Source organism: Nicotiana tabacum, chromosome 19 (genome assembly GCF_000715075.1).
Source record: "Nicotiana tabacum cultivar K326 chromosome 19, ASM71507v2, whole genome shotgun sequence".
NCBI classification, from domain to species: Eukaryota; Viridiplantae; Streptophyta; class Magnoliopsida; order Solanales; family Solanaceae; genus Nicotiana; species Nicotiana tabacum.
This window is the reverse complement of record NC_134098.1, coordinates 138,737,001-138,809,089: the sequence shown is the minus strand read 5'-3', so window position 1 is coordinate 138,809,089 and position 72,089 is coordinate 138,737,001. Positions and strand designations below refer to the sequence as shown.

General features: G+C 35.5%; 5 protein-coding genes and 1 long non-coding RNA gene across 39 annotated transcripts; 4 read left to right on the top strand and 2 right to left on the bottom strand.

Moving 5' to 3' along the window:
- Positions 1–4,186: 4,186 nt before the first annotated feature.
- Positions 4,187–4,873, bottom strand: LOC107771922 (uncharacterized). The gene has a single exon (XM_016591386.1). The coding sequence runs from the start codon at positions 4,871–4,873 to the stop codon at positions 4,187–4,189; it is 687 nt and encodes a 228-aa protein (XP_016446872.1).
- A 20,223-nt stretch (positions 4,874–25,096) lies between these two features.
- Positions 25,097–28,952, top strand: LOC107771925 (ABC transporter G family member 1). Its single transcript, XM_016591387.2, is given in 9 exon segments — positions 25,097–25,444; positions 25,659–25,738; positions 26,739–27,197; positions 27,285–27,371; positions 27,454–27,579; positions 27,692–27,772; positions 27,775–27,885; positions 27,988–28,074; positions 28,171–28,952. Coding segments are annotated over 9 exon segments (1,926 nt in total). The 5' UTR covers positions 25,097–25,227; the 3' UTR covers positions 28,849–28,952.
- Positions 28,953–32,332: 3,380 nt separating this feature from the next.
- On the bottom strand, positions 32,333–35,689 carry LOC142173745 (uncharacterized). The gene is made up of 4 exons (XM_075239389.1): positions 35,385–35,689; positions 34,094–35,187; positions 32,671–34,050; positions 32,333–32,454 (listed from the first exon to the last, which is right to left on the bottom strand). Exons 1-4 carry the CDS (start codon positions 35,687–35,689, stop codon positions 32,333–32,335), a joined length of 2,901 nt encoding a protein of 966 aa, XP_075095490.1.
- Positions 35,690–49,683: 13,994 nt separating this feature from the next.
- Positions 49,684–52,920, top strand: LOC107771921 (ABC transporter G family member 1). 2 transcript variants are annotated; one of them, XM_075238753.1, is made up of 9 exons: positions 49,684–50,225; positions 50,393–50,472; positions 50,624–51,082; positions 51,199–51,285; positions 51,359–51,484; positions 51,578–51,769; positions 51,900–51,986; positions 52,079–52,391; positions 52,500–52,920. In XM_075238753.1, the coding sequence occupies exons 1-9, from the start codon at positions 49,952–49,954 to the stop codon at positions 52,754–52,756; spliced, it is 1,875 nt and encodes a 624-aa protein (XP_075094854.1). In that variant the 5' UTR covers positions 49,684–49,951; the 3' UTR covers positions 52,757–52,920. The 2 variants fall into 2 exon arrangements, with proteins under 2 accessions (XP_075094854.1, XP_016446870.2); XM_016591384.2 differs by having other exon boundaries at positions 49,689–50,225; positions 52,079–52,920.
- A 3,909-nt stretch (positions 52,921–56,829) lies between these two features.
- Positions 56,830–62,466, top strand: LOC142173313 (uncharacterized). Its single transcript, XR_012703029.1, has 3 exons — positions 56,830–56,946; positions 57,545–57,597; positions 58,200–62,466. It is a non-coding gene; the product is annotated as an uncharacterized LOC142173313 (long non-coding RNA).
- Positions 62,467–64,407: 1,941 nt separating this feature from the next.
- Positions 64,408–69,340, top strand: LOC107771919 (uncharacterized). 33 transcript variants are annotated; one of them, XR_012703027.1, is made up of 8 exons: positions 64,471–65,076; positions 66,143–66,317; positions 66,428–66,544; positions 66,658–66,752; positions 66,950–67,529; positions 67,632–67,723; positions 67,962–68,061; positions 68,849–69,340. XR_012703027.1 is itself a non-coding variant. In XM_075238749.1 (7 exons), the coding sequence occupies exons 3-6, from the start codon at positions 66,404–66,406 to the stop codon at positions 67,959–67,961; spliced, it is 450 nt and encodes a 149-aa protein (XP_075094850.1). In that variant the 5' UTR covers positions 64,408–65,076; positions 66,143–66,317; positions 66,400–66,403; the 3' UTR covers positions 67,962–68,061; positions 68,849–69,340. The 33 variants fall into 33 exon arrangements, 4 of the variants coding, with proteins under 4 accessions (XP_075094850.1, XP_016446867.1, XP_075094852.1 ...); XM_075238749.1 differs by lacking the exon at positions 66,658–66,752 and having other exon boundaries at positions 64,408–65,076; positions 66,400–66,544; positions 66,983–67,159; positions 67,922–68,061; XR_001644924.2 differs by having other exon boundaries at positions 64,472–66,341; positions 66,938–67,529; positions 67,922–68,061.
- Positions 69,341–72,089: the final 2,749 nt, after the last annotated feature.

Genomic DNA, 72,089 nt, shown 5'->3' with positions numbered 1-72,089 from the left:
TGCTATAATATAATATCTCACAATCAGGCCCTCGGCCTCACTCAGTCACAAATCTCTCCAGTCTCTCGGGCTCTCAATAATCAAGAAATCAGCCCAAACAACAATGATATGATTCATCAATAATGAACAATAGATACTGAGATAAAATAAACAAATAAATTATGACTGAGTACAAAATAACAATTACGCAGGTGGTTCAACATGTACACGACCTCTGTGGGTCCCAACAGTACCAACATATAGCCTAAACATGGTTTATAACATAATTTTCAGTCAAATCTCTATAACACAGAGAGAGCATATAGCTAGTAATAAGTTATACAATTTTACAGTTTCACGGAATGGACCAAGTCCCAATTCCTACGGTGCACGCCCACACGCCCGTCACCTAGCATGTGCGTCACCTCCAGAATACTCACAAAATCCAATAAGTCGGGGTTTTATACCTTCAGGATCAGATTTAAAACTGTTACTTACCTCAAATCGTGAAATTCTTTATTCTGCAATGGCTTTTCCTCGTGAATTGGCCTCCAAACGCCTCGAATCTAGCCACAAATAATTCAATTCAGTCAATAAAATTTATTGGAATTAATTCCATAAGAAAATTCTAATTTTCCATAAAAATTCTAAATTTAGCTCAAATATCGCCCGTGTGGCCCACGTTTCGGAACCCTATAAAAGTTACAAAATATAAACGCCCATTCAACCAAGAGTCTAACCATACAAAAATTACTAAATTCCGATAACAATTCGGCCCTCAAATCCTCAAATTTATCCAAGAGGGTTTTCAAACTTTTCCAACTTAATTCACCAATTAAATGATAAAAACAACCATGGATTCGGATAATTTAACCAATATTGAGTTAAGAACACTTACCCCGTTGTTTCCTCTGAAATTCTCCCCAAAATCGCCTCAATCCGAGCTCCAAATCGTTAAAAATGGAAAAATGGGACGAACTTAAACTTTCTATCCAGACCTCTCTTCTTCAGGAACGTGATAGGTCCCTCGCGTTCGCGAAGCACAACTCGACTGCCCAGAATTTAACCATTCGCAAACATGACCATGGCTTCGCGAACGCGAAGCTTTACTAGCTCAGACCTTCGCGAACGCGACCACAACCTCGCGAACGCATAGAACAAGGACCTGGGGTCTCCAATTGGCTCCCTCCTCTTTGCGAACGCGACACCACTCCTACGTTCACGATGCACACACAGACCATACCTTCGCGTTCGCGTCATCCCCTTCGCGGACGCGAAGAACAAAATCTCACCACTTCGAAAAAACTCTTCGCGAATAGAGGGCCCACTCGCGAACGCGAAAGAGGAAATCAGAAAAATGCAGCAGCAGATATCAGCAATCTCACCAAGGCCAAAAATGATCTGTTAACCCCCCAGAACTCACTCAAGCCCCCCGGGGGCCCAACCAAATATACCATCAAGTCCTAAAACATCATACAAACTTAGTCGAACCCTCAAATCACCTCAAACAATGCTAAAATCGCGAATCATACCCCAATTCAAGCCTAATGAACTTTAAAATTTCAAGTTTTCACAAACGACGCCGGAACCTATCAAATCAAGTATGATTGACCTCAAATTTTGCACACAAGTCATAAATGACATAACAGAGGTATTCCAATTTTCATAATCGGATTCCGACCCCGGTATCAAAAAGTCAACCCCCGGTAAAACTTTCCATAAATTCAACTTTCGCCATTTCAAGCCTAATTCCACTATGGACCTCCAAATAATTTTTCGGACACGATCCTAAGTCCCAAATTACCATACGGAGCTATTGGAATCATCAAAATTCAAATCCGAGGTCGTTTATACATAAGTTCACATCCGGTCACTTTTTTAACTTAATTTTTAATTATGAGGCTAAGTGTCTCAGTTCACTCCGAATTCTTTCCGAACCCGAACCAACTAACCCGGTAAGTCATAAAATAACTGTAACGTATAAATTGAGTAGTAAATGGGGGAACATAGTTAAAATATTCAAAACAACTGTAATTTGAGTTTCACAGTAGAGGGGATTGAGAGAAGAAAAATGTGGTCTTTCTTGGTAAGTTGCGTGTGAAGATGAATACTTGGATTTGTTTTTTGGGTCTTTTGCTGAAATGTTTTTGATTTTTTTTTAATAGCCACATCATCGCATTTTACTCTACCTTGGATAGCCCTAACAGAGGAGGGATATATTTGAACTATTGACTAACGTTAGGATTATTTTTGTACAGATAGTATAACAGAGGGTAAATATAGACTATATTCGATAGTACATGGGTATATTTGACCCTTTTCCCAATAAAAAAACTTGAACTAACACATAGCTAATAACAACAACAACGAACCCAGTGTATTCCCATAAATGGGGTCTGAGAAGAGTAGTGTGTATGAAGACCTTACCCCTACCTTATAAAGATAGAGAGACTGTTTCCGATAAACCCTCGGCTCAAGGAACAGTGGAGATAAGGCAACAAGTAACAAATAATAGTAACAACAATATATTAAGGTAACAGACACGAATGACACAACATGTAATAGTAAAAAATCATGAATAACAATAACAACAACAACAACAACAACAACAACAACAATAATAACAAACCCAATAGTTTCACAAGTGGGGTCTAGAGAGGGTAAGATGTACGCAGCCTTACCCCTACCTCTAGAAGGGTAGAGAGGTTGTTTTCGATAGACCCTCGGCTAGAGAACGACTCAAAAAGAAAAGGTAATTGCAACAAGTAGGAATAACGGCAAGATGAAATAAGTTTGAATCCAAGAATACAGTCAAACTCTAGGTAGTAATAGCCATCTATGGAAAAACGATATCATACTAACTCCAATACTAGCGAACTGAGTAAGACAAAGAGAAATGCTCGACTACCTATAAACCTTCTACCCTAATCTCTGACCTCCACACCCTCCTGTCTAGGGCCATGTCCTCAGTCAGCTCCAGCTGCGCCATGTCCCGCCTAATAACCTCTTCCCAAGACTTCTTAGGCCTACCTCTGCCTGTCTTGCTACCCACCGAGGCTAATCGCTCACACCTCCTAACTGGGGCTTCTATACTTCTCCTCTTAACATGCCCGAACCATCTCAACCTCGCCTCCCACATCTTATCCTCCACAGGGGCCACTCCCACCTTTTTCCGAATAACTTCATTCCTAATCTAATCCAACAGGGTATGCTCACACATCCACCTCAACATCCTCATCTCAACTACTTTTAGCTTCTAGGTATGAGAGTTCTTGACCGGCCAACACTCTGCTCCATACAACATAGTCGATCTAACTACAACCTTGTAAAACTTACCTTTAAGTCTCATCGGCACATTCTTATCACACAAGACACCGGAAGCGAGCCTCCACTTCATCCATCCTGCTTCGATACGATGTGTGACATATTTATCAATCTCCCCGTTACCTTGTATTATAGATCCAAGATACTTGAAACTATCTCTCTTGGGGATGACTTACGTATCAAGCCTCACCTCCATATCCCCTTCCTGGGTACCGTTGCTGAACTTGCACTCCAAGTATTCTGTCTTGGTCCTGCTCAACTTGACACCCTTAAACTCTAGGGTCTTCCTCCAAACCTCCAGCCTCTCGTTAACACCACCCCGCGTCTCGTCAATTAAAAATATGTCATTAATAAATAACATACACCATGGCACCTCACCTTGAATGGGTCTCGTCAAAGCGTCCATCACCAAGGAAAAAAGGAATGGACTAAGAGTTGATCCCTAGTGCAACCCCATCATAACTGAAAAGTGTTCCGAGTTTCTTCCCGCTGCCCTAACCTGAGTCTTAGCTCCATCATACATATCCTTAATAACCCTAATGTAGGCTACTGGGACCCCTTTAGCCTCCAAGCATCGCCAGAGCACCTCTCTCGGGACTTTGTCATATGCTTTCTCTAGGTCAATGAATACCATGTGCAAGTCCTTCTTCATCTCCATATACCGCTCCACCAATCTCCTCACAATATGAATGGCTTCCATAGTCGAACGCCCCGACATTAATCCGAACTGGTTCTTAGAAATGGACACACTGGTCCTCACCCTTACTTCAACCACCCTATCCTAAACTTCCATAGTATGGCTTAGAAGCTTAATCCCCTTATAATTATTGCAACTTTGGATATCGCCCTTGTTTTTATACAAAGGAATCATCGTACTCCAACTCTATTCATCGGGCATCTTCTTCGTCCTAAAAATGACTTTGAACAGCCTAGTGAGCCACTCCAAACCTGTCTTACCCGCATTCTTCCAAAATTCCACAGGTATTTCATATGGCCCGGTAGCTCTACCCCTGTGCATCTTACGCATAGCCCCCTCGACCTCCCATACACTTATGTGCCTACAATACCCAAAATCCCTGCGCATCTGGGAGTGCTCCAAGTTGCCCAGCACAATGTCCCTATCACCCTCTTCATTCAAGAATTTATGGAAATATGTCTGCCATCTTCGTCTAATATGAGCCTCTTCAATCAAAACTCTACCTTCCTCATCTTTGATACACTTAACTTGATCCAGATCATGGGCCTTCCTCTCGCTTACCTTGGCCAGCCTGTATAACTTCTTGTCCCCGCCTTTAGCCCCAAGCTCCTCATACAAACGCCCAAACGCCGCAGTCTTAGCCGCAGTAACCGCTAACTTCGCCTCCTTCTTAGCCCTCCCATACCCCTCCATGTTCATCCTCTTCGCCTCTTCATCCATGCTCTCTATAAGCGTCAAGTACGCCGCTTGCTTGGCTTTCACTTTCTCTTGTACCTCCTCACTCCACCACCAATCACCTTTGTGTCTGCCAGAGAAGCCCTTCGAGACCCCTAACACTTCACTCGCAACTACTCTGATACACTTCGTTGTCATGGTCTATATACAGCTCGCGTCCCCATTGCTCCTCCATGCTCCCATAGCCAACAACTTTCCCCCCAACTCCTGCGCTTTGTCACTAGTCAAAGCACCCTACCTGATTCTGGGCTGACCATACATGACCCTCTTCCTCCTCTTCCTCACGATCTCTAAGTCCATCATCAATAATCTATGCTGAGTCATGACATTCTCGCTTGGTATAACCTTGCAATCCATGCACAGACTCCTATCGCATAAACTCCTGGGTTGGCATATGCACAGAAAGAATCATGAATAAGATAACACAAAAATAGTCCTAGTACTACTGGTAAGCCTATATGTCAACCTACAACTCTAATGTGCGAATTTATAATTTAAGTCTATGAACAACATTCTTTCTTCTAGGGGAATCTCTAACACTAAAAACTATTACAATCTCCCTTGCGATGCTCTCCCAACTTTTGCTTTGTTTCTCAAAAATTCTAGGATTCCTTTCTATCCATATGCCATGTACAAATTCAACATATAAACGTTTAAAAATCCTTTAGCTCTAGCAATGATATTGTGAATGTACCGATCCCATCTAGTAGCAGTCTGATCTTGCCTTTGTGCCCACATCATCAACTTGGACCACACTCTTTGTGCAAATTCACATTGTCTGAATAAATGATCAACTGTTTCATTACAGGTCTGACACAATACACATTTAGTTTCCACTTTTAAGCCCCATCTGGTTAGTCTATCAGTGGATAAGAGCCTTTGTACTTGGAGTCACATTGTGAATTTCGCTTTTGGTCTGGCATCATTCTTAAACATGAGGCATTTCTTTTCTACTTTGATTTAAAAAATTTATTTTTCAAGAGCCTACGTCTCCTGTTTAGAACTTCTCACCAACAGTAGAAAACACTTTCCATTTCTTGCCAAATACCTCAAATCTCCGCCCACAAAAGAGCGTTTAGCTTTCTAAAAACTTGATCAAACAGGTTATAAGCAAATAAGGAGGCATGACTTCATATGAAGAGTTTCTTGTTTAACAGTTGACCTATTGCCTCTGGTTTTCAATATTATTGCAGCCTAGAGTCTAGGCTCATGTCTGGGTCTTCACTTTAGAGATTAGACATGAAGGTGAGGCAATTCTTTGACATGTCATTACTTGATTCAATCAAAAATCTCTCCCAGATAGAAGATCAAATGACAGCTTTATCTAACGGAATTAACTAAGTCATACAACAAATAACATTTAAGAACGTTACTCTTTTATTATTAAATCTATAATTTCACCCCTACACCCAGTTGTGCATACCATATTTTCAAAAAGATTGTCCTAATTTTTATCTAATTATTGTCTACATTTTCAAATATGAAACATTTTCATTCACATTTCATTGTATTCTTAGACTACACATAGTAGCTTACTATTTTTATACTAATAAAAATATAAAAATAAATAATTAGACTACATCAAGAAGTAATTAAGGAAAATATTAAAATCACTAGATTATTTATTAAAACTTAAATTAATAGAAAATATATTTTTATAAATTTTCTTTTTCTTTTGTAAGTAAAAACAAAATTTATATCTAAAATATGAATTTACTTTTTTGAATATTTTTTTCACAATAAACATTCGCTAAAAATATTATAAACATTAAATTATTAAATTTAAGGTTAAGTATTTTTTTAAAAGAATGGACTAGTCCTCTATGATATCCTGACAATATGTAATATATATCATGTGAGTATCATAAAGGACTAATGAGTATTTTTGAAGGGATAAATCAGTCCTCTATGATACCATGTCAGTATATAATATATACCAGTTTGGTATCATAGAGGACTGAACTCTTTTTTAAAGAAATAAATCAGTCCTCTATGATAACCTATCAGTACATGATGTATTGTCACGACCCAATTTCACTTATAGGTCGTGATGGCGCCCAACACTACAGCTAGGCAAGCCAACTTAATAAATTAAGTATATATTGATAAAATTTAAAACCAAAAAAATAATAAAATACCAAATTCTACTAATGTGTGTGCCAAGACCTGGTGTCACAAGTGTATGAGTATCTAGTAGATTATACAAAACCTCAAATATTGTCTGAAATAAAAATAGACAGAATGAAAAATACAAGGAGAGACACTAGTAGCTGCAGAACGGCTCAGAAAGGCAGCTCACCACTATGTCCCTTGATAACGTGGGTGTAAGACGATAGGTCCCCCACTAGTACTTGCCTCAGGTCCTGCACAAAAAGTGCAGCAAATGTAGTATGGGTACGTAAACAACGTGTACCCAGTAATTATCAAGCCTAATCTCGAAGTGGTAGAGACGAGATTGCCGACTTTGACACTCACTATGGTTCAATAATAATAATTGAAATACAACTAGGATATCTAAATCAGCATGATTCACAGAATTTACAATTATTTATTTAACCACCAGAAATAATCAAATTCCTTCAAATGCAACAATTCTCAATATATTAATTACATTCCTTCAATTCAAATAATTTTTAATTTATCAATTAATCTCATTCACAGGAATAACAATTAATTCCTTAACAAGCAGGAATAATAATTCATTAAATTTCAAGGGTTCTCAAATTTATCAATTAGCTTCACAAGCTGAAATAACTATTAAAGTATCGTGTAATTATTATTATTAAGCACAATTTCTGCCGAGGACGTACGACCCGATCCAGAGTGTCGTGTACATTGCCGAGGGACGTGCGGCGCGATCCATAGATGCATCTATCTTGCCAAAACGTTCGGCCCGCTCCACAAGAAAGGATGACATTTTCTTATGTACCTTCGGAAGGAGAGTATATTTATTATAAGATAAATTCGGGAGGAAGAACAATTTTTTTTAATAATTAATTAATTAAAATAAAAAATCAAGCATATGAGATTTTCATCTTTTAATTAATTAATTTAAACAGAAAATCGAGCATATGAGATTTTCATCCTTTATTATCTTTATCTAACAATTCACAATATATTCATATATATATATATCAATTAATATTAATTAAACAAAGAATATAATTTACACAAGTAATTCATGCTTTGAGTCCTAAATTACCCGGACTTTAGCATTAATAGTAGCTACGTACGGACTCTCATCACCTCGTGCGTACGTAGCCCCCGCAATTAGCAATAATTATTTAATTTAATCCCTATGGGGTAATTCTCCCCTCACAAGATTAGACAAGAGACTTACCTCGTCTCAAAGTCCACTTTCTGATTACCACGTCGCGTTGAATTCTCGATTCGACGACGAAAATCAAATATTATACAAAATAATTAATATATGCTAAATGATTCGAAATTTATCTATTAAATAAATTACCTTATCCAAAATAGTAATTTTTTTAAAATTCACCCGAGACCCACGTGCTCGAATTCTGGAAATTTTTCGGATGAAAACGTTACCCATAATCTCAAGAACTTAAATATATAATTTCTACCCAATTCCATAACTATTTTCGTGGTTAAAATCTCATTTGTTTTATAAAAATCTAGATTTTTTTACCTAAACCCTTGATTTCTAAGATTTACTAGTTATAATCTACCTATAATCTATGTATTTAACTCAAGGGGTGTGGAATTAACTTACCTTCCAATTGCTAGTTGAAATCCCCCTCTCAAAAGCTCTGAAATCGCTCGGAAATGGAGGAAAAATGGGCTCAAACTGTCTGAGCTCCGACTTTTTAACCATTCTGCCGAACAGGCATTTGTGCACCTGCGGACAGTGTACTGCACCTGCGGCTTTCGCACCTGCGGAAAATCCTTGCAGGTGCGAGTTTCACTCGCCTGGGCCAAGGTCGCTTCTGCGCACCCTTCTTCGCACCTGCGCGTTCGCAGGTGCGCAAATTCTCCGCATCTGCGGTCCACTGCCCCTCCCCCTTTTCCGCTTCTGCGCACAAGGACTCGCATCTGCGAGGTTCGCTCCTGCGAGCTACTGTCGCACCTGCGAATGTCGCACATGCGGCTGGCAAAGCGCAAGTGCGATTCTGACAATAGCTGGGAGCTTCAGTTTTGGCTCGCAACTTCTAACTTGGTCTGAGCCTCGTCCGATTAACACTCGGGACCCCCGGGGCCTCGCCCAAATATACCAACAGGTTTGTAATCATAAAACGGACTCGCTCGAACTCTCAGAATGCGTAAAACAACATCAAATTTAAGAATCATACCGTAAATCAAATTGATTCAAACTTAAGAATTTCAAGTTCTTCAATTTACTTCCAATGCGCCAAAATATACTTAAACTATTCGGAATGACACGAAAGTTTGCGTGCAAGTCTTAAATCACTATACGGAACTATTCCCAAACTCCAAATTCCAAACGGACTTCAATTACTCAAAATCCTTTTCCAAACCAAATATAAAAAAGTTTAAACCTTTAAATAGTTGATATTTTTACTATTAAGCGCCAAAATGCTCCCGGGTTATTCAAAACCCGATTCGGACATACGCATAAGTCCAAAATTATCATACGAACCTATTGGAATCGTCAAATCCCGATTCCGAGGTCGTTTTGACCGAAGTCATACTTGTCCATTTAAAGCTAACTTAAGGAATCAAGTGTTATGATTTCAACTCACACACTTCCAAATCCTGAACCAACCATCCCCGCGAGTCATAAATTAATAAAAGCATGTTCGGGGAGTTTTATTTTAGGGGATGGATTTTTAAAAGTTAAAATGACCGGTTGGATCATTACATGTATACCATACAAGTATTATGGCGTATTGATGAGTATTTTTCTTTTAAGGAATGAACCAGTCGTCTATGATACTTTATCGGTATATTATATATACCATGTGGGTATCATAAAGGAATGATGAGTATTTTTGGGAGGAATGAATACGCCCTCTATGATACCCTATTATTATATGATATATACCATATTGGTTGAGAGGACTGATGAGTATTTTTAGGAGGAATGAATCTGCCCTCTATTGGTATATGACATATACCTAATTGGTATCATAAAGGATTGAGTATTTTCCCGGAAGAAATGAACCAGACTTCTATGATACTCTATTCGTATATGACATATACCATATGGGTATCATAGAGGACTCATGAGTATTTTTGAGAGAAATGAATATGCCCTCTATGATACCCTATCAGTATATGATATATACTATGTTGGTATCATAGAGGGCTGAGTATTTTGCTTGGAAAGAATGAACCAGGCCTCTATGATACCCTATCTGTATATGATATATACTATCTTACTGATATATTATATAGTTTACTACTATATTATAATTTAGTATACATACAATAGTATTTCTACAATAATATACAATATACTATAATAGTATATAATATAATGCAATAATATATTGTATAGTATATAATATACTACAATAGTATGTAATATGCTGCAATAGTATATCAGTATAATTGGACCATTTTTTAGATTTTTAAAATTTTCAGGTCCTTGTTGAAATTTTAGACGATGTTTTCATGGTGGAGATTTTGCAGTAAATATTTTAAATTTGGGTTAAAACTGAGTTGAACTGGAGAAGAAGAATTTATACTGTATACCAAAATGATATATTATATACCATTTTGGTATACAGTTTATTCCAATGAACAATATACTATTACAATTTGGTCCTTTTTGAATTTTTCAAATTTTTATTGAGTTCTTTTTCAACTTTTCAATGGAATTCTCATGTTTTATCAATTGTTTTATTCAACCAAAATATTTAGTTTTAAATATTTGATTGAAAGTTGTGGCTAAAGTTTGAGTCAATTTGGTAGAAACTCTAGAGTAGATTTTTGAAATTGAGTTGAACTAGCGAAGAAGACTAATTTGTACTATATACCAAAATAACATACTATATACCATTTTGGTATATAATATTTAATTTCATAGTGTATAATTTATTACAACCGTATACTATTACTGTATATGATATAATATAACAATATAATTAATAGCTAGTCAGTATATGATATACCCAGTCAGTATATGATATATATCATGTGGGTATCATAATATGCTGCAATTATATACTTTAACTGCTACTAATATATTATATTTGATATACTATATACTAAAGTAAGTTATTTTAATAATTAATGTATAAAAAATATAAATAAATAAAAGAACAAAAATAAAGGTGCCAAAAACTTGAGTAGAATTAGATTATGAAAAAAATGATTTGAAATAATGATAAATAAGAATTAAAAAAAGAAAAAAAGCAAAAAAAGAGAAGAGAAAATAGTTATAATGTATAAGTTTCTAATAATTGAATTAAAAAATTAAGAAAAAAAGATAACATGTATATTATACTAGTTATATTAAAAAGGGTGAACAAAAATTTACTTTATCAGTTATCTTTTCTTATTGTATAAAAAAGAGGATAATAAAAAAGTGCAAAAAAGTCAATGAAATTAGATTACGAAGAGAAAAATAAAATAAAAGAAAAAAGGAGTCGAATGAAATTAGAAAAAGAACAACAAATAAAGAAAATAAACAAAAGAAAAAAAAAGAAAATAAAATAAAGAAGGAGCCAAAATTGTGTGTGAAATTAAATTATGGTAATAATAATAATAATAATAATAATAATAATAATAATAATAATAATAATAATAATAATAATAATATAATTTGGGCAAAAAATAAATGAAAGAAAAGAAGAAAAAAGAAAAAAATATGTAGAAAACGAGAAAAAAAGAAAAGAAAGAAAAGAAGGAAAGAAGCAGAGAAATAAAAAAGAAAAAAAAAAGAAGAGGAAATTATCCACAAAAGCTACCATGGGTAGGAAATGTAATTAGTTTGATGGGTAAAAAAGTAAATGAGTAGGCACTGGTAAATAGTTTTATTTTTGTGGGTAATTGTGTCATTCACCATTTTATTAAAACCAAATCAAACCAACTATATCGGTTTGGGTTAGTTCGATTTTGTCAGATTTTTCAGGTTTTTTTTGTTACATGAACAATATGTCAATCTTACTTTGTTAAATTTTTTATAAGTAAATCTATGTTTAATAAAAATTTAAAAAAATTGCCAAACATATGATCTATTAAAATATTCTTATAGGAGAATTTTTTTCATGATAGTTATTTTTTTAGTTGTTTGACAATAAATTTTCGTTGATGTACACTTTCAAAGTTAACCGAATTTAATAATTAAACATAAAAATCAATATGATACCTAAATAATGATATATTTTATTTAATTTTCAATTATCGAAATATCACTTCAAATTCGAAAAATATACAAGAATCTAATAGATCAATCTTGACATATAAATATGGAAAAACAAAGAGTGGCTCATTTCAATAACACTTGATAAGAAAGTGATCATACGATACATTATTTAAAGTTAATAAAAATGGAGCACTTCATATTCTATTAAATATTATATTCCATAAGAGAATCCCAAATATTTCTAGACATGTTTTTAAAGAAAATTCTATATAAAGTCTTAAAAGTATGCATAAAAATTATATATTTATATGTCGGTTTGACTCGCATTTTTTTATTCAATATCAAACCAAATTTTATCGAATTTTTTAATCGATTTGGTTTGACTTTTCGATTTGGTGCGATTTTCCGGTTCGACTTGTACTCTACTTTCACCTTTTGATCAATGTCTCTCTCAAACATCTTCTGTTAGAATAACTTGTTAATTTCGTCCATTTTCTAAAAGAAACCAGTCATATGTATAGGGTAAATAATTCATAAAGATAAAAATTCATTAAATAAAGTTCACGAATAGATCATAAATTTGGGATATCAAAATGTACGTATTTGTCAAAACCAAGAATGTATTTAGCAAATCAACAAGGACTCTAATAAATTCTGCAAATTCATTTCACATGATATTCATTTACTTTGAAATCAAAAGTTCCTTTGATAAAATACATCGTTTCAAAATTCAAATTTATTGAAACACTTGTTCCAACATTATGAGACATCCTATCCGACAATATGCCAAAGTTAAGTCCTGAAAACTTTATTATTTGTTCTTATAGTACAAACCATGGCTATATATAAATCTAATTGTGATGATCCAAAATGTCATCTTTAAATTTAATGATTAATTATATGATCTAAGTACTATTTACCATTACTCGACTTGCGTGTGCAGTCCGTAAAAAATTTTCGGAAAGTTTTCAGGTGAAAAATGGATTAAAATGTGAATTAGATGTTTAAAACATAACTGAGTTGACTTTGATCAACATTTTGAGCAAACAGACTCGGATCAGTATTTTGACAGTTCCGGTAGGTCCGTATCGTGAATTGGGACTTGGGCATATGCCCATAATCAAACTCCGAGGTCCCTAGCCCGAGATATGGAATTTTGATAAAAAATTTAAAGTTTAAGTTCAAATAGTGACCGGATGTCGAATTATATGCAAATGACCCCGGAATAGAATTTTGATGATTCTAACAGCTCCGTATGGTGATTTTAGACTTAGAAACGTGATCAGAATTTTATTTGAATGTCCGTAGTGGAATTAGGCTTGAAATGCCGAAAGTTGAATTTTTGGAAAGTTTGACCGATGGGTTGACTTATTGATATCGGGGTCGAAATCTGATTTTGAAACTTTTTATAGCTCCGTTATATCATTTATGACGTGCGTGCAAAATTTGAGGTCAATTGGACTGGATTTGATAGGTTCTGGTGTTGTTTGTAGAAATTGAAAGTTCAAAGTTCATAGATTTTGATTTGAGGTGCGATTAGTCGTTTTGATATTGTTTGATGTGGTTTGAAACCTCGACTAAGTTTGTATTGTATTTTGGGACATGTTGGAATAATTGGTTAAGGTCCCGAAGGTCTCGGGTGGAATTCGGAAGGTAAACGGAATGGATTTCAGACAAACAAGGTTGCTGGAAATTTGCAGAAATTTCTGGTATGTAGAGCCAATTTTGAAAGCTTTTATCTCGTAATTCATAAGGAATCGAAATATTGTCAAAACATAAAAGTTGTAGTCATTTGTTTTTAGTTTTCAGAAAGCTAAACCATTCATTATTTGGACATTTGTACAGAAAGTTATGATGGATTGAATGAAGGCTGGTAGAGCAGTTTCGCCAGAAATTCTGATGCATGGAGCCAACATTGGAAGCTTATATCTCGCAATTCATAAGGAATCAGAAAAGTTACAAAACATGAAAGTTGTAGTCGGTTGATTCTAGTTTCCAGAAAGTTAAACCATTTATCATTTGTACATTTATACATAAAGTTATGAGAAATTGAAGGAAGACTGGTAGAGCAGTTTCTGGTGGACTTTTAGTGACGGAAAATGGACTTTTAGTGACGGATTGGCAGAAACTTAAGGACCAAAAATGGTCATTTCATTCATTTCGTTTTGGATTTTTGGAGCACGGTTCTTGGGCGATTTTTGGGCGATTTTTGTGGGAAAACATTGGGGTAAGTGTTCCTTATCCTATATTGATTATATTTCATGATTCCATACTCATTTATATCATGAATCCGTGAATTTATGGAAGAAAAATTAAGATTTTTACAAAATCTTCCAAAAACGAAAATTTAAGATTTGGAGGTCGAGTTGTTATCGGATTTTGGTAAAATTGGTATGGGTGGACTTGTAATTGAATGAGTTATCGAATTTTGTAAGTTTCGTCGGATTCCGAGACGTGGGCCCCACGAGCGATTTTGAGCTAATTTTGGATTTTATTGAAAAATATAGTATTTTCTTATGAAATTAATTTTTATAATTTTTGTTGACTATATCGAATTAATTATGACTAGATACGAGTCGATCGGAGTCGGAAAATCGAGGAAAAAATATAATACTTAGTTAAATTGGTGCAAGTCGAGGTAAGTGACTTGTCTAACCTTGTGTGGGGGAAATATTTCCTAGAATTGATATTAATGTGATTATTAAAATATATTGAAAGTCGTGTACACGAGGTGACGAGTGTGTACACGGGCTAAATATGAAAGATTATATTTTTAAATTGTGTAGATCATCGTTACGCATTTATTAAATTATTTTATCTTGTTATATTCTTCATCATTGATCTGAGATATATATTTTAAATTTTTTAAATTTGTTTGTCTTTTATACTCTGCATTATTTGAAGGTTGATTTTCTTTAAATTAAATATTATTAATATGAAGTATTTGATATTTTTTAAATTTGATATTGAAGCAACATATTAAAATTTTGAAATATTATTTTTCTGAATTATTTATTCTTGAATATTTTCGTAAGATTTTTTTTGGATTATTCTGGCATGAGCCATAAGCTCTTTATTATTGAAAAATATTGTTGTTGATTTTTTTGGTGAAAAAATTGAAATATTGGGCACTTGAGGTGCAAATTGTGATATATTGTGATATTGATACGCATGCGGTGGTATAAGATCTGGGTGTTGAAACGCATGCGGTGAGATAAGGGTGGCTTGATACGCGTGGCTAGTAGGGGTGACTACTAGAAGTCATACGGTGTGATAAGGGTGGCTAAAACACGGGATGCTATTTCGAAAAAAAATATTTTCTTTAAATAAATTGTGAAGGCTCCCGCGGTGATATAAGAAAATGAGATATTGTGAAATTATTTATAATTTGGTACTACGAGGCGGTACCTCGGTAGTGCCCTTGTTGATATTGATTTATGGCCATCGTTGTTTTTCGATTAATTGTTGTAATTTTCATAAAGTTGAAGGAAATTCTATTTTGATTCCACGAGATATTATTTGCAATTATTTGGTGTCATTAAATGTGACATACTATTTGATTCATTTTCAATGTCATTTTATTTTACTACATTGATAAATATTTTACCATGTCATTATTATATTCCAGTAGGGCCTCACCTGACCTCGTCACTACTCTACCGAGGTTAGGCTTGGCACTTATTGGGTACCGCTATGGTATACTCATACTACGCTTCTGCACATCTTTATGTGCAGATCCAGGTACATTTTACCAGCCTAGACGTCAGTGAGTTACCTGCGCACGGAGACTTCGGGGTATATCTGCCAGCGTCCGCAGACTCCGGAGTCCCCTTCTATTATTTTATGTTGCTTCCTTATATTTTATTTAGACCTTGACTTATAGAGACATTGAGAATAAATTCTTAGAAGCTTGTAACTTATTTCTACCGGGTTTTGGGAGTTGTAATCATTTGAATTGTAGATTATTTATTTTCAGATATTTATGATTATTCTGCATTGATAGGCTTACCTAGTCTTAGAGATTAGGTGCCATCACGATACCTTACGGAGGGAAATTTGGGGTCGTGACAAGTTGGTATCAGAGCTCTAGGTTCATAGGTGTCATGAGTCACAAGCAGGTTTAGTAGAGTCTTGCAGATCGGTACGGAAATGTCTGTACTTATCTTTGAGAGGCTATGGAACTGTTAGGAAATATTCACTTTTTTGACTTCTTATCGTGCGACATTGATTTAGCTTGAAACATATATCTTATATTCCTTTGTATCCACTCGTGTATGACATTACGCACTCGGTATCAGTTGTGCGTCGACGGTTCGTGATGCCGCAGATGGACTATGAGGGAGTCAGAGATGCTCAAACATTGCCTCAATGTGTGGTTCCGACTGAAGATGCAGGCGTATTGACTCACCTAGTGAATCATGTGGGGGTGCAACGGACGTTGGCGTCTGGTTGATTTATACAAGCTGTGAAAGTTATTATTGTGGATCATCGGACGTTGTGACCTATGACTTTGTGTCGAGTGGGGGGAGTCCACTATCAATGGGTGGATTGCGGGGTCATGAGTTATATCAGTTTTGGCCTGAAATGTATATATGTGGTACTGTAAGGTTCCCTAAAATTTACACATGTTTAAGGACTGAGATTTTGTGGAGGATAAGGTTGATATTTGCGTTATAGAAACAACTCTAAATTACATAAGGTCTACTCAGCGTGCACATTACGGTTGCGGATTTTGGGGTGCTTCGGAGGAAGTACACTTGTTGACGAGAGTCTGGACTATGTGGTTCGTGACAAAATTTGTCTGTATGGAGCTCTACTTTTGTGATCGTTTTGTATAAATAGGGGTAAGGGTTACCCCAAAGAAATATCGAAGAGTATGTTAAGAAATGGGTCAGCTCAAAAGTGTTGAGTCAACATAACAAAAGAAAATATTTGCCTTGGGAGAGATAATTCTCCACTGGTGTTCATGGAAAGCCTATGAAGAGGGCAGACCAGCCAATGCAACACCGCCCACTTGGCTCAGTTCTCATAAACGCTTTTGAAAGAGTTTGTTTTCCGAACTCTCCGTAATGCGTGGCGCATAGGGTTTGAACGGTTGCGTCAGGTTACCATTGACGGTGTCAGAATATGCCATCAAGTTCAACAAGTTAGCCCGTCATACTCCTACTTTGCTTCCTACAGCCAGAGGGCGAGTCCACGGACTCATTAAAGAACTCAATTATGATCATAAAATTTTGTACGACTCGGGAGCTACAAGCTGATACTTCATTGCTGCTAGTTGTACAAATTACCAAGATATTAGAATGTGTTCGGGGTGAGGAAAAAGGAAACTAAGGAGACCAAGACGTCTCGAGGTTCTGGGAGATTCAGTGGATTTTACTCCGTAACTATAAATCATTATGGCAGGGGCTCGGGCAGTCGGCCAGCCCAGTCCGTACATCAGATTACTCGGGGTGCTCCAATAAGTTCTTTTAATGCACCACCGACATGAGTTTCTACAATGGTTATTCCAGTTATTTGGCATAGACTCAATATGAGCAGGCAAACCCGCAAAGGGGTTGTTATGAATACGGTGATACTAGGCACATCATGAGAAAATTATCCCAAACTTGGGAGAGTCATATTTCATCAAAGCACTCAGGCTACGTGCCCCATTGAAGTTACTACACCACCCACACGACTAGTTAGAGGTGGAGGACAGGCGGGTAGAAGGCGTCCTAGAGATGGAGACCCAGCCGTTGATATATTTTTATGGTATGGCGGAGGTCGCTACATCAGTTGGTGTCGTTACAGATACGACCTTGATATAATATAAAGGAATAATTTCCTTAATTTGATTCGGTTCTCAGTATCGAAACGAGTCCTTCTATGGTGCTCCAAATTGAAGCAACGTATTAAAAATTTGAAATATTATTTTCCTGAATTATTTATTCTTGAATATTTTTGTAAGACTTTTTTTGGTTTATTCTAGCATGAACCGTGAGCTCTTTATTATTGAAAAATATTGTTGTTGATTTTTTGTGGAAAAATTAAAATATTGGGCACTTGAGGTGCAAATTGTGATATATTGTGATATTGATACGCATGCGGTGGTATAAGATCTGGGTGTTGAAACACATACGGTGAGATAAGGGTGGCTTGATACGCGTGGCTAGTAGGGGTGACTACTAGAAGTCATGCGGTGTGATAAGGGTGGCTAAAACGCGGGATGCTATTTCGGAAAAAAATATTTTCTTTAAATAAATTGTGAAGGCTCCCGCGGTGATATAAGAAAATGAGATATTGTGAAACTATTTATAATTTGGGACTACGAGGCGGTACATCGGTAGTGCCCTTATTGATATTGATTTATGGCCATAGTTATTTTTCGATTAATTGTTGTGATTTTCATAAAGTTGAAGAAAATTCTGTTTTGATTCCACGAGATATTATTTGCAATTATTTGGTGTCATTAAATGTGACATACTATTTGATTCATTTCCAATGTCATTTTATTTTACTACATTAATAAACATTTTACCATGTCATTATTATATTCCAGTAGGGCCTCACCTGACCTCGTCACTACTCTACCGAGGTTAGGCTTGGCACTTAATGGGTACCGTTGTGGTGTACTCATACTACGCTTCTGCACATCTTTATGTGCAGATCCAGGTACATTTTACCAGCCTAGACGTCAGTGAGTTACCTGCGCACGAAGACTTCGAGGTATATCTGCCACCGTCCGCAGACTTCGGAGTCCCCTTCTATCATTTTATGTTGCTTCCTTATATTTTATTTAGAACTTGACTTATAGAGACATTGAGAATAAATTCTTAGAAGCTTGTGACTTATTTCTACCGAGTTTTGGGAGTTGTAATCATTTGAATTGTAGATTATTTATTTTTTAGATATTTATGATTATTCCGCATTGATAGGCTTACCTAGTCTTAGAGACTAGGTGCCATCGCAACATCCTACGGAGGGAAATTTGGGATCGTGACAGAGGGAATCGCAGCAGCTTTCAAAGAATATATGGTAATCTAACGGGATGGATAATTCCAAGTTGATAGAACTTGCAATCTTGTTTGGGATGACATAGTTCTTTACAAATATTCTTTTTTCAGTTTTATCAAGATATAGGTGAGAAGGTAAATCAATTTCCAGAGGTTTACCATCTATATCTCCAGAAAAATCAAAGCAAATAAACCTCTTTTGCATTTGAGAATTATTGATATGCTGATAGTGAAGTAGCAAATTAATCTCCAATTTATACACAAGCTCTAGATACATGTGATAGTTCTTTAAATTTTCATGACCAAATTAAATTAATCACGTTTAAATCATCTCGAGTAATGAGAAAGCAATAAATCTCACCTAACTGATAGAAAGTCGCAAACAAATTTGACAGAAAAGAAAATGAACTAGTACTTGAAAAGACTTCAGCGTTTATCCCTTCCATCCGTCCGCGTTTGGATTTCGAGACTTAAAATAAATTATTTTTTGATGTTAATTTTTGTTAGTCCCGCCAATATTGTTGTATTTGTAAATAATAATTCTGTAAAATATAAGTTATCGTAATGAAACAGTAATTAATTCGAGCCCACTGAATTCACAGTGTTTCCTTAAGGAATTTAATCCCCTCCTAGTACCCAAGGTTATGGATTATTTTCTCCCAGGATAGAACGAATCACACACTGGTGTAGCGGTACTTCAAACCCCAGTGTTTCAGCGAACACAAAGTTCGGTAGCAAATCACACTTACAGTTGCTTTGTTTGAAGTTAAAACAATGCAGAACAAAGGAGTAGAAACTCAGAAAATCGTATGGAAATGCTGAGAGGAAGGAGTGCAATGTATAGCCAAAGTTGAGCGTTTTCAGTTTGGTGTTTGTGTTTCGTTTTTGTATGGTGTCTTTCTTCAACAGCTGCTGCACATATATATAGCAGCCAGCTTTGAAGATGAACGACCCTCCATCCTCCATGGTGGAGCATGTACTAGCTTATTTGTGGAGCAAGCACTTGGCCATGGTGGGAAGAGCATTAGGCGGCTGCTATTGCAGCTGGTGGTCAATACACGGATTGAAAAATATCCGTTACAAATGCGGATAATCTTACGTTAATATTTACTATTAACAAATAAATTTTGTCCAAAAAATTAATCAATCGATCGAAGCCGAGCGAGTGACGACGACGGCGCGAGGCTTGCTTTCTTCTTAACTCTTTAAGAGCTACAAGAAGAGCAATTATATATATACCTACTAAAAATCTTTTCTTCTTCCAATATGGGACAATGTCTCATTGTCAAGAGGGGGAAACTTAAAATTTTACTCAAAAATTTTATTTTCCCTCAATTTCCCATTCACCCTCATTTTAAGACTATTTCATCTTAAATAACAAAAACCTCAACAATTTTTTTGAAAGACTTTTTAGATATTTTGAATTATTAATTATTGTGACTTATAATACTTTTATGTAGTTTTCAAATATAAATTTTATTTTGAAAAACTGAAAAATTAGATGTCCATTACATATATAAATCCAGTGACAGAAAAAGTACTATTAGCCTATTACATGTCACAAAGAATGGGAAAATTCTTTCTCCATCATAAATTAGTCGTGTGGCGCGTAACTGCATTTAGTACTTCAGTGGATTCTGTTGTCTATATTGAGCAAAAGAAAATCTAACTCGCTGAGAAGAGTGGGAAAATAATAAATAAGTAGAGGCTGATATTTTCCTGGATCTGGAAGTAAATGGTTGAAAATATGCATGAAAACAACATAGCACTCAACAAAGACCAGAAATGTGCTAACCTCCTATTTGTTCTCAATTTAATTTATGTGATGCATTTTTTTTAAAAAAATATTTTTCAAAAGTATAAAAAGTATTTATTTTTTCTTAAATTCTGTATTCAGTCAAAATACACCGGGGACGATTAATAAAGATGGATCCGATGTACAACAGAGTCACCGTGTTTTTCATGGTCCAAGACTCATTTTCCATGTGAAAACTGCCTTAGCCTTTCTAATAAGGTTTCTTTCTTCCATTTATTGTTTGTACACTAATAAATTAAGTTGCAGTGAGTAGTTGGTCGATGTTCATTTAGTATTATTAGTAATTATTGTTATACTTGCGTAACAACTTCATTGTTGACTTCAATCTTGCTGTTTTTTTCAGTTCAAGAACTTAACTACATAATATAGTATAATCACCTTTTCATTTAAAATTATTTTTTAATTTGCCTGCTAGCAAAATTTTGATCTTATACAAGATTTTATGAGAGGCCTTACTTTTTTTTTATGAGAGGCCTAAGACAAAATTTTGATGAGAGGCCTTACTTTAAAAAATAAAAAATAAATAAAAAATAAATAAATATATATTTTTTTATTATTTGAAGTTTATTTTCTTAACTTTTTTAGATGCAAAATTATTAGTAATAACTTTCTTATAATCGAGTTATTCTAATAAACTTATTTCAACTGACAATGTTGCTTATCCAATCCATTTAGCTTCTCGTGAGACATTGTTGATCCTATACAAGATTTTATCAATTTTAATTTGGAAAAACTTCTTTCCTTGGATGCAACTGGTATAGTAATATATTTTCTAAGGAATATAGGAATTTGAAAAAAAAAAAAGAAAGTTTTATTATCTTATTAAGTATATCGATTAGAGCCTTATCTTCTATTACGCTATGTGATTTGAAAAATAAGTTTAAACTATCATCACGTCAAAGTTACCATTATGTTTTAATCGAGGTTAAGTCAATATTTTTTCAGATTTTTATCGTCTAGTTGTTAGGATCGGGAACCCGGGTAGTGCGGAATATAACCAAAGAACGGTATAATGGCAATAACAAAGACAATGGAAGTTGATAACAACGACAATTAAAGTAGATAAAGAAGACACGAATTTAACGTGGTTCGGTCAAAGTGACCTACGTCCACAAGCGGAGAGGAGCAATTTTACTATACCAATAAGAGTACGAAAGAGAGTACAAAATTAGAGTAAATACTCTAATTAATCCCAAATACCCTAAGAGAATAACCTCACAAGATCACTCCAAAGAAAGGGTTCACACAAGTGCTTCCCAACACTTAACTCTCATACAAAACACTTTTAATAAATGGAAGAAAGGAAGAAACAAGAAATGAAGACTCAAGTCTTGTTGGTGTGTCTAAAATGAACTAATGGCCTTCCCTTTTATAGGCAAAAAAAGTCTTAGCCTCTTAGGTGTAAAAGAAGAGATACAACTTGTACAAATGATGTCCACCACACAATGCAATATTTTTGGGTCCCAAAGAATATTGCCAACAAAGTCTACACTTTGCAAAGATACTTATGCTTATGTGATATGGACTCCATTAGCCAAAATAATTTCCATATTACAAATCTCCACCTTGGCCTAATTTTGGATGATATAGTAAATTTGCTCCACCTTTTTCGCAAAAGCCCCAATGGGCATATGTCAAAATTTAATGCCATCAAAATCAGACACTATCAGACAAGTGTCTGATACCGAAACTGTAGTAGGGCCTATAACAATGAGCCCAATAAAGTATACAACGAACCAGATCTGTGTGCTTTCATGATCACATGAGCACCTTGAAAAAATTTCAGAACTCCACATTCACCAGTGAATTTGCACCAAAGGGATTCTAAAGTGCCCAAAGATATGAGATTTTTCTTCAACTCAGGAACATATCTAACATCGGTGAGAGTTCTCACCACATCACCGTGCATTCTGACCCGAATTGTACCTTTGCCAATAACGTTACAAGTAACATTATTACCTAATTGGACAACTCCACCTGCAACTGAATCATATGTAGAAAATAAGTCCTTGCTAGGACACATATGATATGAACAACCGGAATCTAAAATCCACTCATTGTTTAATCTGAAACTAGTTTCAATTGCTAAAAATATAGTTCCCTCAATCTCATCAGTTGTTACACTAGCTTAGGCGGTGTCAGTATTTTTGTGCTTATTTTTTCTTTTCTTATGTTTTTCTTTATTTTTCAGCTTATAGCATTCGGAGATAATGTAACCTTTCTTATGACAATAGCGACACTGTAAATTATTATATCTGGATATGGAGTCGGATTTGCCCCTAACAAACAAGCCAACTTTCGCTTGAGTTCCACTAGCTTCCCCAGTAATATCACTATCTATCTGTTCTTTTGATTTTAAGATAGATTTAATATCCTTATAAGAGATATTATCCTTTGCATAAAGCATAGTATCTCTTATATGCTTAAAAGATGGGGGTAGAGAACAAAACAGTAATATGGCTTGATTCTCATCTTTAATTTCAGCATCTATATTACTCAAATCCATAAGAATGGAATCAAAGGTGTCAAGATGATAGAGAATAGAGGTACCTTCACCCATACGAATTGTATAAAGCTTTTGCTTCAGGTAAAGTCTATTTTCCACCGTACTCTTCATATATAAGGTTTTCAATTTTTTCACATGCCTTTGGTTGTGGTTTCTACAGAAACTTCACGTAAAACCTCATTTGAGAGATTTAAAATGATACATGCTTTTGCCCTTTTGTCTATGACGGCAAAATCCTCATCCGTCATTTTATCCGGCTTCTTCTCTTTTCCTTGTAACGCCAAGTCTAAGTCATCCTGAATTAGGATAGCTTCTATCTTTAATTGCCACATTCCGAAATTTGCACTTCGATCAAAATTCTCAACATAAGTCTTTGTTAAAGTCATATTGGCTACTGAAACAAACCCAGCTAGATCCGGCTATGATACCAATTTGTTAGGATCGGGAACCCGGATAGTGCGGAATATAGCCAAACAACAGTATAATGGCAATAACAAAGACAATGAAAGTTGATAATAACGATAATTAAATTAGATAAAGAAGACACAAATTTAACGTGGTTCGGTCAAAGTGACCTACGTTCACAAGCGGAGAGGACAATTTTACTATACCAATAAGAGTACGAAAGAGAGTACAAAATTAGAGTAAATACTCTAATTAATCCCAAATGCCCTAAGAGAATAACCTCACAAGATCACTCCAAAGAAAGGGTTCACACAAGTGCTTCCTAGCACTTAACTCTCATACAAAACACTCTTAATAAATGGAGGAAAGAAAGAAACAAGAAATGAAGACTAAGTCTTGTTGGTGTGTCTAAAATGAACTAATGACCTTCCCTTTTATAGGCAAAAAAATCTTGGCCTCTTAGGTGTAAAAGAAGATATACAACTTGTGCAAATGATATCCACCACACAATGCAATATTTTTGGGTCACAAAGAATATTGCCAACAAAGTCTACACTTTGCAAAGATACTTATGTTTATGTGATATGGACTTCATTAGCCAAAATAATGACCATATTACAGTCTAGTGATCTCAATTTTTATCCACTAAATAAAAAATTAAAGATATTTTTATATGTATCGGGTTATTTCAATCTCAACGGTCAGCATCAGTAACAAATTAAATTTTTTGTTTGTTGTATTAAAAATTACAATTTTTCAAAATTTGGGGGCCTAAAGTCACTGCTTGGGCTGCCTTAGCTTTCAACCGGCGTTGTCTGCTAGCTATGTGAGCCTTGCAAAACATAACCAGTAAGGTGAAGAATTGTTAAACATACGGTAGGTTGATAGCCAACATAAAAGTCAAATCATGATAAATCTGCTAAATAATTAAGAATAATGAAGCGGAGTGGATTTGGAAGAGATTGATCCAGGGTTTGAACAAGTTCTAGTTCGGAATACTATCATAGTCCATTTGATTTACTTACTGGATTAGGTTTGAAACCTATTATTTGTACTTAGTGAACATATATACAGGATTCGAACCAAAGATACTAAGTTTAAAGAACCCACAAGTTCTTTTCCACGTCCGTCCCTGAAATTTGGAAAGATTTATATGACTAATTTGAACGAGGGTACGTAGTTTATGAGTGATATTGAATAGCAGATATTGAATAAGTCAAACACACAACAAACTTCAACAAGAAAATTACTAGTCAATAAGAAAAGTACTGGACTGGATATGTGTCTTTATAAATTGAGCAGTGTGACCAGAACAAACCACAACTTCACTCTTTTTCTCATTTGTTTAGTGCTTCTCTTAGCAAATCCATGCAGACTCATGTTAGTAAACAATAAACTAAAGTACTTTTAAAACTTCCTCAAATAATATTCATCATCCAGAAACCAAAGATTACAAAGTTGAATACTAATATACCAATGCCAAATCAAGGAACAAAAAACGTTGTGGAATTATTACCAAAAAATGGAGGAGTTTTCTTGACATGGGAAGATCTGTGGGTGAGGGCTTCAAACATGAAAGATGGCGGCAAAGCCATTCTCAAAGGTTTAACAGGCTATGCCCGGCCTGGTGAACTCTTGGCTATCATGGGTCCTTCTGGTTGTGGCAAATCGACACTTCTCGACACAATAGCAGGTAGTATTTATTTCACTATGAAAATTTTATATACACTGACAACATATATAAATAATTTTAAAATTATTAGTACTTCATATTTTAACATGTTATAGCAGGTAAACAAATTCCACTTTTTATATATCCTTTAGGTGATTTGATAGTCACAATTTCTTTCATACAGGAAAACTGTGTGTTATTTTGATTAGCTCCTTATGTATGTTAATGTTATCAGGGAGGTTAGGATCGAGCACAAGGCAGAGTGGAGATATTCTAATCAATGGCCGCAAACAGACACTGGCATATGGAACTTCTGTGAGTAAAATTTAATCCCATTTAAAAATCAATTACAGATGATCTCTTAGCTTACTCCTGAAACACTCTACCAGCAATGATCTACTGGAGGTCTTCAAAACAAAAAAGTTGTGTAATTGAGAAAGAAGAAGGACAGCTTTAGCGCACGTTGTGATGATATTTGACTGGACACGTAATTTAAGGTGTTAACTTAACTATTGATTATATTAGTTTTAGAGGTGACAATATTAGAGTAATGGATGAAAGTTTGATAAAAGAAAACATCATATACATATTTGATTAACTGTGACTTTTCAGCTGTATCGGCTTATTTAGTCGAAGCATTTCCAATATTTGAGAACATTACAAAAGGAAAAGGGTGTCATATAAATTTGAACAGATAAAGCGCCCTTCTAGGCCACTTTATAAAGGCAAACTCTTGTATAATAAGTTGTTTCCTAATATGGTCATGACTCATGAGAAGGCTTACCTTAAAGTAACTAGTAGTCTTATTTTCATATATTTGCTTGTAAACAAACTCGGACAATTTAATGTAGCTAATAAATCAGAATTAACAATTTCTCAGTTTAAATTTTTGAAATATTTGTCTATGAACATGCATAGTCTTTGAGTCTAGGAAGAGGTGTTATAAACAGACGTGGCTTCTTGGCTAATAAAAAGTCAATAATGAAAAAACACTATACAACCTGATACAACAATTTATCTCCATCTGCCTTTTTAAATGTATTTTGAGCGCACATTCTACTCAAGAAATTAGGTTAGATTCCTGTAATCTTCTCTGTGATTGCTTTGAATTCTAGTTCCATTTTTGCATAAGGTGATTACACTGTATCTGTCATGTTCACATAACATTACTTTCACGAAATTTCAGGGGTAAATTTACTGACAAAGAGACATTGTAACTTACCTATTACTACTGTTATTTCCTTTAATTTTTTACATGAGTACCTGCATCTTTTGTACTAAACATAAGGTCAATACTAACATTTGATTCAATCAGGCCTATGTGACTCAAGATGATACTCTAATAGCAACACTAACAGTAAAAGAAGCTATATACTATTCTGCTGAACTGCAACTCCCAAATTCCATGCCAAAATCAGAGAAAAAAGAAATAGCAGACATTACTATAAAGGAAATGGGGTTGCAAGATGCAATGGAAACAAGAATTGGAGGATGGAGCGGGAAAGGAATAAGTGGAGGACAGAAGAGGAGAGTCAGCATATGCATGGAGTTTTTAACGCGCCCAAAACTTCTCTTTCTTGATGAGCCTACTAGTGGACTTGATAGTGCAGCGTCTTATTATGTCATGAAAACAATTGCAAGCCGATGCAAAGGGAGAACCATTATTGCCTCAATTCATCAACCTAGTGCTGAAGTTTTCAGTCTATTTCATTCTTTATGTCTTCTGTCTTCTGGTAGAACTGTGTACTTTGGTCCTGCTAGTGCAGCAATTGAGGTGAGCAAATAATTTGAGTTCTTGAAATGACTCGCTTTTAGTTTCGAGCAAGCTCGCTAAATGACATTATCTTATAAATGAGTGCAGTTTTTTGCATTGAGTGGTTTTCCTTGCCCCACTCTTCAGAATCCATCTGATCATTTTCTCAAAACAATAAACAGTGACTTTGATCAGGTAAGAAAAGTTTTGATCTTTTTGTATTAGAATATAATGTTCTTCAATCGCTTTAAATGAAACTTTTGGTTATGAATAATAGGACATTGAAGAAGGTTCAACTGGAAGGAAATCAACAGAAGAGGTGATTAATATCCTGGTAAAGTCATACAAATCTTCTGATAAGTACAGAGCAGTTCAAAGCCAAGTTGCTGAAATCTGCAAAGAGGTGCAAAATCTGAAACACTTATGATTGATCATCACCTGATATATTTCTGCTACCAATTTTGATGTTAATTTCATGTATGGTCACTGAACTTTACCTAATATTACGAATACAGGAAGGTGAAATACTGGAGAAAAGAAGTCATTCCAGCTTCACAACCCAAAGCCTTGTTTTGACAAGAAGGTCATTTGTGAACACATGTCCTACGATCTTGGCTACTACTGGCTACGTTTAGCTGTTTATGTTGTCATAGCTATAGGTCTCGGTACCATCTACTATGATGTTGGATTTTCTACTGCTTCAGTTCAGGTAATTGAGGAGTATACAACTCATAGCTAGTGTTTCCTACCTAATGCAATTGATGTTTGAACTGCCAAATTAAAGCATTTACACTTTACATGGTGAACACAGGCAAGAGGTACCATGCTTATGTTTGTGGCTTCATTCATCACTTTTATGGCCATTGGTGGATTCCCCTCTTTTGTGGAAGACCTGAAGGTAGAAATACATAAGCGTTTCATTTCTTGTTTCTCCTTTCTTGATCTCATGCTAATAAGTAGTAAGAGGTTACTAAAACAGAAATCAAAATGGCAGGTATTTCAGCAAGAGAAACTAAATGGTCATTATGGATCTGGTTCATTTGTCATTGCCAATACACTTTCTGCTATGCCATACTTGCTACTAGTATCTTTGATTCCAGGAGTTATTGCTTATTTTCTAACTGGACTACAAAATGGACTTGAGCATTTCATCTACTTTGTACTAGTCCTCTTCACCTGTATGATGTTGGTTGAGAGCTTAATGATGATTGTAGCAAGCATTGTCCCTAATTTCCTCATGGGAATAATAACTGGAGCAGGAATACAAGCGCTTATGATACTAAGCGGCGGATTCTTTCGATTACCAAATGATTTGCCTAAGCCATTTTGGAAGTACCCTTTACACTATGTAGCTTTTCATAAGTATGCTTTTGAAGGACTGTTCAAGAACGAGTTAGAAGGGCTAAAAATTCATAATGAGGACAAGCTGGGTAAAGTTCAAATGATCAATGGGGAAGATATTCTGAGAAATACATGGCAAATGAATATGGATTACTCAAAATGGGCGGATCTTGCTATTTTACTAGGGATGGTTGTTTTATACAGGCTATTATTCTTGCTATTTGTCAAGGCTGGTGAAAAAGTTAAGCCAGCTATAAGAAGAGCATTCATATCTACCTCGCCTAACCAAATCAATACGGCAGAAAGACCTTTCGATGAATTTGCTACCTAAATTACACTGATTGAGTAAAAATTATTTACAGTGTCAGTGTATGTAAGTTTAATCATTTTATGATATTTCAAAGCTCATGCTAATAAAGTGCAAAGATAATTGGCTCGCAAAGAGTTGGCATACCTTTCACCTCCTTTTTATTTTCTTCTCATCGAGCAGACAACGTCATATGCTGGACAGTGATTGAAATTTGACAATTAAATCAGTAATAAAAGTTGGGAATTTAGTTGGATCACGTTATATAGCAAACTCATTAAGATCTATGTTTCAACTCAAAGAATACTTCATTCTTTGTTGGACAAAAAGACGGTCATAATAGAAGCTTTAAAAAACTAGCTGCGAACAGAACCACTGTCAATGCTTCTCCTGATCCCCTTTTGCCACACCAAAATTATACGTATTAGGAGTATATACTCCCTCTATTCCATTTTAGTTGTATTTCCATTTTAGTTTGCTAAAAGAAAATGATGCCTTTTTATATGTAAATTTTTTTTTAACTTTAAATTTTCTATTTTTCCCTTAATAAAATATGTTATTATAGCCGCACATAAATACCATGACATGTTTAAGACCACCAATTTCAAATGTAATTTATTTTTCTCGTAAATTTCAATGCACAGTCAAGCAATATCACATAAAATGAAAGGGAATGAGTAATAATTGTATACTCTTATAAGAAAAATCAAATTATGGTGGATGTCTACTCTTTCTCAATGATCTTCTCAAATGCTTAATGACATTCAATGACATATTTCTATGATTAATGACATATTCAATGACATATTTTTCTTCACTTTTCATACCTATATAAAGGTCTTGTAATAGATAAGAAAATACATACAATTGAAGAAGAAAATCTCTTCATTCTCTCTATCTCCATTTCTTGTTCGTGTTTTACTAAATTGCTTTTATTTCATAACAACATGTCTTGTTCATGTTTTACTAAGTTGCTTTTATTTCATAATACGTTATCAGCACGAGTCTCTACAAATTGAGATTATGTGCTTTAATCGAATTTTATCTTCTTTCAACCAGAGTTAGTCAAATTTCTTTTCGGTCTAGTAAGCTTTACTTTTAAATTCTTATGTCAACATATGTTTGCTAATCCATGTCTAGCTTTGAGTTTACACTTATATGCAATATGACAACATGATAATCAAACCAAAAATCTTAATCTGCATATATGTGTGACACTTAGCTTCAATTATTTTTTTATGCCTACATGGTTAGAAAAGGAAAAGAATTCCTAACACTTGTGTTCCATATATATCTGATTAGAACACTGTTGTCTTCTTATATCAAAAGTAGCTTTAATGTTTAGTAAAACTTATTTGTGGATTGAGTAGGATAAGTAGAAAATTATTTTTCACTATTTTAATGATTCATGCCATTAAAATATAATAATAATAATAATAATACTCGTAACTATTTTATTTTAATAAGATAAAATATTAGTACAAGAAGTATGTACTACACCAAAATTTTCATTTGAGATAGTTCTTATCAAATTAACACGTTGAATCATTTCTATATGGAAAGCATATAGTAGTAGATAGTAGACAGAGATTTGTCCCCTAATTTTTCTTTGATTCCCTGATTAACCTAAAGGTTCTGCTATATCTCTTTGTTTTTCTAGAGAGAATAGTACTTAGTTTCCACAAAAATGTATGGTAACTAGTAGTACTATATTATTCTATTTGATACATCATTTTTCTTTAATATTTTGGTCATATCACTTTCATCTTGAAGTAAGCTTATTGCAGCAAAGACCACATGTGAACTTTCAATATTATTTTATATTTTCATATATCTTTTTGACACTAATTACTTAGCTGATTTGAGTAAGCGAAAAGTCTATTGTTGAGAATTATATCCAAATGACATTATGAAGAGTTTAACTCAAAAGGTAAGCATTTTTTTCGTATTTGAAATTATTTTTGTCCTTTGCTATTAATGATATCAACTTCAATGAGTTCAAGTCGCAATAAACCATGAGGGTAAGACATCATGATCAAGTCTTGATGCTCCATGATGATAAGATATTAGGTTTGAGTCCCACTATACCATATTGATGATATAATAATGACTAAAGAAAAATAATATATTTTTCATGAAAAGGCATGAATATTGCCCCACTTTATTTGCTCCATTCTTGAAGTGAATGTGGTAGTGGCGCATAACAAGTCTAAATGAAGACAAATGGTTGAATAATGAACGTGGGTGTTCCGAAGATCAGAATAATAATAATTATCACTATGATTATAAAAGAAGAACAATAAGGGTTCTCAAAATAGTCCTTCAAAATGTGAAGGCAATGTTTACCATCAAATTGATATGAAAAATAATAAAGCACGGCGCTGATTATGATCCAAAGAGAATGTGACTTGTGATAAGCATTGAGAATGCAGACTCATTCCTAAAGGTGAATGTGGCAATATATGATAAAATAATGAATAAAGACATACAATGCATGATTAGATGAATACCACATAACTCACCTCTGAGGGAGGTTTGAGTGAAATAAAGAGAATAAATATTATTGTGTGGTTACATGAATATGTCATTGGTCGCGTACATGTGATACGCCAAAAAAAAATGGGTCCAATGCTTACAAAATATCCAAACCAAAATAGAAGTTGCATGAAGCTACTAGCTATTAAAAAAGATAGAAAAGCTAAAATCTAATGAACTAACTATTACAACATGATAAGTTGAATGCTTCCTTCTCCTATTAGTGTATGTGAATCCAATTGTCATTGGCAAATACCAAGCAGCACCTATCAAGCTCTCACCGGGCGCCAGGGTATATTGTCCATAGGCTAAAATAAATTCCAAACATCTCCACCGCAGAGTTGAAGTCCGCATCGTCCTCCAAGTGTCGCTACCATATGATCTCCATATGCAGTGGATTGATTTTGTTCAAGTATTAATCATGTGCTCACTCATCAAGATTAATGTGTAGAAGAGGAGCCTGGCTTTAGGCAGGCTTTGCAAGGCAAAAGCCAGGCTTGAGCTGGCTTTAGGCAGGCTTTACAAGGCAAAGGCCAGGCATGCGCTGGCTTTAGGCAGGCTTTGCAAGGCAAAAGCCAGGCATGAGCTGGCTTTAGGCAGGCTTTACAAGGCAAAAGTCAGGCATGAGCTAGCTTTAGCCAGGCTTTACAAGGCAAAAGCCAGGCATGAGCTGGCTTTAGGCTGGCTTTACAAGGCAAAAGCCAGGAATGATCTGGCTTTAAGAAGACTTTGCAAGGCAAAGGCCAGCCTGTGCCTTTTTGTGATCTTGTAAGCTCAGATCCTTCCCTACTAGAACCTTTAATGTAAAACATCATTCAAAACATTGCTAAACCATCCTCAGATTGAGCTTGAAAGCATGCTAATACCACTGAGAAATGATTCAACAATCTCCAAAAATACCATATGATGGGTTCAGCATCTTCCTTAGCATTTGGACATATCAGTTTGTTCAGAGTCCAATCTTGTGAAGCCATCAGTCTGGGGTTCTTCTCTTTGCTATCCTAATCCTAAGGTTAGGTGATTGAGATTTGTCTAGATTGATCAACCTCCTCCCTGCACTAGGCAGTTCAGAGAATGAATGAAACTCAGATGTACCTGCAAAAGAGAACACAATGTTAGCTATAAAATCCGCCACTGAGTTGCCTTCTCTGAACACATGTTGAAAGATCACATTGAAGTTGTCCTTCATCTCTATAATTTTCTTCACATCCTGTGCAATTACCCAAGGAGGATCCCATTCCCCTTCTATCGCCTTCTTCATCACCAATGAATCAGTCTCCAGTATGAGAGGGTGAAAATCATGCTCCATACAACATTCCAACCTTTGAAGAATAGCCTTAGCTTCAGCCACCACATTAGTTGTAACTCCCAAGTCTACTGCCCTAGCATACACCACATCACCTTCATCATCCCTCACACAAAAGCCTAGGGAGCTAGGTCCAGGATTGCCCTTTGAAGCTCCATCAGTATTACATTTGTACCAACCATGACAAGGAAGCTGCCATGTTACTCTTGTAGTGATCAATATAGGTTTATATCCTTCAAAGTATTGAATCATGTCTGGCCATAACAATGGAATATTAGGGATCCAAGCATACCTCACCCTTCCCAGTTGATGCAATGTCCTATTTATCTCATGAATCACCCTATTTGTGCACATTGAACCACCATGTTTACCTGCATTTCTTCTCTTCCACAGCTCCCAAGTGATGATAGCTGGTATTGCTTGAAATAGTGGCTTTAATTTCGGACAACACTGAGCATACCACCAATGCCTTATAATCTGCTTCAATTGAATCAATTGTACAGAAATTCTAGCAACCCCCATGAACAAGTTCCATACCTTAGAGGCAGTAGGACTTGTGACAAATATATGCTCAATGGATTCTTCTTGGGGCTGCTGACAACACCAACACCTAGACATCACCATTTGCTCTTGCCTCCTCCACATGTCATCGGTGGCTATTTTCTGCCTCCACAATCTACACAAGAAGAAGGATATCTTGAATGGCCAACCTTTAAACCACATTAACTTGAATTCCTGATTAGGATCTGCCTTATGCCTTAATATTTGCCAAGCACTGCTAACACTGAACTTGCCTGAAGGAGTTGGCATCCAGTATGGCTTATCCCAATATCCCTCACTGCCTTCATAGTGCACATTTAGCCTTATATGTTCTGCAATTTCCTTATTGAAAGTTTGATCTAGCAGCTGATCATCCCATGTTTCCCCTTGCCGCAGTTCAGCCACCTCCTGAAGACCTTCATTGATTGGAAAGTCTTCAGGCAATACATGATAAAGTGCACCAAATCCAGTCCAATTTTCATGCCAAATATTAGTTGTTCCACTCTTCAATTCCCATACGATCTCATGTTCTACTTCTTCCCTAGCATTCAACATTTGTCTCCAAACATGAGACCCTCCCCTAAAACGCACCACAGTTGGTGGCTCCTTCTTGCAATACTTATTCCACATGAAATTAGACCACAAAGATTTTGTGGTCCTAAACCTCCACCATAGTTTAGCAAAAAGTGCCCTTGAGACATCATTTAAGGACCTAAAACCTATCCCCCCCCCCTTCCTCTTTAGGAAGGCAAAGATTTTTCCATGAAGCCCAGTGTATGCTTCTACCTTCTTCCTTTGTGCTCCAAAAGAACCTAGCAAAAGTCTTATGTAGATGCCCCAGGATGCTGTTTGGTGGATCAAGGACTGATAACATGTGAACTGGCATACTTTGTAACACACTAGAGATGAGTGTTGCCTTTTCTCCAAATGACAGCAGTTTTCCTTTCCATGAATGCAATTTAGCCTTCACCTTCTTGATAAGCTCCTCATAATAGTCCTTCCTCCTTCTAGTGTAAAAAATAGGACACCCTAGATATGTGAAGGGGAATTTACCTCTTGCAAATCCTGTAATAGCTCCAACTGCCTGAAACAATCCATTAGCAACCTTTGAATACATGTAGTATGAACTCTTATCTTTGTTGATCATCTGACCTGATATCTTCTCATAGTTCCCCAACACTGCCATAATCTTGCTCAAAGAGGGAGGATCAGCAGATGCAAAGATTATTGTATCATCAGCATACGCCAAGTGGTTTAAAGAATCAGACCACTTAGGCATACCAAATCCCACAAATGACTTGTCTTCAAAAAGCTTATTCAAAGACCTGGAAAGTACCTCAGTTGACAGAATGAACAATGCTGGAGATAGGGGATCCCCTTGTTTCACACCCCTTGTCGACTTAAAGAACCCTGAGGACTGCCCATTCACCAATACTGAATACCAGTTATTTGACATCAAGTTCCACACCATGTTGATGAAGTGTTCAGAAAATCCCATCTTCCTTAGCACATACAATAAGTACTTCCATGAGACCCTATCATAGGCCTTAGCCATATCAAGCTTGATCACCACATTAGCTGGCTTTCCCTTTAACCTTATGTCAGTGACAATTTCTTGAGTCAATAAGATGTTCTCAAATATACTCCTACCCTTTACAAATCCAGATTGATTAGGAGCTATTAGAGATGGCAAAAAAATCTCCAATCTATCATGTAACACCCTAGACAAAACCTTGTTAATGAAGTTGCTCAAACTAATAGGTCTTAAGTCAGAGAAGGTCTCGACTCTAGGTTTCTTGGGCAGCAACACTAGATTGGTGTGAGTGATGGATTTAGGCAATGCAGCTCCTCCATAGAAGTGTAGCACCATGTTGTGTATATCAGCACCAATAACATCCCGGCATGTTTGATAAAACAAGCCAGTGAATCCATCAGGGCCACTAGCACTCTCCCTACTAATCTCAAAAACTGCTGCCTTACTTCTTCAATTGTTGGCAATCTGTTAAGTTCCAAATTCTGATCCATAGTGACCATTGAAGGTACATTATTGAGCAAGGGAAATTCAGAAGCATCACCTTCATTTGTGAACTGTTTTTGATAGAAGTCCACTGCAGCTGTAGCCAATTGCTCCTGGTCTTTAATCCATACCCCACTGCCACTTTTGATCCTCTTCAGTTACAATTTCTTTCTTTTGCCGTTGACATGGTTGTGAAAGAAACTTGTATTCCTATCTCCTTCAGCAAACCAATTCATTCCAGCTTTTTGCTTCCAATACTGCTCCTCAATATTCAAGTATTTCTTCAATTCAGATTGAGCCTTTTGAAGCACAATCCTATTCTCAGTTGTAGGCTCTTCTTCAAACAACATCTCCTTCACCCTAACAATGTACTCCAAAATAGCCAATTGCTTGAAGATATCACCAAATGTTTCCCTATTCCATTTTGAGAGTGCTGCCTTCACCCTCTTGATATTCTGCTTGAACATCAGAAACTAATCCCCTATGAAATCAGCTTCCCAATTCTGCCTCACCACATCCATAAATGTAGCATGCTTTGTCCAAAAGTTCAAGAATCTGAAAGGCTTGACAAACTTGGTTGTCTGCACCCCGCATGTCATTAGCAATGGTGCATGATCTGATCCAGTTCTGATTAGATGCTCAACTTCAATAGTTGGCAACATGTTCTGAAATGGCAAATTCACAAAGATCCTACCCAATCTCTTGAATATACACTCAGCATTGGATCTCCCATTCCACCATGTGAATGGACTTCCTTTGTAGCCTTGCTCAAACAAACCACAAGAGTTTACACAAAATGCGAAATCCTCATATTCAGGAGGGTGTACTGGAAGTCCCCCTATTTTCTCATCTTCATGCAATAACACATTGAAATACCCTCCTACCAACCATGGTAATTCCATATCACTTGCTAAATAATACAAGTGATCCCATAAATCCAACCTCTCCATTGCTGAACATTTTGCATAAACAAATGTCATCATCATGTGCTGCCCCAGGTCATGATAAAACACTCTCACATTCACATGTTGCTCAGTATTCTCCACTAATTCTCATTCCACCACTGCATCGAAGAACAACCATATTTGCCCATTAATATTTGTATAAGCAATCTTCATATTCAACCTCTTTTTATATCTCTCAATGAGTCCCTTCTTTTAAAAGGCTCCATCAATGAAACTACACAAAAAATATTCTCCCTATTCATATTGATCACCCTAGGAAAGACCTGTTATGTATTCACAGACCTTATGTTCCATATTAATATTTTGATCATCATCTAGATAGAGAAGCTGCCCTCCTGGGCATTATTCTTGAAGGTTGTGGTGGATCTTTACTCTGATTCTTCTTAGTTTTTTTACCTCCTTTAGCACTAGTTGTGGGTGATAAATCCCCTTCCCTAGCCACTTGTTTGAAGTTTTCGGCAGTTGATTCATCATCTCCTTCATCCTCCATTGGATTTTGTCTCAATAAGTCTTCATCAATTGGTGTCACATTGTGTGTAACTAAATCATGTAAATGTTGTAGAGGAGTCTTAGTTAGAACATTAAGATCTAGTTGCATGGTTTGATCAGTGCAAGATTCCATAGGCACTTCCTCTATTTCCCCGGATGCTCTTGGAACAATTGCCCGCTCATCAGCCTGTTCATACTCCTTGAATTGTAGCTCATGGACATACGCCGTAACACCATCTACATAGGCTAAAATATCTCCAGTGGCTCTAAGGTTGGGGTTTACTGTAGCTGCCTCATCAGGTGAACCTGGTTTTAGGCCTGGCGTCGCCAGCCTATCGCCAGGTGAGCTTGGATTATTGTCTTTCTTCACCTTGTCTTCTATTGTCTTTGTTTTGCCCAGCTGATCATTCTTAACCTCAACTGCATCGCTCCATAAGACCTTTGTAGAGTTCACCTCATCAAGATCCTCCATCCGCCCAGAATCTTTAAAAGTTTGAGATGGAATCGCATGACAAGATTGGTTTGTGGTCACATTGAGTTGTTTTAGCTCCTTTTTGCTAGTCCCAAACCTTCTATGAACCCAGTCGATTGTGGACTGAACCCCAGAAGGAGTAGGACCATCTTTATAACTGAAGACTGGTTTTTCCCCCGCCAAAACCAGTTGGTTGTTCTGGTTTTATCACTTTGTTCCTACTCTAATACTGCAAATTTATTCCTTGTTTGAACCTTGTTTGTCTGATCTTCTTCGACCTCCATCAGTGCAAAGTTATTGTGCACCTGCTGTACACTAGCATTCACTGGCATGATTGCATTGCCAGTTTTTCCTTGTACCTGGGTTTTGTTATTTTTGTTGGTTCCCCGATTATCCCGAACTTCCTTCCACTGTGCACCTACGTTCCCAACTACTTTTCCACTCGTGAGAATCATTAAAGGGGTAATGTGATTTTTGTTTTTTCCTTGATCATCAGCAGCAGAATTCCAGTTGTTTAACTCAGCAAGATCATTCCTTTTCTTGCTGCTTCGATTCTCAATAAGCTCGGGGTGCAAATGCCAACATTCAATTTCATCATGTCCTTGTAGTTTACACTCCTTACAATATTTTGGTAGCATGTCATACTGAATTCTCACCCATTCTGTTCGAACACCACCAGAAGCTTCATCATCAATATCCAATCGCACCTTTTTAGGTAGTTCGGCCAACAAATCGACAAGAACTTTTACTCTTGCGCAACTCGGCCTAGTTTTGTTTGTAGTTGCCGCGTCAAGACACACTGGCCTTCCCACAGCTGTAGCCAAAGAAAACAGAGTTTCCTTTACAATAAGGTAGGCAGCAGTCCAGGAAAAGAAATACATGCCATCGCCATCGGAGTTTCTTCACCCGCCTTAAATTTTGCATCTAGATAAGAGTACGCAATTGGTATTCGTACCCATCTTTGGCTTTGATGTAGTACGTACTCTTTGATGTAAAATCGAGGAAATCTTTCCATAGAGTTAATCTAATTAACACATGACGATCTCTAAGGAATCCGATATTAGACTCACCTTTGATACCACATTGAGTTGGAATTATTCGGCGCAACTCATGAATCTCCGGAGAACCATATGAAAGCTTGCCAACGACAGCATATTGGAGGCCTTCAATCACGTTCATTCTATCTACTTCTGCCTCTGTGAATTTAACCACTGGTTGGCCATTCAAATACACTGCTCGTCGCAGTGGAATGGGTTGAATTGAAGCTGCAGCAGTAGCCATCGCTGGAGGATTTAAAGAATTTGGTTTCAAAATCTTCGAGTAATCTATTTGGTTGGAGTTAGTTGTTGTATGTTGTTGTGCAATGCTAGGGGAGGGCAGACCAGCCGGAAAAGCTGGTTGGTCGCCGGCCATTGTGGCCATTGAAGCCTAAAGCTCCAGCTTTGTCCGCGATGAACAGTGACGGCGGACAGGTACGGTACTGTTTGGCCTTTTGTTGTGCTTTATAAAAGGTTATTAAAGGCAAAATTAAAGCAAGAAGTGATTTTGCTTATGATGATTTTAACCATGACAATTTATTAAGATATAAGTTTCTCTGTAAATGAGACATTTACCATATGAATGGTGTGACAAAAGATCTTGTAGTACAAAAGTTATTAAGAGCTCCGGAAAAATTAATTTGTTACTATCCAGATGAATAAAATTATTCACGACATTGATATTGTAAAGTCTCAAAAGAAACTTTTTGAGTTTCAAATGTATAAGTCAAAGTGGTTGGCATTTTGAGACTATAAATGAATGAAATATTGAATATCTTCATATTTCTATAATCATAACGGGTAAATATGAAAGATTACCCGATTTTCTTTCTATTTGTACTACACAAATATAAGTATGATGATGGAATCATATGTCACAAGTAAACTAGAGGTTTACTGAAACAAATATTAGTTGGCATAACCGGTTGACCACTCGGTTCAATTATGATGCGAAAAATTAATTGAGAATTACATTGGCATATATTGAAGAAATATAAGATTCTTCAAGAATTTTCCTGTGCTTCTTATTCTCATGATATACCAGTTAAGGTTGGGATTGAATCCCTTGAAATCTGGAACGAATAAAAGGTGATAAATATATGGGTCCAGTCACCTTCCACGTGGACCGTTTACTATTATATGATTTTAATATATGCATCTATTCTATGGGCACATGTGCATTTGTTATCAACTTGCAGTTTAGCTTTTGCAATATTGATTACTCAAATTATTAGAGCACGGTTCCAGAATATAAATTATGATGATTTATCTTGATAATACTGGTTTAAATCCAAGTTGGTTTAGCAGAAATTGTATGCCTCCAATTATATCTAAACCATTGGTTATGAGAACAAAACTGCCAAAATAAAATTTGGTATGTGATGTATTATTTAATATACAACAGCACTTGTACGCATCTAGCCAAGTTATGATAAGTTCTCCCTATCACAATCCGTTCAGGGTCAGGAACCAAAATAATTTCCATCTATAAATATGAATGTGCTATATGATTTAATTGTTCCACCACAATGCACAAAGATGGATCCCCAAATAAGGTTAGGGATATGTGTTGGTGATACCAACAATAGGGGGAGAAAATGGGCAGCTGAAAAAGTAATGCATGTAATGAATTATTATGAGTACATCTAGATCCTCGTACGATAAAATGTGAATTTGAAGTTCAAGTGATAATTCATTTGTAAAATATTGCCAGGCGTATTTGCTGACCCAAAGCTAAATGTTATATTCAGCTGCTAATGCTCCAAATAAAATAAAGTTCATAATGAATAGAGTCTATGACATGCGTGAAGCATAATAGACTAATCGGTTCCAAAGATAAAACTCCTTGAAGAAATAGAGGAGAAAATGTTCAAGATGGTCATAATAAGGAGGCAAGTGCTCCAGAAGAGCACCACGACATAACACTTTATAAGACCTCGTGGGAGAGGCTCAGATACCTGAAAATAATAAGATAAAGAGATCTCAATAAGTAATGTCTTTATTGGGTAATAGTAGAACCGATATAAAATGATCGTCGACGATATTGTTAATATAATGTAGCGCTCAATATTATTAATATTGACGAGGATCTTGAGTTCAAATCTGTCATGAAATTTGGACAGATAAATGATTGGCCAAATAAAAAATACGCAATAAAAATTGATTTCACCTGAAAAATATGAAGTTGGACGGATAGTCCCAATACCTGAAAGTATAAAGCCAGTGGAGGTATAAATGTGTTCTTGTGCGAAAAAAAGAAGAAGGTCAAGTCGATAGACATAAAGACGACTTGTGTCATAAGAAGATTTGTAAATATCCTGTCATTGATTATATAGAGACATGTTCTCCTGTGGTGGATATCGCCATTTCAAGTTTTAATCTGGCAATACAAGAAAAATATGATATGCGTATGGACTTATGATTAACTATTAACTAAATTAGACTATCCTAATTATCTAAACAAGAATTAAACCTAAAAATATTTAATTCTAAACTAATAAAATAAAATAATATAAATAATGAACTTTGAACAGAGAAAGAGCAGATTTTTATGATATCAATGTAATGAAAACGATCTAGGGTTATGGGCTATCTAACAATCCTATTGTATTCTTCAATTGAATTGACCGACTAATTTATCTAGCTTATTGGTTGACAGGGTTAATATTGCTCATAAGAATCTGTCGAGTTCTTACTCGCTTATTCAAGCTAACCTAACGCCTATATGTCTATGGAGTTAGAATAAACAAAAACGCAATTATAATTCCTATAAATCAACCAAGCAAGGCAATTAGGTATATGTCTATCCTAACTACGAATCCGTTCCCCGATGCCCGACTTCAAGAACTTGCCCTACTCAATCATGTATGCAATATAGAATTCCCACTTTCGAGTTCAATTCTAGATTCGTAGATAATATTCAATTGGTGATCAAGCAATCAAATAATTAAGCACAAGATTGAATAAATAAACTAATATGATAAATCAAGAAGTCAAAATCAATATCCGAATAACAATAATCATGAAAGAACCACAACCCTAGAACGTGAAGTTTAGCTCCATATAGACATGGTAGCCAAACAACAAATCATACAAAGAAACATAAAAATTACTAAGTTTGGTGGGAGAAAGATGGAACTTGATGAATTCCGGCCTCCACAGCTTTGTCGTGGCTTTTTCCCCCTTCCCAATAAGTTAGATGCCCTAAAAGAGGCGTTTTTGGCTTATATATTGCGTACAAAAGTCGTGGGCCAAAGTTCTCCTATTTCTAATCCAAATCAGCTTCAGGGATTGATGCTAGGGTGGATGCGTTGCATCCACCTCGTCCTCCACTTCTCAGCTTCGCATGCTAGGGTGGATGCTTCGCATCCACCTCGTCCTCCACTTCTCAGCTTTGCCCAGGTGCGGATGCTAAGGCGGATGCTATGGGCCGACTTCACTGCTAAGGGTGCACGAAATCTGATTTTTTCTAGATTGGATGCGACACATCCAACCCCTCTTCCTCTAGCTAGAGCACCTTTTCTTCATATTTTTGCACTCCAAACACCCTAATTCATCACACACAACTCAATTAGTCATAAAACCAATAATTAAACCATGTTGGGCATTTTAAGGATCAAATAGCATCAAAAAGCGGTTAAAACATGGGTAAAATAACATCAACACATATCAAAATATGCCCAACATCACCACCCCACACTTAAACCTTTGTTCGTCCTCGAACAAACCATCAATATAGTAGACGAAATAAAATTAAGCTCTTATCATTCAAACCACACTACACATATGACCATGGTTATTTGCTACAATTAGGCTCTAGAATGTGCATCACATACACTTTCCTTTACTTATATCATTCTTTAAAAATATTCAAACAAAGACAACATGTTCACAACAACCCTAACCTCAAAAACCAACTCAATGTCACTATGCACTCATGGCTTGAATACCCAACATCATAGAGAAGTCTAATAACGTTACCTATCCCTCGTGAAACCATGTGCCCTCACAACAAGAACAAGAAAGCGAGTTCAATCCACACATTTGAATCTCATGATCAAATATATTTTAATGACTCACATATATCAAAGAAAATCGCTCACTCTAACAAAGAAATCACATGCATGAAATTGATACCATAGGCTTGCCCTTAATGTAAATCTCAACTAATGTAAGCTCACTCGATCTAAAATCAATTAGGACTTTTTCATGGTTGTACTGTGGGCTAAGGGACGGGTACGATATATTTTAGGAATAGTGACTCAACCTCCTAAGCACTTTAACACATCATCAAATAACTTAAGCGCAAATTCTTCAACACCACTTCAATTTCACAAATAATATCACCCCAACAATATTTTCTCTTTCTTTAAGCACTACTTTAATTCATACCCACTAGCAAGAACAAGACAACAATTTATTCATCTATATTTTTCTTTTCTTTTTTTTTTTCAGATTTTTCTCTTCTTTTTTTTTTTCTTTCAATTTCCGCTAGTGGTGTATTATTTTACAAAATAAGTGCACCCTTCTTTCTTTCATTGGTTCCACTCAAAAGTCACCCCACACTTAGTCCCTTTTTACTTCTTTTAGCGCTCATCTAACAATTAAAGTGCTTTAAGAGGTAAAAGGATCAAAACAATGTCAATTAAGAATAAAGAGGGTATAGGCTTGTAATGTGGGTACCAAATAACAGGTCTACAGGCTCAAAAGGGTTAACTAGGGATAGATTTTATTTGTGATAAGCAATAAGCTCAAAAATATCAAAGAAAGCCTAAAATCATTTTTCAAACCGAGCATCACCTCAAATTTCGCTTCAACTCATATACCGGGCAAGTTCTAGACACAAGTACAATACATGGACTACACAAAAACCTCATCACACATGGCACATGACTCACTAAGGACGATCACATTCCGACTCTCAAGCAATGCAAGTATTCACGGAGCCACGAGATATTAAGTATTAAACACAAGGTGAACATAAGTCATGTAAACGAGACATAGGCGCCACAAAACATGCTATCCAATTTAACAAGGCATCAAGATTAATATCAAAATATAGGGGAGATACTACACATGCCAAAGCATAAATATGCTACTATGAAATAAGTCAAGAGCGCTTAGGTTCATCATTCTTCCTCCTTTTATTTCCTAAATTCCTAATCTACTCGGAAAGAAAAAAAACTACCCGGTTCAAACTACATCCCATGGAAAAGAACCGAGGCACAAAGAAAAACTATAGGGGATTATTACTACTTAAAGAAAGCTAAAAGACATTTTTTTGGATTTTTTTTTTTGTTTAGACTTTAATCCCTCAAGAAAACTGTCTAGGAGATCAATCGTCGAGAAAAGTCCAATTTTTCTACTTTTTTCATTTTTTTTTCCACAAAAGCTACTACACTTAAGAATGAGTACTACAACTAAGCTAAAATAGCACAGAAACTCATCCAAACGATCTCCTCACCCCACACTTAAAATTTTGCAATGTCCTCAATGCACACTATAAATAATAAGAGGGTAAACGAGACTCCCTGGTAGGCCAAAGGCCGAAGCAATAGCGGCTCACGAGGTACTCAGACTTCCCCCAGGCATCGTCCTTTGTGTGGGAACCCCACACTTAGTCCTCACCATCTAGCTCGCTTTTGCACTCTTCTAATGGCTTTGCTTCCTATGCTCATAATCCTCCCAACAAGCGTCTGATTTAACGTCACGGCACGACGTGAATCACTTTTTGCCTCCACCTCGAACTTATGAATTGAGCCCCTAACATGGCATCCAGTTTGCGGCTATGCTCCAGTGGTGGGGCTACAAAGATAACCAGGCCAAGTAATAAATTTTTCACTCTACACTTCTCGGCCTTTAGATGAGGAATGTATTTTTTGCTTTTTGGCATGACAAATTCAAGAATATAGGCACTCTCATCCTCACCCTTTGACCCCCTCATTGGCTCAGAATGGCTCGATTACTATCTTACTATCTAAACACAATGTGGAAAAAATATTGGAATGAGGTCTAATGCGCCTTAACTCATGAATTGTACTACTATTTACATCCCCATATATACACACACTCAAGTCTTCCAAAGTAATGTTATCTATTCCCTCATATGACTCTAGAGCATTCTTCTCAATATTGGCATCCTCAAGAAAAACATGGTCTAATGATTGGTATTCTCGTTTTAGCTCCTCAATTTGGTCTAGAAGATTTTTTTCAGCCTCACACAACTCATCATTAAATTATTGGCCATTACACGCATCAACCTTTTCATTCAAATTTGCATCCAAGTTATGCACAACCAAGCCAAAATTATCAATTTTATGTGCAAGATCATCTCTCTCCTTAGACCAATCATTCACCAAAGTTGTCAAAAGACAACGTCGTTCCGCATATTCCCTTAATCGAGAATATTCGTCCCAATACCAACCCTTACTCCCATATTCAAATTTAGCTTTCCAAGAGTTCAGGTCATGACAAGCCCAAAATGACGGGCCATATAAGTCTTTCGTCAACCAAGAGTCTTCATCAATAACCTTACCTCCATATATTTTATCCCCAGATGTCATGGTGAAAGAACTAGAAACACACTAAGAGAAAAATCAAATAGTTATAAAAATAAAATATTTACAAAAAGAGAAGAAAAAAAAAACTTGTAAAGATAAAAGTAAAAGCCTACTGTAGAAAAATGGTTAATTTCTAAGTCCCCGGCAACGGCGCCAAAAACTTGTTGGGACCAAACACACTCGCAAGTATACGCGGTCGTCAAGTAATAAAGTGACTAAAAGTCGGATGTCGAACCCACGAGGACTTATGATTAACTATTAACTAAATTAGACTATCCTAATTATCTAAACAAGAATTAAACCTAAAAATATTTGATTCTAAACTAATAAAATAAAATAATATAAATAATGAACTTTGAACAGAGAAAGAGCAGATTTTTATGATATCAATGTAATGAAAACGATCTAGGGTTATGGGCTATCTAACAATCCTATTGTATTCTTCAATTGAATTGACCGACTAATTTATCTAGCTTATTGGTTGACAGGGTTAATATTGCTCATAAGAATCTGTCGAGTTCTTACTCGCTTATTCAAGCTAACCTAACGCCTATATGTCTATGGAGTTAGAATAAACAAAAACGCATTTATAATTCCTATAAATCAACCAAGCAAGGCAATTAGGTATATGTCTATCCTGACCACGAATCCGTTCCCCGATGCCCGAGTTCAAGAACTTGCCCTACTCAATCCTGTATGCAATATAGAATTTCCACTTTCGAGTTCAATTCTAGATTCGTAGATAATATTCAATTGGTGATCAAGCAATCAAATAATTAAGCGCAAGATTGAATAAATAAACTAATATGATAAATCAAGAAGTCAAAATCAATATCCGAATAACAATAATCATGAAAGAACCACAATCCTAGAACGTGAAGTTTAGCTCCACATAGACATGGTAGCCAAACAACAAATCATACAAAGAAACATAAAAATTACTAAGTTTGGTGGGAGAAAGATGGAACTTGATGAATTCCGGCCTCCACAGCTTTGTCGTGGCTTTTTCCCCCTTCCCAATATGTTAGATGCCCTAAAAGAGGCGTTTTTGGCTTATATATTGCGTACAAAAGTCGTGGGCCAAAGTTCTCCTATTTCTAATCCAAATCAGCTCCAGGGATTGATGCTAGGGTGGATGCGTCGCATCCACCTCGTCCTCCACTTCTCAGCTTCGCATGCTAGGGTGGATGCTTCGCATCCACTTCGTCCTCCACTTCTCAGCTTTGCCCAGGTGCGGATGCTAAGGCGGATGCTATGGGCCGACTTCACTGCTAAGGGTGCACGAAATCTGATTTTTTCTAGATTGGATGCGACGCATCCAACCCCTGTTCCTCTAGCTAGAGCACCTTTTCTTCATATTTTTGCACTCCAAATACCCTAATTCATCACACACAACTCAATTAGTCATAAAACGAATAATTAAACCATGTTGGGCATTTTAAGGATCAAATAGCATCAAAAAGCGATTAAAACATGGGTAAAGTAACGTCAACACATATCGAAATATGCCCAACATCAGAAATCATTGAAGGATTTAAATTGTTCTGAAGCATACTAAGGTTTCCAAGAAATTTATTAAATAAAGCTTCAAAAATCCTTATACGGATTGAAACAATCAGGGCGCATGTGGTATAATCGCCTAAGTGAGTACCTGTTGAAAGAAGGGTACATGAATGATTCAATTTGTCCTTGTGTCTTTATAGAAAGATCTGGATCTGAATTTGTTATAATCGTCGTGTATGTTAATGATTTAAATATCATTGAAACTCTTGGGGATCTTCCTAAAGCAGTAGACTGTTTAATGAAATAAAAGATCTTGGAAAGACAAAATTTTATCTTGGTCTACAAATTGAGTATATGAAAGATGGAATTTTTGTCATCAATCAGCGTACACTAAAAAGATTTTAAAGTGATTCTATACAGATAAAGCACATCCATTGAGTACCCCGATGGTTGTGAGATCACTCGATATAAATAAAGATCAATTCCGACCTCATGAAAATAATGAAGAGCTTCTTGGTGTTGAAGTACCATATCTTAGTGCAATTGGTGCGCTAATGTATCTTGCTAACACTACACAGCTTGACATAACTTTTTCAGTTAATGTCTTAGCAAGATATAGTTCTGCTCCTACAAGGAGACATTGAAATGGAATCAAACACATATTGCGGTATCTAAAAGGGACTACCGATATGGGCTTATTTTATAGCAATGATTGCAGTCCCGATCTTGTTGGTTATGCCGATACTGGGTATTTATTTGACCCACACAAAGCTCGATCTCAAACAGGATATGTGTTTACATATGGAGGCACTGTCATATCTTGGCGATCGACTAAGCAATCAATCGTGGCTACTTCATCTAATCATGCTGAAATAATTGTTATTCATGAAGCAAGTCGAGAATGTGTATGGTTGAGGTCTATAATACACCTTATTCGAGACACATATGGTTTGAAGTGTTACAAACTACCCACAATTTTGTATGAAGACAATGCAGCATGCATAGCACAATTGAAGGGAGGATTAATAAAAGGGGATAGGATAAAGCACATTTCACCAAAGTTATTTTTCACATATGATCTTCAAAAGAATGGTGATATCAACGTGCAACAGATCCGTTCAAGTGATAATATGGCTGATTTGTTCACCAAATCTCCACCGACGTCAACCTTCAAGAAACTAATGTACAAGATTGGGATGCGAAGGCTCAAGGATGTGAATTGATGCTCTCATCAGGGGGAGTTAATACGCGTTGTACTCTTTTTTCCTTACAAGGTTTTGTCCCACTGGGTTTTCCTTGCAAGGTTTTTAACGAGGCAACCAAAAGGCGTATTTCTAAACATGTGTACTCTTTTTCCTTCACTAGGATCTTTTTCCCATAGGGTTTTTTCTTAATAAGGTTTTAACGAGGCACATTATCTATGGACATCCAAGGGGGAGTGTTATAAGAAAAATTAAATTATGGTGGATGTCTACTCTTCCTCCATGATCTTCTCAAATGCTTAATGATATATTTTTATGCTTAATGACATATTCAATGACTTATGTTTCTTCACTTTTCATGCCTATATAAAGGCCTTGTAATAGATAAGAAAATACATACAATTGAAGAAGAAAATCTCTTCCTTCTCTCTATCTCCATTTCTTGTTCATGTTTTACTAAATTACTTTTATTTCATAACAACATATCTTGTTCATGTTTTACTAAGTTGTTTTCATTTCATAACATATACATCATATATGTAATAGTTATTGCTTTTTTATAGTAGTACATATTACGGAATTTGCATAAAATATGGTATAAAAAATAATCAGAGCAAGATAATGTCGAACTGCGATGGTTGTTTATTGTTTTGCGACTGATGTACGAGGCTACTGCAGGTGTTAAAGAATTAATCCTAATTAAAGCAGTGTAGACACTTAGAAAGTTTTTCTTATATATGTGAGTAAATAATAATTTTCTAATTAGTAAAAGCTATGTATACACACAAAAGAAAAGTAAATTAGGACAAGAAGTACCACGATGATAGACTCAAATTCATTTACAAGTCGAATTGTGACAATAAATAAATCGACTTTACTTGCATAAATCTTGGCTGTTGTAACTGAGAAATCTAAGTTTCAGATCAGATCTAACTTAGTTTGAGTTGTCACATTGATTCATTGAGTTCCTACTCTGACTTGGTAGAGTGAAGCATTGGTTGGGAACTGAATTACGGTGCTTCACTATAAGAGCAATTAATATGAGTTTGTCTGTGCAATTGTGGCCACTTATTGGGTCCATTCTGTGCTTTAGCTATTATTGGGTAAGGCCTATCTTTAGTACTCAATAGTGTATTTCTCAATAGCCCATAACATAGTTAATACATTCTCAGAAAGCTCCATACCAGGTATACTTAAAAGCATTTAATTCTCCCATGTGATTTCAAAATAATACTTGACGGTTGACAATCAGGGATGGGTTTTTTTCTCTTTGTTTTGACTTTATAATTTAGTTCCCAAAATGTGAAAGAAATTGGAAAAACAATAAATGAGAAAATAAGAAACATAAACAATAAATACGAAAGTGTCCCAATTTTACTCGTTATCTCTTTGCTTCTCGCATTCTCTAGTTCTCACTGACAGTTGTAATGGTGATATTTAAATTCATGTTTTGTGATTTCTAGATTCGCTAAGTGAGATTAAGTAATTACGGTCTTAGTATAATTTAGAGCCCATTGTGAGGGGGAAAAAAAAAAAAGAAATGGCCACTGGCTGGAAATGGCTAGAAATAGATCTCGCTCGTATACTAAAATAAAATATTACAAAATACAAAATGGAGGGGTACTTTTGCTAACCTCCTTGTGCCCTTGACTTGCAAATAAAGAGATTTCAGCACGTAATAAACAAAATTTGCTCTTGAATTTGAACTTTTCAAGTGAAGTTGTGGTTTCACGTGCATGCCATTTCATGTCAAGTATTTCAAATTAATCTTAAACTTCCACTCACATATCAATTCATATAATCTATTTTCAGAAAGAAACTACAGTTAAACGAACACTAGATCAACTCCCACAATTTTTTCCAGCTTTAACTTCAACTAGTTTTGTTTTCTAATTTCAACTTGTCCAAACCATAACAATTCTGTTTGTTAACGCATATGACACTTATATAAGAGTACAACACTGTTTTTGCTAACTTTACCAGTTTACCACATACCTAGTAGCTCTTACAACAATCATCTAAAGAAAGCGGCTTCGTTCTAACTTTGCTTAAACACATTTACCTAGTTATTGCTCAAAGTATGTAAACGAAAGTGGCTTCTACACTGATCGTAACCACATACTTGAAAATTGCTAGTGATAATTGAGCTAGCTATACGTGCATGGTCCCTGTTCTCAAATCAAACAAGCTAGCGTGACAAGGAGAAGAAGAAAAATGGGAGTTGAGTTGGACAGAGGAATGCTTGGGAGTTGGGGGGTGAGGATAAGAAGAACGAAACTAGACATTAAAAGCTGAAACTTACAAAGAGAAACATAAATGTGTTGCCTGAACTGTCCATTATAACTGTATTCTTTTGACACATCTAATTAATGCCATAGCTGCCCAGAAGTTGACAAAATAGTGTCTCACACTACAACGTCCTTAAATACCCCACGCTTTTTGCAAGAATAAGAAGGTAAAACCACTTTTGGCTTTCCGTTCCTTCTTCTGGGCATGCAACTATGGCTTCTGTAAATTTGGAAATGCCACCTATGGAGTATGAAACTAGAACTGGAATGCAAGAAGCAGAATTGAATGCTGTGAAGGGCCAAATGGGATCAAAAACTAGAGGAGTTTCCTTGACTTGGAATGACTTATGGGTTACTGTCTCCACTAGAAAAAGTGGCAGAAAAGCCATACTTCAAGGTCTCACTGGTTATGCTCGTCCTAGTGAGCTCTTGGCCGTCATGGGTCCTTCTGGCTGTGGCAAATCTACATTTCTCGACGCATTAGCTGGTAGGAGCAAATATTATTAGTATATCGATCTCTTAGCAAATGATGCATATAATTTCTTGAATGGGCCCAAAAATAACAGCAAAGGCCAATAGGGGGATAGGTTGTTAAATAATGCTCATGAGATAGTTTTATTTTTAAGTATGACTCACCTGATGTCCACTTCTCAGGGCGACTGGACTTCAGCACGAGGCAGAGCGGGGATATTCTGATCAATGGTCACAAACAGAAACTTTCTTATGGAACGTCTGTAAGAGAATCTTCACCTGAATGCCGCTTGGCGCGCATCACTACTTATTTTCTTTTCCTTTTTTGCAATCACATCTCTTTTACTTTTCCGTTAGTAAAGTACAATATTTTTATTAGCATGCATGGTAATGTGTTTTATCCTATAAAATCAGGCATACCTGACTCAAGATGAAACTCTGTTGGCAACACTAACTGTTAAAGAAGCTGTTTACTACTCTGCACAACTCCAACTGCCAGATTCCATGACAAAATCAGAGAAAATACAAATAGCGGAGCAGACTATAAAGGAGATGGGATTGCAAGATGCCATGAACACGAGAATTGGAGGATGGGGCAATAAAGGAATTAGCGGAGGAGAGAAGAGGAGACTTAGTATTTGCATGGAGATTCTAACTCGACCAAAACTTCTCTTCCTCGATGAACCAACCAGTGGCCTCGACAGTGCTGCATCTTATTATGTGATGAGCGGAATTTCACGCCAAAAAGAGGGAAGAACCATTATTGCATCTATTCATCAGCCAAGTGCAGAAGTTTTCAACCTCTTCCACAGCCTATGCCTTTTGTCTTCGGGAAGAATAGTATATTTTGGACCTGCTAGTGCAGCAATTCAGGTAAGCACATGACTATTGGATTATTAACTAGTCAAGTAACGGACATATAATACAATTATATATATGTAATGATTTGATTAGTTTATACGTTTATTAAAACTTTTTTATTATGACAGTTTTTCGCGAGAAATGGTTTCCCTTGCCCAACTCTTCAGAATCCGTCAGATCATTTTCTTAAAACAATAAACAAGGACTTTGATGAGGTAAATACTCTTTTCTTTTTCGAAGAGAGACCAAAGTTTGCCTTTTATTGAATATCTTATTTTCTATTAAAAGGATATTGAACAAGGCTCAGCTGGAAGAATACCTACAGAAGAAGTGATTGACCTTCTCGTAAATTCATATAAATCATCTGAGGAATATCATGAAGTTCAGAACCAGGTTGCAGAAATTTGTCAACAGGTAAGAGAGAACCACCAAAATGGAAAGGATGGAGGAGGACTGCTTGCAGGGTGATGAGAAGGAATCTCTCTAACATTCATTATATATTTTCAGGGTGGTGAAATATTGGAAAAAAGAAGTCATGCCAACTTCACTACGCAAAGCCTTGTTTTGACAAGGAGGTCAAGTGTGAACATGTTTCGTGATCTTGGCTACTATTGGATGAGATTCGCTACCTATGTCGCCATTGCTTTAGGCCTTGGTTCCATCTACTATGATCTTGGCTCAAACTATCGTTCAATCGAGGTATATAGACTGTACGGATAAGGAATCAGCAAATAAGTTTCAAACTTTCTTAGTTCTCCAAGTGTTTAAGTACTTTTTGAGTGCACACAATTTATGGATCATAACACAGTCTAAAAAATTGATTTTGCAGGAAAGAGGTCTAATGGTTGCTTTCGTTGTTTCATTTATGACATTTATGACAGTTGGTGGATTCCCTTCATTTGTAGAGGACATGAAGGTATCTTTTTCTCATCCAAAATAACTAACAAATGCTATGATTTATATAGTATCATGACTAATTAATTTAACTGCTTCGAGAAAATATTGCAGGTATTTCAACGGGAAAACTTAAACGGGCACTATGGATGTTGTACTTTTGTCATAGGCAACACACTTTCTTCTATACCATACCTGCTACTAATATCATTCGTTCCAGGTGCCATTGCCTATTTGCTTTCTGGATTTCAGAACGGATTTGGGCATTTCATCTACTTTGCCTTGGTCCTCTTTACCAGTATGATGATAGTGGAGAGCCTAATGATGAACGTTGCAGCTATCGTGCCTAATTTCCTTATGGGCATTGTAGCGGGTGCAGGAATACAAGGACTACAGATATTAAGTGGTGGTTATTTTCAATTACCTAGTGAGTTGCCTAATCCAATTTGGAAGTATCCACTGTACTACATGTCCTTCCACAAGTATGCTTACCAAGGTATGTTTAAGAATGAATTTGAAGGGCTAAAGTTTACAGATGATCTATTCGGAAACAATCGGACAATGAGTGGAGAAGACATCTTGAGAGAAAGATGGGAAGCAGAAATGGCATACTCAAAGTGGATAGATCTTGCCATTCTGGTAAGTACATTAATTTTGTACCGTCTGGTTTTCCTACTTATTATCAAGACAAATGAAAAGGTTGTGCATGCAAGAAAGGCATCCACATCAGTTCTATCAAACCGAAGTAGTCAAATCATGGCCAACTCCCTACCTGCCTCGCCTCTCCATTGACTCACTTCATTTCATGACAGTCCCACCAACAATGGATGAGTTAATAGTTCATTCCTTACGATTTTTAACACTATGTTTGGTTAGTCGTTTCACGTTAGTTTCATAATGTATTTTTGTATTGTATTATATTTTACAACATTGTTCTGTGAATACAATGTTTAGATGAACTGTACGTTTGATGTGGTTTGATACAGTGTGGTATTGTAAAATAACTTATAAGTTTATTTAAATGTCTTTAACTACTGTAAATATTATATTTATCAACAATTACTTATAATGATAATTTAATAACAATTTTTCCCTAAATTTATACAATTTTACTTTGTAAACAGTAAGCTATTAAATCATACAACTCACGGTGAATTTAATTTAAGCACAAGTTAATAATATTAACAAGAATATATTAAGTCCATAACTTTCATAAATTAGATCATAAAATAATGTGTCCAAGCAACATGACATAAGCCCAAAAAAAAAAAAAACAGATACAGCTATACTAGGAGAGAAGCATACACAGCTAAAGAGCTCACTATTAAATCTTTCTTGACATTGATTTACCTTATATGCTTTCTACTATTAAAAAAAAGTTCAACAACTTAAATTTTTACTTTTTTCTCGTTTTATCATATAAATACACAAAATATACACCATATATAAGTATATAGAATTTCTATGTGACATGCAATCCAGAGCATATCCATATTATTCTATTAATTCTAAGAAAAGAACCTAGAAAGCTGAATCTAAATTAGTGTGGCCGATCTAGTACCTACAATATCTTCGAATCGCGTACACACACAAATATATATAGAATGGAAATTTAGTACACAGATTATATTTTCAAATCGTACAATCTCGAACATACCTGATTAAAATTTACATATTTAATAATTTTTGTATTTTTAATAAATTTTTAAAGACAAATATAAAGTTTAGACCAAAATTATTGGGTATTCGCATCTGAAGCTCTAGCTCTGCCCCTGATTGTACGACTAACCGATATCAATGAGCGAACCCAAAAAGTGAAAAGCTTTCCTGTTGAAGAATGAGGCAAAATCTCAGCGTTAATTCCATGATCCAATTCAAAGACAACTGCTTAAAAGGGTAATGCGAAGGGGGGATGGAGACAGAAAAGGGAAAGAAGTATGGGCAGAGGCGGATCCAGGATTTAAATCCTAGGGGTTCAACTTTTAAAATTTTTAGCATTGAATCTATTATATATTTAAAGTTATGGGTTCATATCTACTATTTTTGCAATTTTAATGAATTTTTACATATAAATTTTTATTCCGCGTCGAAAGTTATGGATATGGGGATAGAGAAAGGATAACAAGGGCCTAAATGCACAAGGAGTAATAACACGAAGGGTAAAATTGTCAAGGAGCAAAATTGTTTACAAAGGAAATACATAAAGTTATTTCTGCGCCAATATGATTGTTCTCTCAAATGCAAAACTACTCCCTCCGTTCTGAAAAAAAAACGTCACTATTTTTTATTAGTCCATTGATTATAAATTTAAAAACAATATAACTTGGATATCTTGTTTTACCTTCAATGATAAGGTTTATTGGTGCCTAAATATTATGGCATATTTAACATTATAAACTTTTTAAAAATAGTATAGTCACACAAATATTATAGTATTTTTAAGAATATAAATTTATTTTTCTTTTTAATTCTTGTGCTCAATCTAATCCGACCCACAATTCCAGTAAGCTTTTTGCTTAGTGATTACTCACGAGTCACGACCCACGAATTTCATGTGGCTTTGTTATTAATTTGTATTTGAAATATATATTCTGGAAACTAAAATAACGTAAAAAAAAATGTAGAAGAAGCAGAATTATATATGAGCTCACTGAATTCAGAGTGTTTTCTTAAGAAACTTAATCCCCTCATAGTACCTGAGGTTTAGGATTATTTTCTCCAAGAATAAAATGGATAACTACACTGGTGTAGCGGTACTTCAAACACCAGTGTACAACGAACACAAATGGCGGTTATAAATCACAAATTGCTTTTGTTTTATAAGAAGAAAAAAAATACAGAAAGGAAGAAGAAGTTTCAGAATTTTCGTAAGAAAAATCTTAGGAAATGGTCTGGTATTTATAGCCAACAAATTGGATTCAATCTGTCACGACCCAAAATCTAACTAGCCGTGATGACACCTAACCTCACCCGCTAGGTAAGCCAAATAATAATAATCCGATTCAATTAATATTTAACTGACTCTAATACACTCCCCAAGAACCGGTAGTACAAATCATGAGCTTCTAAGATTAGATATTACAAGGTGGTATGAAATAAATACATCATCTGTTCGAAATGTACATAAACAGATTTTTATAAATCTAAGGCTACCATGAACAAGAGACAGCTATGACCGTAACACAGGTACATCTTCAAATCCAACTCTCGTCGATCACAGCAACATCAGCATCCAATATGTGCACGCAAGGTGCAGAAGTGTAGTATGAGTACAACCGACCCCATATACTCAATAAGTAACAAACCTAACGTTAGGTTAAAAGTAGTGACGAGTTGGAACAAAGGTCAGGGTCCAACACCAATAGCCAACAACAGTTCATAACAACAGAATAGAAGAAATAAAAGAAGTAGCTCAGAGATACAATGCTCAGCTCGTTCACAGTTCCAGAAAAATAGACTTGCTTTTCAAGTATATTAGTGAAAACCCAAATCTTTTACCGAAATCACCAAAATATGAGTACGTTTTGTAAAACTGTGATTTTTTCCAAAAAATTTTCAACAACAGATATGATGTTTCATTTTCAAATGGCATGAGAAAAATACATCTCTATGCCTACATGTCAATGAGTACGTGAAGTCATGAATGACGCAATATCGTACATCATGAGGAAAATGCATATCTATGCCTGTATGTCAAGTGTGCATGTCAATGCGATGCAACTCAGTAATAAAACTATATGCATACTCTCAGAGTATCAATTCACTCAGTCCTCACGGTCACTCAGTCCTCACAATCACTCAATTCTCTCAATCATTCGGCACTCGCACTCATTAGGTACCTGCACTCACTGGGGGGAGGGTGTACAGACTCTGGAGGGGCTCCTTCAGCCCAAGCGCTATAATCTGTACGGACAACTCACATGCTATAGTATCAATATATGTATTCGCACAGACAACTCACGTACTATAATAAGCCAATCTGGCCTGCTGCAGCGTGCAACCCGATGCTATAATAAGCCAATCTGGCATGTTGTGGCGTGCATTCCGATCCCATAATTATCCTCACAATCAGGCCCTCGGCCTCACTCAGTCATCAATCTCTCCAGTCTCTCGGGCTTACAATATCATGAAACTAGCCCAAAATGATGATATGATGTATCAATAAATAACAGCAGAGATTGAGATATGATATGCAATGAATGAATATGACTCAGTATGAAATTACAGTTTAAACATATAATTCGACAGTAGAAATGACCTCAGTGAGTCACAATAATACCAACATTTACCTAAGCATGATTTATAACATGAGTCACAACTCAGTTTCTCTAACACATAAAAATATATGGAAGAATACAAGTTAATTGACTAAACAGCTCTACGAAATCAACTGAGTCTCAATTTCTATGGTGCACGCCAACACGCCTGTCACCTAGCATGTGCGTGTTACACCCTGTGCGTTCCAAGATGATGTAATAAATATGAGACTTGTTAATCATGATTTAAATAATTTTAAAGTCATAATATGGCTATATATGATGTTTGGATAGAAAATATGAAGTTTGGGAAAAATCGGATTAAAGTTGCGGAAACACCGACTAAGGATTTGCCTTATAACAGAGACTTTTGAGAAATAAATTTCGTGTGCTATATGAGGTCTTTTTGGGACATATTATATACCAAATTGAAGATATTTGAATGTAGTTTCCAAATCTCTTAACTATTCATTCATACGACACCCGGATAAAAAGTTATAAGGCGTTGGAAGAAGGACCAATGCTAGGGTGCCAAGTAGCACCTTTTGACTTTTCAAACAAAATGGATATTTATATCCTTATCTCGTTTCTTTCTTCAATTTTCCAGAACACACAACCAAATAAGACCCCTAACTATACTCTTAATCTCTCTGCAAGATCTTCAAACAAGATTATCATCCCGGGCATGGAATCAAGAAACGATAACATTAAAATGATCCTTACGACGTAAGTATCGCTATATCGCCTCTCTTTTCTTTGTAGTTTGAGTTTTGGAAGGTACTTCATAGTTAAGAAAATATGTACTTTCTGTATTTAAGTGTTTAAATATCAAAGAAGGTTGATAAATTCGTTTCCTAATAGTTAGAACTCACGGGACGGTGATCGGAAGTCGTGAGTTCGAGTTATTCATTTGTAGCGGACTGTTTTGTAAATTGTTTTGTGTTGCTGTTGGGCTGCGTGTTTTACTACTGTTTTGTAGAGTTTTGGAGGAGTAAGGTTATGGAGAAACACCATATAAATGCAGGGTGGAGGGTTGGTCGTTCGTCATAATATTTTCGGGCCGTTTGACACTATTACGGTGGTCGTTTTGTGTATGAAGAGATTGAGGTGTGTTGGGCTATTTTGTAGTATTTTGTGGTGTATATAAGGTTGGAAAATAATATATACATGTTGATATTGTTGTGTTTGGTGTTATCTTTAATTTGAAGGAAGTAAGGATTATAAGGGAGATGCTGCCCGTTTTAATACAAAATAAGTTTGTCGTTCATTGTGCGATAGTTGTACCTTTCGTAACTTAATGATAGTATTATTATTGTTGTTGTAGATTAAGGTATAAAGAGGCGAGTTCAACTTGGTGATTGGAAATATTGTGATAAGGTATGTTAAGGCTATCCCTTCTTTCCTTTTGGCATGATCCATACGATACAAAAAAAACGAGCAAATGCACAACTTTCATAAATGACTCTATTCATAGAAGTACTAGAAGTGCCTATATTCTTGATTCTCCATATGTCCTACTATCATATCGTCTGTTCATGGGTCTTATGATATTACGAGAGATCTTATAGATTTACTTCCTTATGCATTGCATTCATTTATACATGTACATTGACCCATGATCAGATGACGTTATATACGCGTATATTATATATGTATATGGGATATAGAAAAGGTTATGGCGTTATATACGCACCACCACCTGATCAGCTGGTATACGTTGATGATTTCGCCCACAGTGGTTGAGATGATATGATGGGATACCCTCAGAGGTTTGATGATGTTATGTACGCATATACTTATGCATGGTATGGCATTTATACGCACATGCATGATATTATAAATATTTTCATGATTCACAGAGCTATTCAGACTTACAGGTTGAGTTCCTTACTCTATAATTTTTTCATGCCTTACATACTCGGTACTTTATTTGTACTGACCTCCCTTTTTTCTGGGGACGCTGTGTTTCATGCTCGCAGGTCCCGATAGACAAGTTGAGAATTCTCCTAGTAGGCTATCAGCTCAGCAGAAGGTGTTTGTGCACTCCACTTGCTCCAGAGTTGCCTATTTGGTCAGTATGATTTGAATATGTATTGATTGGTATGACGGGGCCCTGTCCCGACCTTTATAACATTTATTCGTCACATTCAACCCATCTGAACACATCCCACAGTCACATCATACTTATCATATAGCCATTCAATCACTCATCGAGCCACAAATTTCACTCGTGGGGACATTACCGGACATATGGGTCCAAATGTACAAGTTCTCACAACCGAAACTGCCGAGTCTAAGCTGTGGTCTAAACCTGGCCTCAAGTCCTCCAGACTGCCTATCACCAAAACACAGAATACACATCTCGCACGTCATCCCTGAAATCATAAGCCGGCGATGCACAACTGATACCGAGTGCTCATATGCGCACACGAATATGTGGAAAGAATTCAAGGAGTTATGCTATAAGCTAAATCAAATCCGCACGATAAGGAAAGAAAGATGGAAAATTATCCTAAATGCCCTATAGCCTCTCGAAGATAAGTATGGACGTCATTATACCGATCTGCAAGACACTACTAGACACTTGCTCATGACTTGTATAACCTATGAACCTGGGGCTCTGATACTAACTTGTCACGACCCAAAATCCAACTAGCAGTGATGACACCTAACCTCACCCGCTAGGTAAGCCAAATAATAATAATCCGATTCAATTAATATTTAACTGACTCTAATACACTCCTCAAGAACCGGTAGTACAAATCATGAGCTTCTAAGATTAGATATTACAAGCTGGTATGAAATAAATACATCATCTGTTCGAAATGTACATAAACAGATTTTTATAAATCTAAGGCTACCATGAACAAGAGACAGCTATGACCGTAACACAGGTACATCTTCAAATCCAACTCTCGTCGATCACAGCAACATCAGCATCCAATATGTGCACGCAAGGTGCAGAAGTGTAGTATGAGTACAACCGACCCCATATACTCAATAAGTAACAAACCTAACGTTAGGTTAAAAGTAGTGACGAGTTGGAACAAAGGTCAGGGTCCAACACCAATAGCCAACAACAGTTCATAACAACAGAATAGAAGAAATAAAAGAAGTAGCTCAGAGATACAATGCTCGGCTCGTTCACAGTTCCAGAAAAATAGACTTGCTTTTCAAGTATATTAGTGAAAACCCAAATCTTTTACCGAAATCCCCAAAATATGAGTACGTTTTGTAAAACTGTGATTTTTTCCAAAAAATTTTCAACAACAGATATGATGTTTCATTTTCAAATGGCATGAGAAAAATACATCTCTATGCCTACATGTCAATGAGTACGTGAAGTCATGAATGACGCAATATCGTACATCATGAGGAAAATGCATATCTATGCCTGTATGTCAAGTGTGCATGTCAATGCGATGTAACTCAATACTCTCAGAGTATCAATTCACTCATTCCTCCCGGTCACTCAGTCCTCACAGTCACTCAATCCTCCCAATCGCTCGGCACCCACACTCAGTAGGTACCTGCGCTCACTAGGAGTGTGTACAGACTCCGGAGAGGCTCCTTTAGCCCAAGCGCTATAATCTGCACGGATAACTCACGTGCTATAGTATCAACATCTAGATCTGCACGGTTAACTCACGTGATGCACGGACAACTCATGTGCTGCATGGACAACTCACGTGCTGTAGTATCAATATCTGGATCCGCACAGACAACTCACGTGCTATAATAAGCTAATCTGGCCTGCTGTGGCGTGCATCCCGATCCCATAATTATCCTCACAATTAGGCCCTCGGACTCACTTTGTCATCGATCTCTCTAGTCCCTCGGGCTCACAATGTCATTAAACTAGCCCAAAATGATGATATGATGTATCAATAAATAACAGCAGAGACTGAGATATGATATGCAATGAATGAATATGACTGAGTATGAAATTACAGTTTAAACATATAATTCGACAGTAGAAATGACCTCAGTGAGTCACAATAATACCAACATTTACCTAAGCATGATTTCTAACATGAGTCACAACTCAGTTTCTCTAACACATAAAAATACATGGAAGAATACAAGTTAATTGACTAAATAGCTCTACGGAATCAACTGAGTCTCAATTTCTATGGTGCACGCCCACACGCCCGTCACTAGCACGTGCGCCACCTCCAAACAATTCACATAACACGTATAATCAGGGTTCATACCCTCAGCTCTAAGATTAGAGTTGTTACTTACCTCGAACAAGCTGAATCCAATGTCGAGCAAGCTAAACAACGCTCCGAAAATTCCATTCTGCGCGTATTAACTTCCGAACGGCTCGTCTTGAAACCCGACAAAAGTTACAAAATATGAACGCTCATTCAACCACAAGTCCAATCATACTAATTTTACCAAATTCCGACATCAACTCGACCCTCAAATCCTCAAATTAAACTAAGAGGGTTTTCTAAAGTTTCCAACTTAATTCACCAATTAAATATTAAAAACAACCATGAATTCGGAAAATTTGACCAATATTGAGTTAAGAATACTTACCCCGATATTTTTCTTAAAAATCTCCCGAAAACCGCCTCTTTCCGAGTTCCAATTCGTCAAAAATGGAAAATAAACAAACCCTCGATAATAAATTTTTTTGCCCAGCTGTTCTGCCTCGTTTTGTGTGATAAAAAATCTCTAAACTCTCTTTTGATGCCTCCAATAGATTCCTTGTGAAATTTCAGTCAAGTTAGGCTTTTGAATCACCTAATTTGGCTTTAAAATGAGGGAGATGATGATGTTTTGAAGATTTAAATGAAGTCTGACAATTTAAGGGATAAAAAATGACATTTTCGTAATTATTTTACACCAGAAAATCAGCAACGAAAATATTTTCGTTTTAGCACCCAAAACTCATTCGGAACCTCCCAGACACAAACCACATATGCGTTTCAATCATAAAACACGCTACGAACCTGCTCGCGCACTTAAAATACTGAAAAGAGGTCATCTTGACCCGATATTGACCATGGTCAAACTCCAAATCTTTAACTTAACTAGTTTCTCAACCAGTGATCCAAAACACACTCGAGCCCCTCGGGACCCCATTCAATCATACCAACAAGTCTTAAAATACGATACGAACTTAGTCGAAATCTCAAATCACATCAAACAACGCTAAAATCACGAATCGTACCCCAATTCAAGCTTAACGAAACTAAGAAATTCCAACTTCTACATTCGATGCCGAAACCTATCAAATCAAGTCCGATTGATCTAAAATTTTGCACACAAGTCATAAATGACATAAACGACCTATAAAAATTTTTAAAATTGGATTCCGACCCTGATATCAAAAAGTCAACTCCCCGGTCAAACTTTCAAACTTAAATTTCTATTTTAGCCATTTCAAGCCTAATTTAACTACGAACTTCCAAATAATTTTCCGAATATGCTCCTAAGTCCAAAATCACCATACGGAGCTATTGAAATTATCAAAACTCCGTTCCGAGGTCAAATTCACAAAAGTCAAACTTTGTCAACTCTTCCAACTTAAAGCTTCCTAGTTGAGAATCATTCTTCCAAATCAATTCCGAATAACCTGAAAACCAAAACCGATGATTCACATAAGTCATAATATATCATACGGAGTTACTCATGCCCTCAAACTACCGAGCGAAGTGCAAATGCTCAAAACGACCGATCGAGTCGTTACACAACCGAAGAGGTGCAACTCTTCCAGATGACCTTTCGCGTAAAACGACTATAACAAAAACGGCTATTTACATAAAATAAAACGATAAAATAAAATCGGAGGGAAACTCAAATTATGTTATTTGATTTGGATTAAAATATTGATATAATTTTAATATTTAACAAATAAATTTGGTCAAAAAATTAACAATCAATCAGACCAAATCCAAAGCTAAGCAAGCGATAATGACGGTGTGATCCTTGACTTCTTCTCAACTCTTTAAAAACTAGAAGAAGTGCAACTTTATATATACCTAACAAATAAGATTTTCTCCTCCAATATGAGACAATGTTTCTTTGCAAACGAGGGAAAATCAAAATTTCTATTTTTTACTGATTTGCCATTGACATGATTTTTGAACTAAAAAATCCAACAGGTTTTACTTTATCGATCTAGGTTAGAGTCCTTTCTCCTTGGCAATTGTACGGGTGACATTTACACGAATGTACGTTTTAATAGTTTTCAGGAATTTTAATTGTATATTAACTATAATATATTGGAAAGTAGTCAATGGTCTCTAACTGATCGAACTGTTGTTGTTTGTTGATTTGAAATCACTGCTTAGCAGAATTCGAACTCATTAATTAATACTTTTATCTGAATTCGCCACTCATTTCATTAAAAAAAAGTATAACAAAAGTTAGAAAATGAAAACGTACTTTGGCCTAACCTCCTTCTAAACTCATTTAGCCTTTAGCTTGCGTGCGTTTGTTGCATCTGACTTATTGCAGATAAAAAGATACTGAGCACATGTGCGCTTTTAAAACAGAAAACAATATTTGGTCAATTATAATTTATACATTACTAATTTTCACATAACTTAAGTACTGCTTAGATTATTTTATTCCTTAATTGGTATTTTTGATTATGAATATTAATCTTAACAACCTCTCTGACATTGCTAGAGAAAATAATTTTTGATGTGCTGAAGTTAATATTTTATTGTGAGATTACACTGAGTCTATTATTATTGTTGTTGAAGTTGGTATTTTGCCGGAAGAACTTTTTAAATTCTTTAACATTGTCAAAGATAATGTCACCGTTTTCTAGTTAGCTAAACAGGAAGTAGTACGTTATCAGTAACATTAAGTAAGAAAGCTCATGACCATAAATATTAGAAAGTCTTATTTGGGTTCCACTATTCTCAATGTGCACAATAATAAAGATGTACGAACGGGGAGGAAGGAACGCGTTGCCTAATATTTTTTGTAGAGTGGAAATAATTAGGTGTGGGGATACCATTGATATTTATGGGATAGCAGGAGCTAGTAGTACCTACTAGTCTACTACAACACAAGATAGAATTTTACAAAGAAATGGAGAACCGCATACAGTGTATACCTAATTAATACTATTGTAAACATTTAATTGAAGAAAGCGGCTCCTAACTGTGTGCTTAAATACACCAACCTAGTAATTCGTTAAAATTTGGGTCGGCAAACTGGCGGGGCGGGTTAAATATATGCGGGTTAAAAACGAGTAATGTAAAAACGGATAAATTATCTGATTCGACACATATTTAATACGGATAGAAAATGAGTTAATCGATGGATAATATGAATATCCATGGTTTCTTGATTATGATCATTGTTGGGAAAATTCTTAGTCTGTCAAACTTGAGAAACCCCAATTTAAATTTTTACAAATATAAAAGTTAAACTCATTGGTTATTCATTTTTAAGTGGACAATAAGGATCTTATCCATATTTGATATATTTTTAAAAAGTTCATTATCCAACCCAATTTTTAGTGGACAATATGGATGAATTATTTTGCCAACACTAGGTAAAACTAATAAATCATTTAATTAAAAAAAGAGTCTCCAAATCTGCGTTCTTAAACACACGTACCTAGTTATTGTTAAAGCTAATAACTGAATTCTTAACCATATACTCAATTATCGCCAGATATGAAGCAGGCAGCAGCTTATTAGCTCATGTGATTGCTATTAAAAAAAAAAAGATTTAGCTCATGTGGAACCTGACCAAAATATTCAAATAACATTTCTTTTTTACTTTATAGATAATTGTGGATCTCCAAAAAATATGATGCATAGCATGCTATCAAATTATTTTTCTTTGTGTCCCAATATTTCCAACCATAAAAAATAGTAGTATTAGAAAAAGTAAATATTGTTGAATCCAAATGGAAAAGCAAAAAGAAATAAAACAAACAGGCTTAGGCCGATCTCCGCCAAGCAATCAGGAAACAAGTAGAGTAAAAGAGAAGGTTGTCTTATAAAGAATGTAGCTGATTGAGGAGTTTTAATTTTTATACACAAAAAATAGATAATTGTCATTTCCTTAGGAAAATATCTAAATCAAAATTACTAAAACAAGAATTTCACCCTATTCAACATTTTGAAAGAGGAGAGGTCGAAAGGACAAAATATATTCTCTCTATTAATTTGGGAGAATAAGCACACACCAGGTCAACATGCTTGCATGGCCTTATTGAGGGTATAATTGTCATTACGTCTAGGCTTACTGGGAGTTTAATTGTCTTTGAGCAAAAGATTAACATAATAGGATTTCCTACATCCTCGCTCAGATGCCTGAGAGACGACCACGTGCTACTTTGAATTTTGGGTAAACGGTAGAAAATCAAAAGTTTTAGGATTTTTCTACTGAAAGCTTGATTCAACTCACGCTCTCTTTCATCTCTCTCTATTTTCATGGTGGTTCTTCGAATTTATCACTGTTGCTGATTTGCGTTTTATCTCTTGGCGAGTTCAGTTCATATTGTATTATTTCGAGTTTCCTTCTTTTGATTTTGTCATAGTTGTGATGGAGGTGACAGTTATGGCTGGCCACGGCCTGATTCGCCATGGACGGTGGTTTTGATAAATTGAAAATTATTTTGGAGAATAAAGTTATTTCTTTAATTTACTAAAAAACTAGAACAAACCCAGTTAGTATATAGTAGGTCGTCATCGAAATAGCCTTCTGTAAAGTTAGCGTGTCTTCTGCTTCCCCGTTTTTCTATTTGGCTTGAAAATCGGCGACTTTGTTAATGGGTCATTTGGGGTGTTTTTCGCTCTTGGGTTTACTGTTGATTTATGATTAGATTTATGGCATGCAATTGGTTCGTAATATCTGCGGCAACCCTGAAGTCAGGTTCTCCTTCTAAGGCTTCTACCCTCTTTTCAATCTTTAGACATCTTCGTTTGTTCCTTCTCTAATTTTGTGGTATATATGATTATCCCATGTCAGTTGGATACATTTAATTTTTTTGAAAAAGAAAATGAAGAGTATGATTGATTAATTTTCATTTTAAATCCAATATTTGTAATAAATTGGGTCCACCTGGATAGATGGGATATGAATATAAAAAATTAATCTTATCCGACATCCAAATAGCTTATAATTCTGACTTACTTGAGTGGTCAATTTGGGGATTCATAATTTAATTTTTTGTGTTTTAAGATTGATTATTTGTATTTATTGAGTGGCTTTTTAAACAAATACTAATACAGTGTTCGAGCCAAAGTTGCTGGGTTTAAATTAACCCATAAGTGATACATTAGATCCGCGCCCGATAAGTTTCTTAGACAATTTTCAACTATACAATAAATAGGGAAAGCCTCAAGAATTTAACTGATAGGACTTATAGAGCATCAATAACGTCATCTAAGCAATCAAAAGCACCCAACTTTAAGTTGTGTTGTACTACATTGCATCTTTCTGCCCGTGACAGAGTCTAGAATACTATGAAGGAGATTATAAAAAGTATGAATGTCACTCTCGAGATTACAACGTGCAGCCTAAATTAATTTTTGTCATAGTTGTTGATGGAGGTTAGAGTTATGGATGGCCACAAGTCGATTCGTCATGGATGATGGTTTTGATAAATTGAAAGTTGTTTTGGAGAATAATGTTATTTCTTTGATTTACTAAAAAGCTAGAACAAGTGCAGTTAGTATAGAGCCTTAACTGCATATAGAAAAAGAAGTTCAACATAGAGATTCTTTTTAGTCTATTTGGATGTGCTTCATCTTTCTATATGTTAATGCAACTGAAATGTGAATTAGGCAAATAAAAAATCTTAATGGGGCAGAACTCCAGATATTAGATGAAATATTTGATTGGAAAACCAGTTTGCTGATTCAAATGGAAAAAATTGTGAATGTATTAAAGTTGTCTGATGCAAGTAACTAATCTGTTTATGATGCTCTGCGATCAGACAATCACAATTGTATGCCATTTAATGACATATCAACTGATAAACTACTCGAGGTGTTCAAGAAGATGTTTGGACATCAAACTTCTGCCACGAAAAAGGAATGGCTGAAGCACCACATAACATTTGATTTGCAAAATCAAGACATGTGGTAGGATAACAATTAGCTGATCTGAAGGTATATCGTTGTTAGTATCATATGGTAATTTGCTCTGCTCTTTCTGCACTTTTGTTTTAATATATTAATCAATTATCTGAAGGACAATGATCATGGAATGCTATTTACAGTGCGAAAGGGAAGTGATTACTTCCTCCAATACAAGTACCATCAGAATGCATCAATTAAAAAGAGAAAAAAACAACTTCATGGTAGAGCTTGCGGACTTGGTCAAATGCAGCTTCCCTGTAGGTCATACAATTATTTAATTTACACACAATCTATGAAGTAGCTCTACATTCTTTGCATTACTTGTTTATTATTTTTCACATAACTGATAGGAATTTTGTTTTTGTAATAGCAACATAACATCTGAATTAGCCGACATTGATTGGGACAACCTTGGCTTTGGCTTTACGCCTACTGATTGTATGTATGTCATGAAATGTTCTGAAGGTGAAAACTTTTCTAAGGGTGAATTACATTGTTTCAGTAACATTGAGTTGAGCCCATCTGCTAAATTATTAAATTATGGACACGTTAGTTTTTACACTTTTGTATTATGATAGTATCTCATGAAACCTTTCTTATTCTTAAATATATTTCTTCTTTATTATTCATTTGAATGGTTACTGATTCAGCTCATTCGTCAGAGTCACCAAAAATGCTATTGGAAATATTAATAGGAATTGCTTGAAGGTTTAAAGGTATATCGAAAATATGACGGAAATATATTGTTGTTACTACCTGAGGAAAATGCAATGCACTTGAAGATGAGTGTTGAACGCACGTGTATGCCTTCACCGTCTGCTGAACAGTTTGTGGAAGCAGTAAAAGCCACTGTTTTATCACAAGAAAGATGGGTAATATGTTACTTCTCTTTAGTTAAAAATTATCTTACTGAGTGACCCATGCGCCCACTAAATCTTTTTTTCTTTTCTTATTGATTCCTCCTCCTGGAAAAAAAATGACTGTTTACATTGGTATTATTTACTGTCGATGATAAAGCTGTTGCATCAAGAAATGAACACGTGGAATTCTTTTGATAGATGGGAAATAATTCTCCTGCTAATCTACACTTTGTAAAGTTCTATCATTCTTAAAGTTCTTCTTTTCTTCTTTGCATTTTGCACTTTACACTTTGGTGGACTATTCTGGAAATTCCACGTGAGCTTGTGCCTGGGAGATAATGACACCAAGGAAAATTACATTTTTCACTAACAAAAAGATTTGGTACAGAAATTATTATTTTTAAATGTTCTTTCTTACTATGAAGAACTTTAAGGAACAATCATTCTTCTTACTGATCATAGAGTTTCCAATTTTGCACACCAGCCGGTATCAAGATGTGTCTGCTGCTATACATATGCCACTGACTCAGTGAATGACAACGGCCGCACAGGTTATTTTGCTAAGACTATTTGGAGGTATTATACTAGCCCTGTAGAATTTTATATAACCTTTTGTCAGCATGATTATTTTAGTGTTTAGTTATGTCTTTATTGGAAATAATGTAGAGCTGATTGTGAGACTTGCACTTTATTCAATTTGTTTAACTGAATAGCATCTTCTGCTTTACCAACCGCATTTCTTATGGTTTACACTCACTGTCTTTTTCACAATAGGAACCAGCAGTTAATCCTTTCCTTGCTGAATTTTCTTTAGAATCCACTCTGCGCCATGAACCTACATCAACTCCTGAAAATGATTGAGTGAAAAGATAAAAATAAAGTCAGCTTTGCGGTCATCCGAGTTTCGACAAAAGGTAACATCTTCCATTCTGTTGGACAATGCGAAAAATTATTGAAGAGATGTTCATCTTCGTGACTAATCATCTACCTTTTCTTGGCAGAGTTCTTTCAATACCGTGACTCTTAAAGACTTGATCATTCAAAGAAGGAGAATTGGATCTTTGAATGGACAACCATTAATTTATAAATGATATTACTTTATATCTATTTTACTAAAATAAGTTTACCTAATTATCATATTTTCCTACATGCAAGCTTTTATTCATACATTGTTGCTACTTAAAAACACTCCCATTAAATTGTACTTACGATGTCATTTCAAAATGGATCTATAAATATTAATATATAGGCGCGCACACACAATCACATAGAACATGTACTCATCATGGAGTACGAATCATGATCTTAAAGATCCTTGGGCCTTGGCTGATGATTTGTCTAGGAACATTCATGTCATTGGTGTATTCCTCCTACTCGATTGATGTTAGGAATTTCATTCTATCCTGTTTTGGCACACCGTTGATGATTGGGAGCTTCTTCCCTTACTCATTTGGAGTTTACATTCCAGTGGCACTTTGAAATATTCTTGCATATTCAAATTTTATACTGGTTACATGTGTTTGTTTAAGTGTATAAATGGAATGTGCAGTGTGCTTTCATTATTTTGTTCACTTTCCTTTGTGATTTAGTTTGCAGTCATTGAGTTTAATCTCTCCCTTTATGTCCAATTTGTTTTATCTTTTTTGTTGTTTCATAGCTCTTTCATTATCATTGATCACTTATGCATACCTGATTTTGCAGCTTCCTGATGGATTTTCAAACGGATATGACTAATCTGTCACGAATAAGGAATGGCTGAAGCACCACATAACATTTGATTTGCCAAATGAAGACATCTCGCAGGACAACATTTTCAGTGCAATTCGAAATGCTCTCTACATTCGAGTGAAAATGAAGGGGTTAAAGTCCGACCAGAAAGTCCTGAGGAGCTCCTTATAGAATCTACTGGCTTTGCAAGTGTATTTAATTACCGAAAAAAGCCAAGGGTTCAACACGTGGAAGAAGAGAACATATCCCGAATTCCTTCAAATTCTTATGTGAGGCACGAGTTGATTCTCCTGGTACTCTTTCGGACTATATATTTTGATAGTACTATATATTTTGATAGTAATTTTAAATTCTACCATCTTACACATATTTGTATCAGCAGATGTTTCTGCAAACCCATACGATATTTCTTTGTGGTCTTTTATTTCTCTTTTGTGGAGATATTATCACTGTACTTTTTACTTACAACAGTGTAGTTCTCTTCACGGGCTATCCCCACTAATATATATATAAAAGGCAAAGGAATAATATACAGTAGTGCATAAAGGAACATGGAAGAGTACTCCCGACATCCTAATTTATGTGGAAGTATTTGACTAGATGGGTGTTTGGACATAAGAATTGTAAAAATTCAAAAAAAGTGAATTTTGTTTTCAAGTGAAAATGATATTTGAAAATTAGAGTTGTATTTGGACATAAATATAATTTTGGGTTATTTTTAAATTTTTGTGAGTGATCTGAGTGAAAAATTCTAAAAAATAATTTTTTGGAGTTTTTCAAATTCGAAAAATTCTAAAATTCATCTTCAAGTAAAAATTGAAAATTTTATGGCTAAACATTGATTTCGACAAAAAATAAAAATTTTTCGAAAAAAGTGAAAAAAATTTCATGGCCGAGCGGGCTCTAAGCATGAAGTTTAAGAAAAAAAAAAAGAAATACTTTAGAAATTATGGTCTAAAATATATTATAGACATTTTTGTAGTTATAAATTATTTCATTAAGAGTTAAGTAGAAGTTTAAAATTAAAATATTTCTAAATATAAAAAATAATTTTTTTGAACAGACTAAAAATAAAAATATGCCATATAAAATGAGAGAGGGAGTAACTAATATCTCAAATCACGTGCGAGCTTGCAAAAATCTTATTGTTCAGAACACATATTAATATAGTACAACACAAATACATGATAGGCAAGAGCGGTTTTAGCTCTTAAGCTGCGAATTTATTCTGACCCAATAGAATATCAATATATATATTGTATACGAACGAATCCGAGTTTGTCCTTCGTATAATTAGTCGAGATTGGAACGTGATGAACCAAGGGTCGTCATTGTAACAACGAGATCAGAAGTAAAGTCAGGTTATCGAGCTCAAGATACCGAGCTCGAGTCAAAATCAAGCTATGACATGAAGTAGTGTTATCGAACTCAAGAGTCAGAGACCAACCAACACTACAAGAAATAGGGGATACGACGACATTATATAAATGTCGTATTATGGTGCTTAAATGTCACAAATTTAATTGCCGACATTTAATTTACATTTGTCCTAAATATCGTAAATTTGAATGTCAGGGAATTTTTCGACATTTAATAAAAGTCGCAAATCTATTTGCGACATTTATTTACAACTTTTATACAAATGTCACTTGAATTTTCTGACATTTAAGGTAATGTTGGTAAAAGATTTACGACGTTTATTATAATCGTTAAGAAATGTCACATTTAATTTCAAACATTTAGGTTAATGTCAATAAAACATTTACGACATTCCTTTAGAACTTTATGAAATGTCATTAAATTATCTGACAATTTCCTGAAAATTTATAATAATCATTTATTGAGTTCATTATTCATGACACTAATAAATCATTTATTGAGTTCATTATTCATGACACTAATACTTATTCATATATTTGTAAATATCAAATATCATACACAGTGTACAAGCACAAATGATATGTAAAGTGAATGCTTTTAGTAATGCATCCAAAGAACAAAAGTAGTGATCGACTAATTCTACTCTGTACAAATTTGAACAATTTAAAAGATGTCAACACACAACTACACTAAGATCGTTCATAACTCAAATAATTCCCTTAACTTGCACAATAAATATAGCGACAACGATTCGGGGATCCATCTTTTCACAACTCAAGATTCTCTTGCCAGTAATTAAACTGACATCCTTCAAATGCTGCACAAAAAGTCCACATAAGAAAGAATTATAACAATATAATAAAAGAAAAAAGGTAAAAGTGTCTTGCATATGTTTTTCAACTACATTATTACTAGTAATCCGGATTGTAAACCGGGAAGAATTATTACAATAGTGCTTTGATCGTTAAAAGAATTCAAAGCTAAGAACTTTACCAGGAACCAGACAAACTATTGCAACTCAGTTTTGTGTAAGCTATTGCATTATGCTGCATCTGATACAGAAACAAAGAACATCAGTTAGAAGAAATTGCCCAAAGCAACAAAGAACGAGGAAGGGATAAACCAATACTTTTACAATATCATAACTATAGCCGATAAGATCCTTAAAGATTTAACTACTCTACTCCATAAAGTGTCTCAAAAAAGATAAGCTATAATTTATTAAGAGTTCATTTCTATAGTATTCAAAAAGGCCTCTCGGGAATGGATAAGCTAATTTGTTTTCTTCTAACTAATGAGGTGATAAGTAAATCTAATATTATTGATTTTAAATGGTAAAAAGTAGATCTGATCAAGAAGTTTTCATACACTCCGAGGTTACAATAATTCTTTAATAGTTACTAGTATGATACACAAGGCATCTGCAACCAAGGAGGAGCTAATCAAATAAAAAACTATTGATTACGAGTAAAATCAGATGTCATAAAGAATTTTTATATATTCTAATATTACCAAAATTCTTACACAATAAAACTCACAGCACCTACAGCAATTTTAACAGCCTTATAGGGGCATCATCCGATTATAAAAAGGTGTACCAGTTCTCTTTAATAACAATAAACTGAACCGTTCAAATTTTTATGGATCCGTTGTAAAAAATCCAAGGTTAAATGGTGTCTTAAAATTCACTCCAAGCCTACAGACAAGGTTGGTGAGAAAAATTAGGCTAACTGAAATTCTACAGCCAATTTTGCAAACCCGAACAATTACACTCATCTAACCTTATGGAACTATCCAATAGCAAGTCCGTAAATTCTTTAATTTTACAAAAAGC

What these genes read in the sequence shown, in the direction of transcription:
- LOC107771922 (XM_016591386.1), bottom strand. Translation starts at nt 4,873, where the DNA reads ATGACAACGAAGTGTATCAGAGTAGTTGCGAGTGAAGTGTTAGGGGTC.
- LOC142173745 (XM_075239389.1), bottom strand. Translation starts at nt 35,689, where the DNA reads ATGTTCAAGCAGAATATCAAGAGGGTGAAGGCAGCACTCTCAAAATGG. An exon ending in CATCTCTAGTGTGTTACAAA is followed by an intron (nt 34,051 to 34,093) that starts GTATGCCAGTTC and finishes TCCACCAAACAG; the next exon opens with CATCCTGGGGCATCTACATA. An exon ending in TCTTCAAAGGTTGGAATGTT is followed by an intron (nt 32,455 to 32,670) that starts GTATGGAGCATG and finishes TCTCTTTTGCAG; the next exon opens with GTACATCTGAGTTTCATTCA.
- LOC107771921 (XM_016591384.2), top strand. Translation starts at nt 49,952, where the DNA reads ATGGCTTCTGTAAATTTGGAAATGCCACCTATGGAGTATGAAACTAGA. An exon ending in AACTTTCTTATGGAACGTCT is followed by an intron (nt 50,473 to 50,623) that starts GTAAGAGAATCT and finishes CTATAAAATCAG; the next exon opens with GCATACCTGACTCAAGATGA. An exon ending in CATTTGTAGAGGACATGAAG is followed by an intron (nt 51,987 to 52,078) that starts GTATCTTTTTCT and finishes AAAATATTGCAG; the next exon opens with GTATTTCAACGGGAAAACTT.
- LOC107771919 (XM_075238749.1), top strand. Translation starts at nt 66,404, where the DNA reads ATGATCATGGAATGCTATTTACAGTGCGAAAGGGAAGTGATTACTTCC. An exon ending in TGGTCAAATGCAGCTTCCCT is followed by an intron (nt 66,545 to 66,982) that starts GTAGGTCATACA and finishes AAATATTAATAG; the next exon opens with GAATTGCTTGAAGGTTTAAA. An exon ending in TTTTATCACAAGAAAGATGG is followed by an intron (nt 67,160 to 67,631) that starts GTAATATGTTAC and finishes TTTGCACACCAG; the next exon opens with CCGGTATCAAGATGTGTCTG.